Source organism: Gordionus sp. m RMFG-2023, chromosome 3, assembly GCF_954871325.1.
Source record: "Gordionus sp. m RMFG-2023 chromosome 3, tfGorSpeb1-WG-v2, whole genome shotgun sequence".
Lineage (NCBI taxonomy): Eukaryota > Metazoa > Nematomorpha > Gordioida > Chordodea > Parachordodidae > Gordionus > Gordionus sp. m RMFG-2023.
In genome coordinates, this window is record NC_088777.1 from 32,470,517 (window position 1) to 32,529,647 (window position 59,131).

At 27.1% G+C, this 59,131-nt stretch overlaps 2 protein-coding genes across 4 annotated transcripts; one reads left to right on the top strand and one right to left on the bottom strand.

Moving 5' to 3' along the window:
* Positions 1-22,607: 22,607 nt before the first annotated feature.
* LOC135926899 (uncharacterized) lies at positions 22,608-23,708 on the bottom strand. Its single transcript, XM_065462833.1, has one exon. It carries the CDS (start codon positions 23,706-23,708, stop codon positions 22,608-22,610), a length of 1,101 nt encoding a protein of 366 aa, XP_065318905.1.
* Positions 23,709-24,002: 294 nt separating this feature from the next.
* LOC135925775 (uncharacterized) lies at positions 24,003-52,351 on the top strand. Of its 3 annotated transcripts, XM_065461248.1 has the most exons (22): positions 24,010-24,061; positions 24,104-24,200; positions 27,685-28,280; positions 28,606-29,941; positions 30,112-30,457; positions 31,045-31,140; positions 31,345-31,487; positions 31,706-31,991; positions 32,390-32,459; positions 32,789-32,846; positions 33,162-33,237; positions 34,597-34,698; positions 34,835-34,933; positions 35,463-36,424; positions 36,578-36,635; positions 38,960-39,124; positions 40,085-40,337; positions 48,806-48,905; positions 49,695-49,751; positions 50,093-50,176; positions 51,810-51,923; positions 52,096-52,351. In XM_065461248.1, exons 3-22 carry the CDS (start codon positions 27,769-27,771, stop codon positions 52,192-52,194), a joined length of 5,016 nt encoding a protein of 1,671 aa, XP_065317320.1. In that variant the 5' UTR covers positions 24,010-24,061; positions 24,104-24,200; positions 27,685-27,768; the 3' UTR covers positions 52,195-52,351. The 3 variants fall into 3 exon arrangements, with proteins under 3 accessions (XP_065317321.1, XP_065317319.1, XP_065317320.1); XM_065461247.1 differs by having other exon boundaries at positions 24,007-24,200; XM_065461249.1 differs by lacking the exons at positions 40,085-40,337; positions 48,806-48,905; positions 49,695-49,751; ... (1 more) ...; positions 51,810-51,923; positions 52,096-52,351 and adding an exon at positions 39,642-39,837 and having other exon boundaries at positions 24,003-24,200.
* Positions 52,352-59,131: the final 6,780 nt, after the last annotated feature.

Genomic DNA, 59,131 nt, shown 5'->3' on the forward strand with positions numbered 1-59,131 from the left:
GAAAAGTTCTTAAAATTTCCAATTTTTTAATATATTATAATGTAATGTTATTTTAATATTTTTCTCGTAAAGAAAGGAATTAATCAATCAAAATTCTCATTAATCATTAAATAAATTTTTTCTTGATATATTGATCGCTAATTTTTTTTTATTTTTTGTGTTATATGATTTTTTTAATAAATTTTTTTGGGGTATGACTAAATACTGTCTTGCTAAATTGCCTTGCTAAACTGTCTTGCTAAAAAGCAATTAATCATAATCAATCATAATTTGATGATATAATATCTTTTAAAAAAAATTTTTCAAAAACATTTTTTTTATTTTACATATATCAATTTTTAATTAATTAAAAAATTGATATTAAAAATCAAATAATTTAAAATTCTATTTTTACTTAAAATATTATTGGAAAAAAAATATATTTACTAGCTTATTACAACTTATATTTTATTTTTCAATTACAAAATTTAACAAATTTATATCCATAAGAGGGCGTTAAATACATAAATATGAAAATATATTTTTAGGAAACCAGAATAAATATTGGATAGCGCTTTTTTGTATTTGGGTGTAAATACATGTGAAAAACCTAAAAAAAATTTAAAAAATAGAGGTTTCTTTGACATTTAATTAATGAGTAGGTTTAGAATCGAAAAATAGTAGAAAGTTTGTAAGGAACATATTGCTGGCGTTATTGATCAAAATCTATTCATTTTTGGTTTATACGTGTATATTTAGGTGTTAAACATTATCCTAAAAAATATTTTGAAAATATTATGATTTGACCGAATGGCGAGCTCAAAACCGACCACTTACTAAATATTCGATCGACCAAATTTGGTGTTAATATTATTTGGAAAATGTTCATTTTTGGTTAATTTATCTATAAATACGTGCAAATCATTATCCCAAAAAATATTTTAAAAATATCGCGATTTGACCGATAACCGATTTGAAACCGAAATACTGTCTTGCTGGCGTTATATATGAAAATCTCTTCATTTTGGTTTATACGTGTATATACCAAATTTGGTGTTAATATTATTTGGAAAATGTTCATTTTTGGTTAATTTATCTATAAATACGTGCAAATCATTATCCCAAAAAATATTTTAAAAATATCGCGATTTGACCGATAACCGATTTGAAACCGAAATACTGTCTTGCTGGCGTTATACATAGAAAATCTCTTCATTTTTGGTTTATACGTGTATATTTAGGTGTTAAACATTATCCTAAAAAATATTTTGAAAATATTATGATTTGACCGAATGCCGAGCTTAAACCCGACCAATTACTAAATATTCGATCTACCAAATTTGGTGTTAATATTATTTGGAAAATGTTCATTTTTGGTTAATTTATCTATACGTGCAAATCATTATCCCAAAAAATATTTTAAAAATATCGCGATGTGACCGATAACCGATTTGAAACCGAAATACTGTCTTGCTGGCGTTATACATAGAAAATCTCTTCATTTTTGGTTTATACGTGAACAATAACGTGTTAAGCATTATCCTAATTAATTTTTTGAAAATATTATGATTTGACCGAATGATTTAAATTTGATTTTATAGTTATAAATTTAGGCGATTCTTTAATAGATTTTTTATCAAAATTACCGCTGATATCATTAATTGGGGAAGAGTTTATATAATTTAAATTCGATTTTTTAACATTATCCGTAATAGTTATAAAATCATGGGATTCATTAATAGATATAGTATCAAATGAACTGTCAATATTAACTATTTTATCATGTGGGTTGAAATTAAGCTTTTGTAAATAAATAAAATGATTTATAGAAATATTTAAAATATCATCGGGTATACTACAAGATGTCCACATTATGTTAATTTTTATATCAGAACATCTGCTTACATCCCGACCATGTATATCAAGGGTATAAGGACTTGGGCTTAATAAATTAAATGATAAAAGGGGACAAAAAGATTTAATAGGCGTATTTAAAGCACCACTTTAAACAAAAATAATAATCATGCCCGACCAATCCCCTATTTTATGTATGTTATTTAAAGTATGATTATAAGAATAAAATAAAATACGTTCTCTCATGGAAACTGGTACAATATAATTAACATTTTGTAAATCATAAAAGTCTCTATTGAGTATGACCTCGATTGCGGCTATAATACGTAAATAAATATGGTACGTTTCTTCACCGAAAATTGCTAATGACACAGCACGATATTGGCAATTTCCATCCCCAATCGTTTTCCATGGTGAAAATCTTAATAATATAGTTTGTTTTTAAAAAAATATTCATTATTTTTTAAACAATTAAAAATGATTCAAATAAAAGTTTAATATAGTTCATATTATCTAATCAATATTCATATAAAAGCAGATTTTCCTTTTAAACGGCCTGGCCGAATTTTTTAAAAAAAATACCAACCCGGGTAGAATTTTTATTTTACAAAATTTTTCGGTACGGCCATTGTTTTTTTTATATTTTAAAAAATTAAAACATGGCCTGCTACATATACCCGGGGCCAAGGTTAAAAGTCTCTGATTGTTTTTGTAATATATATATATATATTTATATTTACTTCAACAATATTGTTGGTTGAATTCTCTCTAATATATGCTTAGTAATTACATCAACATACCCGACTAATCCATTTGAAGAATGATACATCATAGGCACAATATCTTCACTTTTTATCTCTTTAAGAATTTCGAGAGCCACCTCAGGAGATGGCTTCTCAATTTATCTAATATAAAAAAAATTTAATATTTATAATTTTATAGAACTTACCGATTCATATAGGGCAGGAAATCAGGCATTTTATCACAAAAAGAATATTTATAATTATATAATAATAATAAATTTTAACGGAAAATATTTAAAATTATTTATTTATTTGTTTCTTATTTTTTTATGCACATTAATTTTTATTTATTTTAGGAATATGCCAAATTATTTTTTAAAAAATTATTTTTTTAAAAAATTATAATTTTGTATTTTTAATTTCTATGAAATAAAAAAATAACAGGAACCCGAGATTTTCGATGGAGGTGAGGGGAGGGATGATTTTTTATAGAAATTATTTTTTTTTGGAGATAAAAAATTTATTATAATTAAGATTATCTGAGCTCGGTATTCGGTCATATCTTAATATTTTCAAAAAATAATTTAGGATAATGCTTAACCTTATTGTTAACTTATAAACCAAAAATGAAGAATTCTACATGGAGAGCGCCAGCAACGCAGTATTTCGGTTTCAAATTAACCAAAAATGAATTTTCCAAATAATATTACTACCAAATTTGGTAGATCGAATATTTAGTAATTGGTCGGTTTTAAGCTCGGCATTCGGTCAAATCATAATATTTTCAAAAAATTAATTAGGATAATGCTTAACACGTTATTGTTCACGTATAAACCAAAAATAAAGAATTTTCCATGTATAACGCCAGCAAGACAGTATTTAGTCATTGGGCCGGTTTCATATCGGTTTTCTGTCAAATCACGATATTTTTAAAATATTTTTTGGGATAATGATTTGCACGTATTTATAGATAAATAAACCAAAAATGATTATTTTCCAAATAATATTAACACCAAATTTGGTCGATCGAATATTTAGTAATTGGTCGGTTTTAAGCCCGGCATTCGGTCAAATCATAATATTTTCAAAATATTTTTTAGGATTATGTTTAACACCTAAATATACACGTATAAACAAAAAATGAAGAGATTTTGATCAATAACGCCTGCAATATGTTCATTACAAACTTTCTACTATTTTTCGCTTCTAAACCTACTCATTAATTAAATCTCAAAGAAACCTCTATTTTTTAAATTTTTTTTAGGTTTTTCACATGTATTTACACTCAAATACAAAAAAGCGCTATCCAATATTTATTCTGGTTTCCTAAGAATATATTTACATATTTATGGATATAAATCTGTTAAATTTTGTAATTGAAAAATAAAATATAAATTGTAATAAGCTAGTAAATATATTTTTTTTCCAATAATATTAAGTAAAAATAGAATTTTAAATTATTTGATATTTAATATCAATTTTTTAATTAATTAAAAATTGATTTATGTAAAATAAAAAAAATGTTTTTGAAAATTTTTTTTTAAAAGATATTATATCATCAAATTATGATTGATTATGATTAATTGCTTTTTAGCAAGACAGTTTAGACAGTTTAGCAAGACAGTATTTAGTCAAACCCCTTATATTTATAATCAAAAGTTTATTAGTAAAATTTATTAAAATATTAACTCTAATATATTATATAACTGTCAAATACGTTTGTAAAGTGTTATTTAACCTAATATTTTATAATCAATTATATCTAATAGAGTATTATAAACTATATGTTTACTTACTTTTTATAAATAAATCTCTTATACTTATTTGGATTTGGACCTTGAAAATAATTTTAAGAAGAGGCATGGTAATTAAATTTAAATATCAATAATATAGTTGATTAGTGATTTTGAACTCTGCTAATTAAAATTAAATTTGTTAATTTTCAATTAATATTTATTTAATTAGGGTTATATAATAATTTAAATAATAAAAGTCAATAAAGCTTCAACTGTTAATGCTAAATTAATATTTAGTGAGTGATATTAATATTATATTTTTAGCACAGAATTTGATTGCAAGCTGACATATGAAAATATAATTTATAAGTATTAATCTAATCTAATAAATAAATAGTATTCAATAATTTAGATAGACTTATTAATTTTTAAATTATAAAATTAAATCTATATATTACTCAATAGAATTATAAATGAATTATTCAGTGGGCAATCAAAAAAAATTATTTTTAGTTCAAGGGGATATTAAGGAGCCATTAAAAAAAGTTTTTGCTTCAGGGGGCTATTCAAAATTTTCAGGGGGCTGGAGCCCTTTCACCCCCCCCCCCTAGCGACGCCACTGGATTATTGTATGGTTATTTCCATCCGTTTTACATAAAATAAAATACTTACGTAAATTATGAAATGGTAGAAGATTCTCATTCTCACTTAGATCTGCTGTAACATCAATAGAAGTAGATGTATCATCTTCTAAATCTATAATGGAGGACTTTATTAAAACCTAAAATTTATTTATATTATAAAATAATAAATAAATAAATATAACTTGTTCGTACAAAAAATTTGATAAATTGTTGAAATATAAAATCTCGTGGAATAATGGTTGATAAAATAAGATGTAGATAGATATTTTTTTAAAATAATATTTTAATTTAATTTTCAAAATTTTTATTTTATTTATTACTTTTTAAGTAAAAAAATAATTTTTAAAAGGATGAATATTTAAAAAAATGATCTCGATCACGATCCACAATTTAAGGTCAGGAAAGAAAATTGACAAATTTAAGATCGAATCCAGGATCGGCGATCTTTTGATTCGATCCGTTAACAACTCTGATTACAGTTAAAATTTTAACAAATTTTACTAATCAATGCTCTTGATAATAAATATAGCAACAATATGCATTCAATTTTTTAACGCCATCTATTTATTTTAAATAAAAAATGATATTAAAAATTAATCTTCATATTATTCATCCCACAATGTCTTTAAAAGATATTTTCTGATGTCCTTATTAATATTTTATAGTTCTCTGTAAAATATATATTTCGCTATATTGGATTACTTGATTGTCATATGATAAAATTAGATATACTGTAAATTTACGATATATAATATTCCACTCTTTGTATTGTGCTTTAATTTTTTTTATTTAATTTATGATTTAATTTTATCAATAGTTTTATAATTATATTTTACTTTTATTAAGATAAATAATTTAAAATTTCTCACTTTATAAAAAATTATATTAGATATATTATATTATTTAGTAATTTTATGGATCCATTATTAATAATTATAAATAATTTCACTTTTGTCTTAAGACTTATCTTTGGCCAGCGTCTACATGACAGGATTTTCACAGGATGCACACCCCCTTAAAAAACCTATGCCTACCCCCCTAAAAATTCTCGCCGCCTTCGGCGGGGATGTTTTACTATTTTTCATTACACCTTTTTAATTATAATGATACTCAATCAGAAAATTTAAAAAAATAACAGATTATTTTATCTCTACGACCAACTATCAACATTTTATGAATATAAAGGAGTTATTTTTTAGATAATAAATTATTAAAACCCCCATCATTTACAATGAATTCATTATTATAGCATTATGTGCTTGCAAAAAATGTCTAAACCTTTAAAATTACATTTATAAGGATAGCAGTAAGTTTTATCTGGAAAATAATGTCTATGATTGTTTGCAATATATAGATTTGGTTATACCTAAAACGAATTATTTGTTATTCGATATTCGATTCGATTCGTATTTTACGAATACGAATAACACAATTATTCGAATCGAATTCGAATAAGGAAAATATATTATTCGTCGAATAATTTTTTATCTATTATTCGATCGAATTATTCGAGATTATTCGTCTAAAATAATTTATAGTATTAATATATATTGGAAAATAATCATATATAAATCATATATTATTATTAGGAATTATTTGAAATTATTTCAATTTAATAAAATCTCCTAGTGGAATAATGAAAATTGCGCCAAATTTTGAAACTCCATTTTAATTTATCTCATAATAGACCATTACTTTAGAAATTTCTTTTATGATAGAGATGGACGAAGAAGGTAATTTATATATCACATAACATATACAATTATAATAAACTGTTAATCCCAACACATCAAGAATGACGGGCAAACCTGATATTTCTCTTTCATTTGATGATGGAGAAATCATAAATTTGACTTTTTGCCTAAAGTTTTTACCACTTTATTTGTAAAATATTGCTAATGTGAGTTTTTCGTACTTATTTAAGTTGCATATCTTTTTGACAATTTATTATTTCCCCACATTAAAAAGAATATTACTTTGACTTATATATTATTTTAGTTTATGTTAATAACAACAAAGTAGTGTTTGGGATTAAAGATCATCATTGAATCTCAGTAGGAATTTCTTATTGCCCAAATCAAATAAACTAAAACTTTCATTATTCTACTATGAATCAAAATTCACAAAAATTAATATTATCTTTATAAAATTATATTCTTGATTCTTTTCCCAATATAATTAAATTTTATGAACAGTGTTTGGAATTAAAACCTATAAATCCAAATCATTTTTGTAAAAAATATTTTATAAGTAAATCTATATAAAATTTAATATAAGTACATAATAGTATTTTTAAACTTAAAACTTTATTTTTCATTTATATCCAAATTCACTAAAATATATATTATAATTTTGTGATAAATTTTTTATAAGCTATCATCTCATCTACATTTTTGGATAATTTATCAATTGTATGAGCAGTTTGTAAAAAATATTTTATAAGAAAATTCTGGTATGATGATTATAGGATCTGATGATTTTGACATATATATATATTACTGACTAACTTATTGATTGCCATATTGGGTTGGCTGGCTATGCTATAAATATTATAATAATATTTAATTTATTAAATAGATATTCAACCTATTGGTATAATAGATATTTCTGAATCAGAAAGCATTGGTGAACAAAGCCAATATTCATCATCCACCTCAAATTTTATACAGTCAGGCTCGGGAGGACGGAAAAATGCAGATATTTGGAAACATTATATTTACCAAGCATCAACAGAAACTGCAAGATGTAAGATTTGTCGGGTTGAAATTAAGTGTAAAAAAAACTACTTCAGCTTTGATTAATCATTACAAACGATTCCATCAAAAAACTTATAATAATAAATTTATTGAATCATATTTTGATAATGATATAAATAAAAATCATATGCACAACAATAATGATATCAAACACCATTTATTAAAATTTTTGATCAAATCTAATATCCCATTTAAAATTCTTGCAACAAATGAATTTAAAGGTTTTGTTAAAGCATTAAATCCTAGCATTAAAATATGTTCAATTCCTACATTAAAACAATACATTAATGAATCTTTTGATAATGAATTCCAAAAAATTAAATTGATAATAAACAAATCTAATACACAAATAAATTTTACAATAGATATTTGGTCAAGTCCAACAAATGTCCCATTCTTGGGATTAACCTGCCATTACATTGTTGATGAATGGGTACTAAAATCTATATTATTAGACATTGTTCCTTTTACAAATTCCCATTCTGGGGAAAACATATATAAGACATTTTATAGAATCATTAACAATTATAGCATAAGATATAAAGTCAACGGCTATTACATGCGACAATGCCCCATCAAACACTACCTTTATAAATACCCTTAAAATTAAAAATCCAAGATCAAAATTGCACATATTCGCTGTTTTGCACATGTTTTAAATCTTGTTGTTCAAGAAATAATAAAACAAATTGATGAGCAATTAATAAAATTAAGAGGCACTATAAAAAGCATTCGAAATTCTTATAAGAAAACTACTATGATGAAAGAATTTTGTAATTCACAAATTCCATCTATTACATATTTGAAGTTAAAATTAGATACACCTATCAGATGGAACAGCTCATATTCTATGATAGAACGAGCAATACAAATGAGAAAAGCTATAGATTTAATAGTTATGATATATCTATTATTCAAGAGAAACGACTTAGTGAAGTATTTATTTATATTTAAATCTAATTTTTATTTTTTAATATAGGATGAATGGATCGCCTTAGAAAGAATACATTTAAACTTAAAAACATTTTATGATTTTACTGTTGCCATATCAGGAGAAACATATCCTACACTTAATCTGGTCATCCCCTTTTATATATCATTAATTGAGCACCTACTCTTTGATAATACGCTTATAAACGTAATTAATGCGCAACAAAAAATAGTATCAAACAGATTTCCAAACAATTATATCTGCAATATTAGATCCAAGACTTAAACTGGAATTTTTTGAGTGCCTACCTATATCTCATAATATAAACGTTACAACTATATTTAATAATTTTGAGAAAATGTTTGATGAATATAAAATTAAATATGATGTATCAAAAAGTAAACCTTTAATACAATCAAATATGGATGTCATTTTTAAACAGAATGTTATGCCAATTTCTGAAATTGACACATATTTGAAAGAAGTGAGAATAATTTCAAATAAAAACCCACTAGAATGGTGGAAACTACATGGAGACCGTTTTCCCGTGTTATCTAAAATGACGAGGGACATATTGTCGATACACGGATCTTCAACCCCATGTGAGCGACTCTTTTCTGTTGGAGCTCATATGGTTACAAAGAATGTCGTTAAAGGAGAAAACAATCCGAAAAACTCTATGTTTGAAAAATTGGCTGTTGTCAGATTTATCTTCTACATTATAGATATTAATATTATATTGATTTTTCCACATTGTATATAAATATATTATATATGTATGCTTCTATTTTGTCTCACTAATAAAATTTGTTTGTCTTTATCCTTAGTTAAATTTTACAAAATAAATTTTATAATAGATCTTTTTTAATTCATGGTAAATAAAATTTTCGAATCGAATCGAATAATCATTTTATTATTCATACGAATACGAATAATAAATTATTCGATTTAAACGAATACGAATAATAAATTATTCGATTTAAACGAATACGAATAATAAATTATTCGATTTAAACGAATACGAATAATTCCATTATTCGATTCGTATTTTTGTAGGTATAGATTTGGTTGATGAATTGTATTATAATAAGTCTAAAATAAAAGTATTAATTTTTACAGTAATAAATTTTTGATCTCAAAATTTAATAGATACCCCCCCCCCCAAAAGGATGCAAACTGCTCCTACCCCCCCCCCCCCGTTAATATAGACGCTGTCTTTGGCTTATATTCCATTTCTTAAAAAACATTTTTGGTTCACTTTTTTCCAAAAATGTATAAATTATGATGAATAGTTTTATAAAAAAATATCAACTTTTACATTCTTTCTTTCAAATTATTGTTTAAAATATATGCATCATTTTTGGGGGTCAGGGAGTGGGGGGAGGACTAAGGGAGATATTTTTTTATTAGCTTAAAATGATATTCACAAAAAAAGATTAATTTCTGAAGGGGGGAATTTCCCCTTGCCTCCCCCCCTCGCTACGCCTATGAGACCTACCCTGAGTGATATGGAAGATGCAAGCCAGTTTGGATTAGATTTAATATCACAATTACAGTCAACACAATATTCAGAATCATCCTTTAACCATTCCACTACATCATTAGATATAAAGGGGAGTTTTGTTGAAACTCCCACCAAGATGCATAAAAAATGTATTCATTGTTCAAAAAAGTACATAAGTACAACTTTCACAAGTAATATTTTATTCCTATAAATATATTTTTGCTAAATTTTAGCTAATTTAAAAAGACACTTGGGGTCATCTCATTCCAATTTGATATCAGAAACATCTTTTGTTACAACCCCTGATATGATACCGGGAATAAGAAAACCATTAATTTACGAAAATTTAAAATTAAATCTGCTTATTTTAAAATATCTCATATTAACAAACATTTACTTTAGAGCAATAGTACACAACAGTTTCAAGGAAATGATACATTATTGTAATAAATGATCTAAAATTTGGACCAGGCAAAAGATGAAAAAAAAACTAGAAACAGTATATGAATCAGCAAAATAAATAATCATTAAAAAATTAAATTATATAAACAAAATAGCAGTCACTACAGATTGATGGTCTAGTCCTGACTCCATAACCTACTGCGCTGTAACTATTCATTACATCAGTATTGACAAACGGGGGAGGTCTTGTCCAGAGAATTGTTATGGACTCGCTAGTAGTCAGTAGTAGTATATAAGAATGTGAATAAAGTCTTTTATTATTAACTATTGATATAAAAATTTAATAATCATCTGTTTTTCTCTCAAATAATATGTATATAAATATCATATAAAATAACGTTTAATATGTTCGATTTATATAATTTCAAAGTTTAATTTAATATATCACACGATCGCCTTAAACTGACATTATTTAAATAGACAAGTATATTAACTTTTAACACAATAATAAATAAATAATTTTGTTACGAATATGTAACAATCAGTAGTGAATGGAATTAACCAATAAATTGCTAACCATTGTTTCTTTCCCACATCCCCATACTGGATAGCAAATTTCAGATTTGCTAATTAATTGTTATTTGAAATTACGGCAAAGATGTTAGCAATTACTAATGACAATGCTCTAAATATGTTGTTAGTGGTGTTAATATTATAAAAGAGGAGTTCAAACTTTTATATAAAACAGATTTGTACAACCATCGTTGTCTAGCCCACGTAATAAATTAAGTAGTACAAGAAGGACTAGGGTGTTTGTCAAATAAATTGGAGTAATTCATATCCTAGTCAACATGCTTCATACCTCACCAAAATTAATGGAAGATTATATCAAAATAAGTGGAGGTACCAAAATTCCTTTAGACGTGGCTACACGCTGAAATAGCACATATCTAATGATAGCTGCTGTAAATAAGTTATTATTTTTAAAAAGTATATAATTTTATATCATTGTGTACATTATAATATATTTATTTAATACAGAATATCGACGCAATTATTGAGCTAATCATCTTTAGGAAAGAATATGTTTGTCATTAATAAAGAAGCCGACTATCAACAGATATATAAATATTCTTATGTCCCTTCTATAAAATAACATGCGAAATAAGTTCACAATCTCCAACTATTGGGATGGCGATCTTATTTTTGAATTTTATGCACGAAAATTTAACATATGCCACAAAGAACGACAATGAAATCAAAAATATTTTTGTGAATAATATTAGAAAAAATTTCACCAATCGATACATTGTTTTGGTATATCATAAGAGTCTGATTCAGCAAATTATACGCGTATGTAATCAAGTTGGGAAAGAAAAAAATTTTCCCCTCCAATGAATATTTGTCTGTTCTCTTAGATATCATTTTAATTTAAGCTTATAAAACTTTCCCTTCTCATATTCCGCCCCTCTTTCTCCTTAAAATGCATACAATATATTAATATAAACAATGGTTAAAGTTAATTTTTTAAAATAACGATATTATTCAAATTTTTTAGAAAAAAACTTTATCATAAAAAAAGGTAACACCAAAATTATTTTTATAAAAATATAAATTACAAAGGTTTATAATAGGTCAACCTAAAGATCCCCAATAAAATATATACCCAATTACTTTACCTGAATCCCCACTCTCCCGTAAGAAAATATTGGAACACGACTATATAGCGAATTATTTATATGGAAGATTAAGCTCGATATTAGCGAATTGTTTAATACGCAGAAACATAGGCGTATCAATCCTATGGGGAGGAGGCACTATTAGACTGGGTTTCAGCAATAAATTTTATTGAGGGACTTTAGGTCCACTTATTTTGGACCTTTGGCTATAGTATATTTCTATAAATTTTGTGGTTTGACTTATATATTTATAAAAATGCCTTTTTATTTTCACTTACATTTCATAGTCGTGGGGTCTACATGATAGAATATTCACAGGATCTAAACCCCCCCCCCTCAAAAACCCATAACTATCACCTTAAAAAAATTTCGCCGCCTTCGTCAACAATATCCAACATTTTGAATTACGCGTTTTTAATTATAATGGAACTCCCTTCATATATTTTAAATTTATCAATACTCTATTAAAGTAAATGTAAAAGAATTATTATTTAGAACATGAATAATTCAAAACCCCCTTATTTACAATGAATGAAATGCATTATTATAGTATATTGCTGGGTATGAATATGAGCTTGCTGATGGAATGTCTAGTCCTTTAATTACTTTTGAAAAGATAGCATAAAATTATCCATAAATAGGATTTGTGTACAATGGATAAATTTGGTCATTTAGAAATTCTATATTATTAAAATAAATCTATAATAAAAATATGAAATAATATTTTATAGCAATATATTTACCCTATTTAATTAAAAAATTTCCCAATAAATTTAGCCTACTTCTAACCTACCCCCTCCCCTTAAATGCTTACCCCCTATTCCTTTCAAAAAAATTGAAAGTAAACTGTTCCTAACCCAGCTCATGTAGATGCTGCATAGTCGTTATTTTAAAAATATATTCGCTTTCACTAATTTTTCTTTCATTAAGGATATATTGTATACATTCTTGGGAGAGAGGGAGATGTGGGGGGGGGGGGGTATGTAAGGAAATTTTTTATTAGCTTAAGAAATACTAATACCATACTTGCAAAGGCTTCCTTCCCTTGGTTACACGTCTGGGCTGGAAGAAAGGAAAGATGGTGGCAATAAGGCATGAATATAAAGGTATAACAAATCGATGCCCCGCCTTTAATTTGGATGTTGGGCTAATTTTCAAGTGAATGGAGATAAATTAAGATTAAAAATTTTTCCAAGAAAGTTTTGAATAAAAACCCTAAACGCTCTATAAATTCTCTTAGTAAACAAAAAAGGATATGCACGAAAAACACAATGCTTTTTATAAGTATTACGCATCTAAATTTGTCAATTTTCTCAGATTCATGATCCTGACTTAAATTAAGAATCGTGATCGAGATCATTTTTTTAATTTCGATCCCGATCTTTTTAAAAATTAATTTTATACTTAAAAGGCAATAAATAAAAAAAAAAATTTGAAAATTAAATTAAAATATTATATTTTAAATAAATATCTATCTACATTATATTTTATATCAATTTACATTCCACTATATTTTATATTTCAACAATTTCCTAAGTTTTATCTAGAACGAGATTTAGAGCCTACAAGTTATATTAATATAATTATATTATATTTTATATAATTAATAATTTAGGGTTTAATCAATGATATATATGTCATTGGTGTTAATAATGTCCTATATTATAGATTTAAAAGATAAAACATCTACTATTGATGTGAATCAGATATAAGTGAGAATGAGAATTTTTCCCCATTTCATAATTTACTTAATTTACTTTATGTGAAACTGATGGAAGTAACTATACAATGATTAGTACAAAATGATATTTATGTGAGAACAAAATATCTTCTATAAAGATTAGTAGTTCACACCTTAAAAGGCATTTAGATGTAATTATTTCTTTTAAAAATACGTTTTTATTATTTATTTGAGGAGGAGCATAACAATATGCATATAATAAGAATTATTTACAATAATTAATAAAATATTTATTGATGTGTTGGGCTAAGTTTTGCAGATATCTGATTTATATGAAAATGAATAAACACTTATTTATAATAAATTAATTATCATTTCTTAATATAGATTTCCTTCACTGTATGATGACAATAACATATTGGCTACAATAATTCACCCAAAATTTAAGCTATAGTGGCCTTATATTAGTCTGCCACAAAATCTGTTGTTAAAAGAAAGGTTAATTGCCCATTTGGAAAATATGCAGGATCAGTGTATGGATGAAATAGATATCTTTTGGGAAAAATTCTTCACAAAATGCTCGTTCCATTAATGATTATTTTTATTCAAATGATAATTCAATGAATATTTTTAATACTTATGTTAATTTTAAAAAAATATTTATTAAATATAACACAACTTTGCCATCAAGTTCTCCTGTGGTACGCTTGTTTAGTAAAGCTAAACATGTGCTCAATGAAAGACATGGATGTATAAATGATAATAACTTAAAATTTTTATTATTAAAGGCTGATTTTAATTATAAATAAATATATTCTAATTGTTATACTTATATTATATTATATTATTCAATTAAAATAGATTGATACCTGTTGATATGACCAATTAATACTAACCTTTAAATTGACTTTTTTTATGTTTATATAAATTGAATTTTTTTTATAAATTGTGAAAATTGATTTTTTTATATAAGGTGAATTCCATATCAAATCAACAAAAAAAAGTCGATTTTTAACCCGACCCCCTTCAATTTTTCTTAAATTTTGCATACTGGTAGTATATACTATAACTAAGAAAAAAATGAAATTTTACCTTCCAACACTGTTTACCCGCTAAGATATGGCCGTTTAAAGCGTGGAAAAATGGTACATTTTTGACAAAATGCACCTCATTTATTTTCAAATATCTCGAGAAATAATTATGTTAGAAAAATAATTTAAATTTTACTTTGTAGCTTAATAAAAGTTCTTTAAAATGACATAAAAATAAATATGATGGACAATTTATTAATATCGAAAACCGGATGTGTAAAACCGGAAATGGCCATAGAAAAAAAAGGTTTTTTTTTCAAAATTTTTTTTCTGTAGATAGATATCACACTGCTTTATATTTGTACATAATCCTAGACTGGGATCAACATGGGTTTAGGAGTTATTACTCATTATATGGCTAAAATTGAACAAATTTAACATTAATATCATCATATTTTAATTTAATGAATAGTTATGAAATAATATTAATTTAAAAATTATGTCTAAATGATAGGCCTTTACTTTTTTTTATCTTTATAAAAAAATTTTGAGAGGTGGCTGGGATAGTGAGCTGTTTAAAACTTTAGTTAAATTTTATCTCGAAATTAAAATTACTGGACAAAATAATTTTAAATATTTTATTTAGCATAATATAATCTACCAAAATTGAAATTCAACAATAAATTTCCCCCCATATATTCAAAATTAAAAGAAAGGCTTAATATATTATTTGACGAGAATTCTATAGAATATAAAACATTCAAACAATGGATAGCAGTTGATCGAACTACCCTCAAAACACTGACAAAATCCGTTGATGAATTTGTAGATTATTTAATTGAATAATTAGACAATTCATTTATTATAGCTTCACGATAATCATTAATTCGAAACTTTTTAAAATTCAATTTAAATGTTGGCGAATTCTTAGTTATTGCAGACTTTTCAGAAAACTATGCATTTGTAGTGCAGAACCATGCACATTTAATCAGACCAATAATCAAGCCACTATCAACACTTTTATAATTTATTACCGTGAGAACAACATAAAACATGTAAATTTATTGATTATATCAGATTGTTTAAAGCACAACGCATGTGCATTTTATTTATTTTAAAAATTGATCGTATTCTTGGAGGAAAGATTTAATAGAATGGCTAAAATTTATTATTTTTCTGATGGAGCAATAACCAATATAAAAATGATAGATTTAATTAATCTCTACAATTATGAAAATGATTTGGGATAAAGGCTGAGGACGTTTTTGAAACCGCACAAGGTAATAGTCCATGCGACATTTTGGGGGCCGTTACTAAACGGTTAGCAGCAAGAGCAAACTTGCAACGTCCATATGAACATCACATATTGACAACAATAGATTTATTTAACAATGCAAGAAATAATATCTATGGGGTATATTATATATTTGTGAGCAATAACGAATATATGAACATAGAAAGTCATCTTGAAAGCAGATTTTTGAGAGCAAAGATAATTTCTGGAACACAAAGTTCCAAGCTTTTAATCCCCTAGACGAAAACAAAAGTCTTAATTTATTAAAATTCCTTGGATGATTATAATATATGATATATTTTAATTATAAATTTTTGATTGTATTATATGTAATGCAATTTGAGGCAAATAAAGTTATAAATATGTTTAGAATTATTTTGTCAAGTAACTTTGAGACAAAATTTAACTAAAGTGCTAAGCAAAACTCATTATTCCAGCCACTTCTCAAAAATTTTGATAAAGATAAAAAAAGTAAGGGCCTATCATTTAGACATAATTTTTAAATTAACATTATTTCATAACTATTCATTAAATTAAAATATGATGATATTAATGTTAAATTTGTTTAATTTTAGCCATATAAAGAGTGATAACTCCTAAACCCATGTTGATCCCAGTCTAGGATTACAAATATAAAGCAGTGTGATATCTATCTACAGTAAAAAAATTTTTTTAAAAAAACCTTTTTTTTCTATGGCCATTTACGGTTTGACACATCCTGTTTTAGATATTAATCAAATGTCTATCATATTTATTTTTATGTCATTTTAAAGAACATTTATTAAGCTACAAAATAAAATTTAAATTATTTTTCTAACTTAATTATTTCTCAAGATATTTGAAAATAAATGAGGTAAATTTTGTAAAAAATGTACCATTTTTCCGCGCTTTAAACGGCCATATCTTATCGGATAAACAGTGTTGGAAGGTAAAATTTTATTTTTTTCTTAGTTATAGTATATACTACCAGTATACAAAATTTAAGAAAAATAGGGGGTTGTGTTGAAAACTTGGTTGATTTGATATGGAAATCACCATAAATTATTATATTAATATGTAAATTGATTTTTTGTTTGTAACATGCTATATAAGCATGATATTTTTAGTTTTAAACAGAGGTAAAATTTTAAAAAATAAATAAAATAAAATTGGACTCGTAACATTCATTTATTCTTAGAAAACTTTATGGTAGCAGTTCCGCTACATAATCGAGGAAATCGTAAATAAATAAATAAATAAATAAATATGAAACAGATTCCCAATAATAATGTTAATATAAATATTGAGTTTCCAATATACTCAGGCAATGGCGATCTTTTTCGAGTAGATTCGAAGACATTTTCAAGGACACTCAGATCTCGGACATCGAAAAAGCAGGTTCCTTTACAAGAAGACTACCAGATGAGGTATATATCAAGCTCAAATCGATATTTTCACCTACCGACTTCATCAATCCATCGATATTGATTGAAAAATTTAGGTTATTACACCCGAGGAAATCTACAAGTTCCAACTTATTATTTAACGCAGCTGTACAAGGTAAAAATGAAAGTTACATCAATTGGGTAAATAGATTATGCATTTAAAAAAATAAATGTTTGCTAAGTGATAGTAGAGTTATTGAAAAAGTAAAAATTTCATCAATCAGCAAAAATATTAGGCAGAAAATTACTTTAAAAGAAAACATTACATTAGCAGAAGTTCTTACTTTAAGAGATGATTTTGAAGAGTTAGAAATAAAAGAAAATATAATTGCTAAAGTTGAAAATATTTCTAACAAAAAAACAGAAGATGATACAACCGTGAAACATGTAGAAAGGCAAAGAGGCAGGAAAACATAAAAAAAATAACAATTGGAGAGATATGGAGACAGCGTTTACATGACAGTATATTCACTGGATGCAAACCCCCCTCAAAAATATATATCTACCCCCCTAAAAATACCAAAATGTTACCCATAGATAATTTAAAAATGTAATGGAAAATTTTCTAGATTATTATAGGCTACCCCCCAAAATGCCTACCCCCTACCCCCTACCCTCTACCCCCTACCACCTACCCCCTACCACTTACCCCCTACCCCCTACCCCTTTATAGATATTAGGATGCAAACTGTTCCTACCCCCCCCCCCCGCTCATGTAGACACTGTATGGAGACCATGACGAACGACAAAATTTACAATCTAATTACGATAACAGACAACCTTGGACAACAAGAGGCCATGATTTTCAAAGAAATAATTATCAAGGAAATAATTACAACCCTAGATATCAAGGAAATAATTACAACCCTAGATATCAAGGAAATAATTACAACCCTAGATATCAAGGAAATAATTACAACCCTAGGTATCAGAATTATAACGCGAATTATACAACAACGTCAGAGCAAACTATCCAGGATCGTACAATAATTCTTCGAGATTTGATAATAGAGCTAGTTATAATAACAATAACTATAATAATTATAGGTTTAATAATGATTATAATTACAGATATAACAGACATTATAACCATTCAAGATTTATTCAAAGACATAACGTAATCATAATATTGGAAATCAAGGAAGAAATCAAGTATGCAATTGTAAATATCATAACAACGATAATAATCAATCACGATATACAAATAAAGTAAACACTGTAAATATAGAAGAGATAAAAGAAGATGATAATGACAAACTAGAAAGAAAAGAATATAATTTATACAATTTAGACATAAACAATATGGATACCGATAATAATTACACAGTTAACGATGCATATAAGGTTACAGGATATTTGAACGACATGCCTATTTTGCAGATTGACACCGGTTCAAAGTATAGTATCCTACCGATACATATCGCGAAAAAGATTGGAGTAAAAATCTTAAATAAATCAGATATTAAATTAACTGGATATGATGGAAACACAATAAATGTATTAGGAACTACCAAAGTCAAGGCAAAATTCGAGGACAAAAGTCAAATCTTAACTGCTTATGTAGTCCAGATTGCACTGTTAGGAAGGATCTGGATAACAGTTTTTGGGAATATACCAGATAAATTTGTGAATATGGTCGAGGATGATTATGATAATACTAAACAAGAATTGATTAAGTAATGCAATTTTAAACTTAACAAAAAACCAATGCTTCGCAGCTATGTTAAATTACGTTTAAAACACGATGCCACACCGAAAATCATACAGCCAAGGCGTATACCATATTCTAGAATTGATTTGATAACAAAAGAACTTCAAAAGTGGATAAACGATAAAATTATTGAACCTGTTTAAGATGTTAGATGGGCTAGTCCTCTCACTCCCGTTTATAAGAGCGATGGCTCACTTCGGCTCTGTGCCGACTTCAAAAATCAACCCTGCTTTACAAGATTTCAAGTACCCTATACCACGCATTAATAATTTAATCGCAAAATTATCTAAAGGTAAGAAATTTACCAAGATAGATTTTAAAAACGCGTTTTTCCAAATACCTATACACAAAGAATCAAGAGATTTTCTTACAATATCGACACATAAGGGCTATTATAGGTTTACGAGACTGCCGTTTGGTTTAAAAACTTCGTCGCAATATTCCAACAAACTATGGATAACATTTTAGGAGATATGAAAGATGTAATATTTTATATCGAGGATCTACTGATTACCGGGGACGACGATGAAGCTCATTTAAACAACATAAAATTGGTGTTCGAAAAGATATCGAAATATGGGCTTACACCCAACTTTGCAAAAAGTATATATTTTTTTAAAAAACTACGGTTCTTGGGGCACGATATAGACGACAAAGGTATACATCCGAATTCAAATAAGATAAAAGCTATTTCTAACATGCCGAAACAGAAGACAAAAGATGAATTGGCAACTTTTTTGGGGATGGCGAGCTATAATCGAAAATTTTGATGTAATTTTGCGGACATAGCTGATCCCTTATACAAAATGGTTAATAAAGACAAATGGTTATGGGATAGGACACATCAAGAAAGCTTCGACGACTTAAAAACACTGATAAGTACTCCGCCTACGTTAAATTTTTATAATCCGGATCTACCAATAGGCATTGCAACTGATGCTTCAAAGAAAGGTCTAGGCGCAATCTTATTTCATATTGAATGTGATGGCAAAGAGAAACCTATTGCTTTCGCGTCAAGAGCTTTATTAAAATCAGAGTTTAATTACACTAATATAGAGAGGGAAGCTTTATTTGTTATATACGCGGTAAAAAAGTTTCAAGAATATTTAATTGGTACGAGATTTACAATAATCACAGATCACAAGCCACTCGTTTATATATTTACGAAGGGACTCAAGGATAATTCATCCATATCAATGCGACTTCAAAATGGAGTTTGGCTATGGGAGCTTATGACTTTATGATAATTCATAGACCCGGAAAACGAAATGTAGTACCGGATTGTTTGTCAAGATTACCCCAAATGAACACAGAAGAAATGGTACAAGAGATAGATGATAAAAAAATTGATGACTAATTTTCAGACTTACCAATAAATTTTAAAAGAATAGTTCATGAAACTAGTATTGATATCGAATTAATGGAGGTAATTAACAATATAAAGAATCATGAACAGATAAAGAATAAAATATATAAAAATATGGAAATGGAACTGAGCTTAATTAAAGATTGTCTTTTTTAAGAAAATAGGATCATTATACCGAAAAATATGAGAAATGAGATATTTCAGGAATTACACAAAGGGCATCTTGGTGCTGGGAAAACGAAATTGTTGGCGAGAGATTACTTGTGGTGGCCTGGTCTAAACGCTGAAATAGGTCAGGAGGTGAGAAACTGTGATACGTGTAATAAATATGCGGACTATCCTCATAATGTACAAAATCCATGGGAAACAGCTGTAAAAGTGTTCGAACGCGTGCACATCGACTTTGCACAGTTTGAGGTAGCAATTTCTTGGTATGTGTTGACGCACTTAGCAAGTTTCCTATCATTAGAAGGATGAGTGATATAACTACTGAGTCTACAATTAGAGAATTGTTAAAAATAATCAGTTTGGTATATCCAATATGATAATCAGGGATAAAGGTACGAATTTTACAAGTAGCTTGTTCAAAAAATTTTGTAATGATCATGGAATTGATCACATTTTCACCGCGCTACACCACCAACACTTCAATGGTCAGTGTGAGCCAATGTTAAGATCCATGAAAATATGCATGAAAAGGAATATGGAAAGTAATAATAAAATAGACTTAGATATAGCTTTAGAAAAGTTTTTATTTAATTATCGCAACACATCAAACAACGCGACAACTAACAAGATACAAGTGAATTGATGTTCAACAGAACCATAAGAACCATATGGGATTTAATCAAACCGCAAGAAGAAAAAGTGAATGAATTTAATCGCAGTTTACCGTCGAATAGAAATATCATGAATGGTGACAAATTGGTATAAAACCTTCAAGGATAATATTGGAACAAAGGCACGGTAAACGTAAAATGGGAATTTAATATTTGAAGTGTATACAGGAAACAAATTTATTAGAAGACATTTAGACCAAATTAAAAAAAGGTCTACGATTATTACACCTCTTGATGAAACGACACATTTGAAAACAAATACTGAAAATGCAATACCTTTTACTGTAAGTTTTAGAAGAAATGATGATCAAAATTTAGGAATACAAGAACAGAGTCTTGTTAGTCAAAGACCAAGCAGGAATATAATTTTGCCCAAAAAAATTCTATAATTTTATAATGAAATAAAGACTAAAAAAATATATATAATAAAATATTTTTTTTAAATAAACTTTCAACAGCAAAAGTTAATGAAATATACTAATGATGACAATATGACTATTAAGAAACGTTGACTGCACGTTAAGATTCACATGCGAGAAAAACCTGAATGGAGATCGTTTTTTTTAAAGGGTGGAATGTTGATATGACCATTTAATACTAACCTTTAAATTATTTTTTTTTTTATGTTTATATAAATTGATTTTTTTTTATAAATTGTGAAAATTGATTTTTTTATATACAAATTATTTTATTAATATGTAAATTGATTTTTGGTTTGTAACATGTTATATAAGCATGATATTTTTAGTTTTAAAACAATTTTAAAAAATAAATTAAATAAAATTGAACTCGTAATATTCATTTATTCTTAGAAAACTTTAATACCATATTGTAGTAATACCGACTACTAATTTATAAACAATACGACTACTAATTTAATTTCAATTTATTTTTAACATCAAATTTATATTAATTTATTTTCGAATATTCTATTCTATTTTTTTATATAATATCTATAAATAATATTTTTTAATTTATTACATTTCCTTCAAACATTTTAAAATTAAATTTCTTCAATAAACCTCTTGTAGGTTTACGGTTTCTTGATGAACAACGTAATGTGGTTTGTATTTGTGTTTGTATTTGCTTCATTCACTGGCACAACCATTTCTGTAACTTCCAAAGAACTTTCATGATTTGGGATAACTAAACGATTTCTTAACTGATCTGCATGCTTCCGTAATGTTTTCTCGGAAGATTCAACAATATAAGAATAAAGTCCTATTCTTTCTTTAATTACTCCCTCTCTCCAACCATTGGTATTTTCATTATTTAACCATATAGGTTGTGAGATTTCAAATTCTCTTTCCTTTGAATATAAATCATGATGAAGGCTTTGTTTATCATTGGCCCTTACTATTTCGTGTTCGGCATTTGGTCGGATCCAATCCAGACTTGTTTTCAATTGCCTCCCAAACATAATTTTAGCAGGAGATCTCTCTGTGGAACTATGCTCTCCCAATCTGTAGGTTGTTAACTGTGTCATAGCTTCTTCGGGATCGCTAATTGAATCTCTTCCAAACCTAGCAAACCATTTATTTAGTCGTTTTATCATAGCATCAGCAGAGGTATTCTGCATTAGATCAACTTCTAACCATGGTCTATTTTTCTGGCATCCAGAACATATTTTGATAAAATTTTCTATATCAACATCACATCTGGGCCACCAACAATACAATCTAAAAATAGATTTCATTACATTTTCCCCAGGATGTCCCCAGTGAATCATTCCTAACACTGCATTTCTTAATTTATTAGGAATAACCAATCTCCCATTCCATTCTATAATATTACGATTGACAGATAGCTCTTCCCGTCGATTATAAAAATTAACTATTTCTTTATCTTTATGACGATCAAAGTTTCGCCAACTTTGCTGAATATGTATTGCTACTTTTTTTAATATTAAATCTTGCTTCGACTCTTTTCGCAGAATATCTTCTGACAATTGCATATCATCCAAATTAATACTTCGAATATCCATAGCATGTTTAGAATCTTGATTCTCTTCCGAAATTTCTTGGTGTTTATTAATCAAATCTCGAATTCTAGAATCTAGTGTTATGCAACATTTTTCTTTTTCAATATTGTTGACCAAATTGCGTACTTGTTTAATCATAACCTGACGAGGCATTTCTAAATTGAATGCGGTAATCCGAAAATAGGCACCCCAGTTGTATTCATTATATACTAGTTAATTTTGCATCGATCAGAAATTTTCTTTAGAAATTATAAGAAAAGGATCATGATCGCGATCCTTTTTTTTAAATAAAAAGACGATCCTGGATTTTGATCCTGTTTTTTTGAAAGATCGTGATGGGGATTTGATCTTTTTAAACGGATCGATTAACAAGCCTGAGAATTATATAGAGGACCTGATTGAGGTAATTATATCAAATTCATTCATTCATTACCACGCCAGAAATTGCACGAAGTGCAATTTCATCACCCACCAGGAGTTGTAGCGTGCACCATGTATATTCACTAGTATATAGATCCTATACATGATGTATACCCGTTTTATTATAGTGGACATTAGTTTCGGATATAAATTTGGAATTTACATTATTCTGCCAATCGCATTTTTACCAACAAAATGGAAATTTTGTGATCTACACCTGAAAGAGTAAATATTTACCAATTGCATTAATGCATACACATTTCATTTATGAACATTTCTCTATTGAATATAAAAAATAATAGAGAGGCATCATATTTAACTGTATATGCAGGCTTCTTCATTCTAAATGTATAGATGCCAAGACATTTAAATTTGTCATAATCAAAATATTTTTAATTTTATTAATGTTATCCTTTCTATTTGTAAATATGGAAAACTACTTTAAGATAAAATTTTTAATCTAAATTTAACTATTGAGTTATAGAAATCATGGCCAGATTATTATCTTGGAATGTCAAAATGTTTATCTATTGAAAAATGATTTATGAAAATTCTAATAATATATTAATATATATCATTTAGATTTTACATGAATCCTCATTTTATAAATCCATTGTCTTTTCACGTTGGGGGAACAGCTAATACATGATTATTATGCACATCAAACTGGGTAAAGAAAATTTGTATATATTAGAATTATTCACCAATTTTTATGCAGGTTGTGGTTACCTGTCCATGTTTAAATGCTCGAGAAATTGAAATATAAAAAAAATATCTATATCTAATTTATAAAAAGTTTCTATTACAGAGGGATTTTGCTAAGTTAATTTTTAGTTTATTTAGAATAATGACAAGTGCCCTAAAAAGGTAATGAATAAACAATAAGAATACCAAAATGAAATAAATTAGCATCAATAAATTTGATTCATATAATTTTTCCTCTTAGAATTAACCTTAGAAAATTATTTATTCTTAACAAATTGTTTATTTAGCATTATGGCAAAGAAAATGGAGTACATGAAAAATAATATGATTAAACAATAAAAATACTAGAACAGGACAATAAAACTAAAAATGAGTTAAATTATGAAATTTGGAGTTGTGAATAAAATATGCTTTTTTAAATTTTAGTATTCATAAAAATGAATGAATTATTTATATATATATATATAATTTTAATAAATTATTGATTTTTTTTTAGAACTATACTTTTAATTTAAAACACTATGTTTTTGGCCTTTAATTATAAAGTCTTTTTATTTTAAAAGTTTTTTATTATGCAAAGTTATCTTAATTGCATTGATAATCAAATAATTAAAGATGATGTGTTTGTGATCCAACTGACTAGAGATTGGTCTAGTCATTTATATTTTTTTTTAGCCTGGCCAGTAATAAAATATTTACTTTGAGCTAAATCATGCAGGATCTACAATTAACAGGCATGTTAGTTGATCCTTTTAAAAAAAAATTAAATCTGATTATGATCTTATCAAGAAAAGGAGCATGATCTAGGATCAAATTTAAAAAAATAAAAAAATTGCTAGTAAATGATTAAAATTTAAATGAAAAGTGACCAGGAAATTATAATAATTGTATATTATATGGAAAAACATATCTATGATATTTATATTTAGCAAGTAACATTAATACAAAATATTTTTATTTGTCTTTAAAATATATTTCTTCTAATCTTTTATCTAGGTAGCATCTCCTTATCAGTAAAAACATTTTTTGCAATATTGAATAGCAGTTTTACTGATTTTTGGAAATTTTAAAAATAGCAAAATCTCTTATCTGTGTTTGAAGATAATTGTCAGGGTTTTGTTGCTTAATTTTTATCATATATATCTACTTATCAAGAGCAATGCTTTTTCTTCGAATTTTGAATAATTTGAATGATATGATCACTGATGATTTTTTTCTTATGTAAAACCAGGGTTGTATATTTGACTGGTCAAATATTATTCTGTCAATTGGCCAATATTTGACTGATCAAATATGTTCATTCAAATAAATGTTTTTAAGACAATATTAACTTTATTTTGTACATAAAGTAAAATGAATCTATAGTAAATTTTATTTTTTTAAATTCATTGTCATTTCAATAACTGATTCACTCTCTGTGGTAGAATCTTGTTATTATTCATATTAGATGTTATCATTTTCTTCAATATTTTTTAATTAATTTTCCTGTTGTGATCTTCAATCGATTTCTATATTCATAAAAATATTAACCCAAATTGACCAATTTCTTTCTGAAGGAGAAGTATTTAGTAAAATGCCACTCCAATTTCTTTCTGAAGAACAAGTATATGAATTGGTAGTAAAATGCCACTCCCCTAATGATGGGCATGGTAGGCAAAGCCCATCCCTCTAACCTGAGGCCAGATTCTGATTGTTTATTATTGAAGTTACTTCTTTCCACATAAATTTTTATTAAGCAGGCCACTTTTTCTTAAAAAATTTATGATATCACTTGAAATACTTTGATCATCATCACCTTTTAAAATGCCTAATTTTTGTATTATATCACATATATCATTAAATTCACTACTAGTGAGATGCTTTCCTTGATATTGGGGACCCAATAAATAAGCAGCATTGTGATCATGTTATATCTTTTTTCTTCTTTCAAACATTTTAATTTTTTTTTCTTTAGCTTTTTTATCCTCTAATCAATTTAATGAATTTGACCGGTCAATTGACCGACTTGCCAATTCTATATAAAACTAAATGTTTTTTTAAAGATAAACTAAAATAAAAATATATGAAATGTATCTATTTTTAGATATCGATACATATGTCATAAGTATTCCAATACCATTTGATACTAGAAAAATATGTAGAATGCAGTATCACAATACTACTCAACTATATAGCGATGATAAATTGGAAAAAGGGTTGGGGGGATAGGGGTTGAAAGAAAATATAGAAAATTTTGTGTTTTTATAATACTGTTGGGCTATTCCATGTCAAATCGATCAAAAAAGGCACATTTTCGATCGACCCCTTTTATAATTGTCAAAAATTTTCTAGAAAAACAATAAAAATTGGCTCCAATTTGAGCCTTTAATTTTTGGTTTACCTAAATTGCTTTACCTGTGTTTCTAAGCAAAAAAGGGAGTTTTAGACACCTTTTATAAATATATATACGATATCAAAACCTTGGCGACGCTATCGACTCTTCCGAAATATACATATTTTACCGAAAATTGGAAAAAAATAGCTGGAGCTTTATGAAATTACGGATTATGGTTAAAATTTTGTTGCTAACTTACCAATTACAGGATATTTTCACTTTGTATACTAAAAAATTTAGAATTTCTATTAAATATACTAATTAAACTGAAGGGTAGTGTGGGCAAATGCCCATTAGATACTTAATAATGTAACAAATTTTCAATAATAAATATCTTAGAGGCCTACAGGACCGGCGATAACATCATCATAGATATTTTGATTTGAAATTACCACTTTGGCCGTAACAGGTCGAGTAAGGCTTGAATCTAAAAAATTTGCCGCCTGCATGCGCCCCGGTCTATGTTTTACCGGCCTCACTACAAGTTTGAACGATCAATCAGAAGCAACCATGGGAGAATTTTCATTTCTAAACATCTGTTTGATTTAATGTAATTGTTTCATCATGATTTATTTTTAATATTCTTCATATACTAAACATATATTCTAAAAAAATATACACACAATTTAGATATCAGCTGCATTATTATTAATTAAAAGCGTTAATGGGAGCCGTCAAAAATTAATGATAAAAGTATTTTTTTAAAGTTAGAAAATGATTCCCACTGAAAAAAAACTGAAATCCGTTGCAATTATAACCGGAGTAACCAAATCTAACCCCTCCCTTCCTGTTCCTTTTCCTATCCACTGCAGTTATAACCCACCACCGCAACATTTCAATTACAACTTTTATCCTCCACCTCCTCACATGGTACCATACATGCCCCGACCCAATTTTCCACCTGTAATGATTCCTCATTATGCTCCACCTCCATTTTATAATACTGCTTATGGATATCCTTATATTCACCGACCATCTATAACTGGCTCTTCTTCTAATGATAATAATGATACAAATATTAAAAATAACAATTTTGCCACAGATCCTACCAGAAATGATAAAAAAATTAAAAATCATGATAAAGTATCTGAATATATCAGTGATGAAAAAAATAAACATAGTAAGGATCTTAAGCGAAAGCTGTCTTCGCCAGATAGATGCAGGAATATGACTGAGTTCCGAGGGGGTAGGAGCGATGTTGATGCAAGAAAATCTTTTCATAGAAGGTTTTGATGACAATTTTATTTAATAAACATGGTTTATTTTAGGTATGTTTGTTAATATCTTGTCAATATATAAGTAGATTGGTAAATTGATTTTGATGGGTTGGTTTCCACTATTTTTTAAATTTAATTTTAATTTGATACTGCTAATGCTCAATTGTTAAAATCCTATATGAATCTCATAACTGTAACTACTATATCATTTTAAACTGAAAATGTTTTTTTAAACAAAAGGGTTTTAATATAATTTCTTTTTAACTCACAGTTATCAATTTTAATTTTAGTTTGAAGAAATTGCTCTGTATTTTATTTATAAAAAATCAATTAGTCGATCACCACCTTATTTTTCCCGTTCTCCTCGTCACTTGCATTCAAATTCTATCAGAAAACAATCGTATACCAATACCTTTCATAAATTTTTTCCTCATTCTTCCTCTCATCATCGTTCTCATGAGAAGGATGATAAATACAAATTTAAGGCTAGCTCACATAATACAGGGGCCGTAATGCGAAGAAGCGCGAAACTGGAGCAGGAAACACTATTGTTAATGTCCACCTTAGAAGAACAGAGCTCCGAAGGTTCTACCTACGAAGTTGACGAACTATCGGATAGAAACTCTTCTAGGGATCCTGGTCGACTCATGAAGAGCTTGAAAAAACAACACCTTCTGACCAAATTGCCTGCCAGGTATAAACCCATTGCCTCCGACAACAAAATGGATTTTGAAGCGGTAAAAAAGAATGAGTCGGAAAACGAGATCAAAAGAAAGAGATATGGCAGGGGAAATAATAGTTACCATACTAATGGGGGTTCAATTTTGAAACTCGAAGGTCAGTTATCGAGAAATTTTACGAATAGAAACACTGTTCCACTTTCTATTTCAAAGCATGAATCGTCAAAACAGTGTGAGGTTTTGGAATTCAAAGCTACCGAATCGAAGCGTATTAAGAAATCTCATCTTCGCGAAGATAATCATAAATTTAACAAATTCAACTTTCGAAATCCTTGCAGGCACGAAAGGACTACAGGCGGAAAGGGGTTAGAAAAAGATTTACCACTTCCCCTTAAAGCGTGCGATGATCGGAATGCCGAAGGAGAAATCAGTTACGAATCATTGCTCTCAAGTACCGAAATAGAAATATCAAACTTTATCAAAAACACATTACCTGCCAATCAAAAAGAATCGAAAATGGAGATTGACGTACCAGGTGACAATTTTGAAAATAAATCACTGAAAATGGCTAATGAAATTCAAGTCTCTCGCGATGATAGTAGTTTTATTGAAGGGCACAGGAATTCACGATTAAGTTATGGTCAAACCGGTTATATCCTCGAATCCTGTGATGATAATGCTGTAATAAATGTTCTGAGTAATAATGTCTTGAAAATAGGGAATGAAAGTAACGTTTTCCATATCTTGGATTCGGTTGAGGTGAGCGAAGATGAGCTTGACGATATAATCCAATTTAGTCAAAAAGAGGCCAATTATACCTTTCCATTCAATTCTTTTAATATTACGAAAGAAGCCGGAGGTAGTGAAGATTTAATTGGTGACATTCGCCTTACTTCGGACTCTCAAAGTAATAGTAGTTTCACTAAAATTACTGGACAAAGATCTATTCGTGAGAGATGTCCTTTCAAGGAAGATATTTTGGCTCCTATGGTTTTTTTATATACACAATATAATTTATGAATTTAAAAGCTTCTTTTATTTCGTTTATCCAACAACTATTTTCTTGACTTATTTAATTTAAATTATCGGTATAATGCTGAAATATAAATGTAAGTCTTTACTCCCCTCTCCCCCCCCCCTCCTTACCATTTTTATAAAAGAATGCAATCGTTTCAACCAATAACATAATACCCGAGATAACCAAAACTTCTTATACATCCAAATGGCACAACAAAAATTTCCCACCCAAGAGTGCTAAAAATATTTACAAATTGGATAATAGAATAACAAATAAGCAACCAACTAATCACCCAACATTAGAATCTGATCTTAAATACTTGCCTCAACCATCATTGGATGTAACTGGTCAAATCGACATGCTTAACGATGAAAAAATATTACCAAAAAATTTGAAAGATAATTTTTTGTTTGAACGCGACCAAGAAACAAAAGTTTATCAAGATAGCAGTTCCGAAGGAGAAGCTGGAAGTCTCAATGAAGATATGGGTGAGTTTATTAGATTTTTTTATCGAAAAGAAAGATTTATCTCTAGATTTATTTATATTTAAATGTATCCCATATAAAATTAGCATTTAACTTAATTACTCAATTATATTCCTTTTTGTACAGGTAACCTCTTATTCTTATATAAACTGTGTGAGGGGACCAGAGATTTTGAAAGTTAAAATCGGAAAATGGTGTACTCACAATTCTCATTTTTATCCTTCCTTTTTTATATCAGAGACCTGTAGACCTTGTACACAAGGCCCGTAAAATAGTCAAATTTTACAAATCCAGGCCTGGTCTAAAAATAAAAATTTACCCGCACAGGGTACAATTTTTTTAAAATTAAATTTTAATAATTTACCAGTGGAGAAATTATTTATGGAATATTTAACATTTAATCTGTTCTCTTATTTTAAATTTCTTTTTAAGCCGCAAAATATGGCCTAGTTTAAAATGGACCTGGCCGTGAGATAACTAAATTTTTAAACATCCGGATCATCCTTGAGGGGAATTTTTTTTTTAATCTGGACCTGGTCAAAATTATATTTATTAATTTTTAACAGATCATTTACACTTTTAATATACAGATCAGTATATGGAGGACGAAGAAATATTTAACATGCTTGAACAACCTGTTGATAAAGCTATAGGCCCATTGGTTTACGAGAAGAGTGTCATGAAGGGTCTTTTAATAATTTTTTTATTATTTTATATGGAGAAGAATGAAATTTTGAAAATTAAAATAAAGGGAAAAACTAAGATGGGTGGGTAAAAAGCTAGGACAGAAAGAAAGAACGTAAGATTAAATGAATGAGGAAAAAGGATAGAAAGCACAAAAGGATAAGAGAAAAACAATAAGCTTTTGAATTTTAATACTTTTTTTATAGCCGTAGATAAAGACGATTTCGAAGTTCTGCCCGATAAATGGATTGAAGTAACACACAATAGCGGGATTCCCATCTACTTAAATAGGATGACCAGGGTCTGCACTCTAGCCAGACCTTACTTTCTAGGATCGGCTAGTGTTAGGGTTTTTAAAATCATTATTATCTTCTTTCTTGTTTCGTTTATTTGTTATAAACAATAATTGACCTTTTCATATTAAAAATTTTTTAACCGATCCGTCTGATTTCTTTCCATGGAGGATCCGGAAAATTATTTGTAATTATTTTATTTTTTATAAAATAAAGAATAAAATAAATTTAAGTTAAGTTAATTGAATAGAAATGTTTCATATTTTTACTAAAGAAACATAGCGTTCCTCTGGGTGGTATACCCTGTCTGCTTTACCAAAGATTTAAGGAACGTCAAAGTAACGAAATTGATTTGTTGGAAAAGTATAACGCAGAAAATATTTCTAAAACATCGACACATGGGAATAATGATGTTCCCGACCAAGAATTCTTACAAAATATTTCCGATGACCGAGCATCAATAAGAAATTTACCGAGGAATCTAAATGATAATATTATAAGCGATTTAATCAAAGTTACTGTCGAATCTGCTGAACAAATCAAGGAGAGACATTGGATAGGTTTATATATTAACTTAGAATAGTAAATATTGGGTCTAATGATAAATATTTAGGTATGAAATTGGAGGAAATGGGAGGTGGCTCAATTTCTAAGATTGTTTGAAAACAAATTCGTTTATAACTAATTTTAGAATAATACACACTATAAATCATACCCTGATTGATTTTTTTCTCTAAATTCAAATGGAACATTATTTATCAAAATATTAAAGATAATGTTCCGTAATATTTGTTTAAAATGGATGATTGCGATAAATTTATTTTCCAAATAAATAGAGAAAAAACTTGAGCTAATAGCTTATCAAATCTATGACTTGTACTAACCTTTAATCCTAATGTATTTTTTAAAAAAAATCTGGGTACAATTATAAAAATGATTTCTAATAATCTTTTATCAGCTCCCGCTCAACTTAGACAATATTGCGAAAAATTATTCGATTTTCAAACTATAACTGTTAGAAGATTCAAGTATATTATTATTCAATATTCTCTTCCCGTCTTATTCTTTGTGTTCAATTGGAGATAAATCTCATTGTTATTGTATTTTATTTAAAAAGGAATGTATTTTATATACGTTTTTAAAAGACACTTTAAAAACATCAGTTTTCAAACGATTATAGATTATTACTTTATAAACACTTGCAAATATTTGAATAGATAGCTGTTCAAGTCTTTTTCAAATACTTTTATAATTTCCCTCTATTTATTTCTGACATCGAAATAAGGCAATTAATGGGTACATGAGTACCACTTTATACATTACTATATTACAATTTTTTTTATTTATCCTTTCAAAGAACCTGGGCTGATAGAAGGAGGCATATTAAAAAAGTCAAATCTCAAAGACCTTCATTAGTAAATTCCATTTTTTTTCTTTGATATAGTTAGAGTAAGATAGAAAAAAGTATAAATTTTTAAAATTATAATTTTACAGGGGACCATTAAATGAAATATGGGATTAAATATATGAAATGTTATAATCCATTTAATATAATATACTTTAGGTTTTCTTTACTATAAACTTTATTACACTATACTATCTTATCAATTCAGAGATTAAAAAAGGAAAAGATTTTGTCATTTCGCGTTTCTTTTATACGAAAATTGGGCCACACATTACAAACATTTGATTCATTTTATATATAAAAAAATAATACCTTAAATGAAAAGCCGAAATCAGCAAAAATTGTGAAGTGCATTTTGCCAACCCAAAAGTACAACGGACAAATAGTCGCAAAAAAAAAAAGTAATTAAAATATATATTAATCATTTTTATAAAAATCTTTAAAGGAAGACAAAAATATTTCTATATAATTTTTAAAGCAAAAGCTTTATAAAGTAACATTTACCAATCTATATAAAATTAGTCAAAAAAAATTTAAAGACATTTTATTGTATTTCCAGAATATACAACCACACATCATATATATTCAGCCATTTATGATTTTTTTATATGATTTTAAAATTTTAATAAAAATAAAACTGCATAATTTAAAATAAATATTTTTATTTATTAAATTCTATATAAATTAAGCTATAAGATTATATATAAAAAATACCGACATTGTATATTTTTAAAAAGTAAATAAAATTAATTATTTATAATTTGTTCAATTTTTTTATGATTTATGACCTTATTTTTACTAGCTCATGCTTGCATCTATTTTCGCACTAAAAACAACTTTTATTTTGTCGGGAATTTTATTTATGATATTTCCGCAGAATTCCTGATAAGTAAAATTCGATCTTTCATTTTTTTTTGAAGATTCCTTTTAGAAGGTTCTATTTTCTTAATTGTTTTTACATGATTTTCCATAAAGTTTTAATTAGAGTTAAATCAGATATCTATGATGGTCATTCTTACAGTAAATCTCTATTATTTACTTATTTATAGTCGAATTTTCCACAAATAGTTTTATTTTTATTCAAATTTTAAAATGCATCAAACAAAAAATTGTTAGTGGCCGAATGTATATATTGTGAGATAGTGTATTAATATATAATAATATCCTATAAAATTGGGATTAATAATTTCGTAAAAAATGGTCAAACCCAAAATTTTGCCAAAATCAATATGAGGTCATCGTAATAGTATATAAAATTTTAATCCGAAATAAATATCCTAAGTCCTAGTAATTTGGGTCGGCTAGTTTGAATATCTAGTTAAAATAGTTTGCAATGATACAATAATAGCCTAATTTAGGAAATGGCGGGGGGAGGGGGTGCAAGGTTGGTATTTCCCTATAAATTTTATTGGATGACCTTTGGATATGTTACATTTTTTAAATAATAATTTTATTCCGAAAGAGAATCCCTTCCGACTACGCCTTGAGAAATTTTGCTAATGTCAAGACATTAATCCGATTATAATAAAAATTCAAATACCCTTTAAACTTTATATAAAACAATAATAAGATTAGCACTAAATTAGGATAGTTTAAAAATATTCTATTCCATATGAAATCTTACCGCACGATGTTTTTAAAAATTAATTTTTATAATATGAATGCCATTAGATACAAAGTTTATTAGATTTAACAAGATTTTTCATTTTCATATTGTTTCAAAAATAATTGGGATTTTTTTCATTTCTTTTAAAAAAAAGATTTTTACTTCAACCCGGAAGATAAAACCGTATTAAGCATTTTACACGAATATGTTCAAAATGTGCTTAAGACCCAAGTTTCTTACACCTTCCATACCGTGGGTAATGATGCTTACTTTGAATAAACGATAAATTATGAATTAGAAAGGAGGTAGGAAAATAAGAAGAAGAAAAACGTAATTTTTTGACCCCCCCCCCCTCAAAAAAAATTGTTATAATTTTTAATAAATATATGCAGAAAACTCCAATACACCCTTTAGCGCTCGGCTCTCCATCAAAGGTCTCGAATATGGAATCGGCTATGGTTCTAATAAGAAAAATGCTAAGTTAGATGCAGGTTTATAACATAATATTTATAAACTAAATATTAATTATCCTTTGTTAACTCTAAAAAAGAGCTCGGAAGAAAGAAAAAGTGAAGGAAAATAATTCTCTTCAATTAGACAGTATTGCTTTTGCTCTTGAGCTCGGGATATCTTTTATTTATCTGAGAGACACTATTTAAAGATTAATTTTTATAGCTGGATTTTGTGCTGGTAAGATGAAAGCAACGAGTCATGTCGAATTATATTTTTTCGATTAAATTCTCTAAGTGCTGCCTGTCAGGATCGACTTTACTAATTAATGAGCTAGATTAAAAATTATTAAATATACTTAAACGGGATTTTAATCTCAATAAATTATTTTCTAAATACCAAAATATTCTAATTGAATCAAATTATTTTTTTCCCTTTCAGTTTTAATCACCTTAAAAATACATTTTAAATAGAAGATCAAGCCCCTCGAATATTTTAATTTTCATATCTTTTCCCAATATTTTAAAAAATTTTATATTAAAATTTTTGTTTAATTTTAATTATCAATAGCCCGTGTAGCCTTATCAGTATTGAACCCGGAGATAGCGTCTCTCTACGAAAAGAGTAAAAATTTACCCCCTTTAAATTTAATTACCAAAGATGAATGCAAAGAAGACGATTTAAATTTCATGGGTGGTGCCCACATTAAAATTTTAGAAAATACCGATAAAAATGAAGTTACTACCAACAATCAATTATTAGGACTGGACAAGAAAGCGTCTCTCTTTCAGAATATTGGTAAAAAAAATTGTTTCCCAATTGTCGATCAAATTAATAGAAATGCCAATCTTGATAGCGATAATAGACAACCTCATAAGTTTACCCATGCCCGTGATAATAAGAATAGTATAAATTATGAATCCGATAATCAATTAATAGATTCGGCAGACCTAAATGATGCTCTCCCCAGCAATAATTTTGATAAAAATTACAAAGAAATGATGGATAAAATAAGCGATGACACAGGAGGAAATTTCTCTGATGAACGTAGTATAAAAAGCCAAAGCAGTTTTTTATTATCGAACGCAAAAACAGAAATATTTACACCGAATTCGGGAGGGCTAAACGAAATTAACCAAAAAAATCTGTTTAACAACAACACCGATAACATTGACGAAGATTACCCGATGGAAACTAAATGTGATAAGAAAGGAGCAGGAAACCACCAATATCTGTTTCACGATGCAAAGGACAATATCCACGAATTGTTTGACGATAACTTTAAAACAGAGAATTCTGAAAATCGGGCCAATTATCTCCTGCCAAAAATTATTACCAGTGAATCACCGATTGGTGAGGATATTGAAGAAGTTCAACTACTTTTAAAGCAATTCGAAGAATTTTCCAGGGTAGAGAATTATGCCGAGATAAAGGCAGATGTGGGTGATCGATCTTGTCTATATGCTACCAATATGGACCTTTTCGATAAATATGAACAACCTATTAAAGAGAATGTCACGGGAAACTTGGGGGTATAAATGTATTTTAATTATTCCACCCTCCCACCTCTAATTCATTATAAAAAGTTGAGCCATTATAGTTCTCCCAATATTTACACTATTTTTACTCTATTTTTTTAAAATTATTAATTTTTATAATGATTTTTTGTATTCTTTTTATTTTAGGTACCGAATATATACGCTTCCGATCAATCGCAAGCTCTGAACATCATCAAGGAAGAAGGTAAAACGTTTAAGATAAATATTTTCTTCTCGAACAGAATGTTTAATTATAAATCTATTGCTTAACCAATATCGAAAAGGGGATAAATTGCTTAAGTTGTAATCAGGCGCGTACGCAGGAATTTGGTATTGGGAAGGGGGGGGGGGTGAAATATTTTAAGAAATATTATTGTTAATTAAAAATACTAAGCATAAATTTATTAGGACTAATAACTTTTCTAATACACACTTTTAAATTTTGTGAATTATAAAAAAATTATATATATAAACCGGCATTGAAAAACTATAAAATAAATATGAATTATAAAATATAAAGTGAATATAACCACGATATGAATCACTTAAATGACCCAAAATTGAAATTTAAATTTTTTGAGCCTTTAAAATATATAAAGTATAAAAAATTTAAATGTTGGAAATATAAATTAATACACAAAAAGTTTCTTAGGAATAATTGTATTTTGTATGTTTTGAGCTAATTTTTCAATTATCTATCCTTGCTTGGCATTAAATGCCTATGAATATTCAAAAGATCCAAATCATTCATTTTCAGAAGTTGTATTTCATAGGTATGTTTTTCAGAGACTTGCAGGCTGGCCCCCGAGCCGGACCGTATTTTAATTTTTTAAACATACTCGGGCCGGGCCCGAAATTTTTTTAAAAAAAACACCCAGGTTGGGCCTGAAAATTTTTTTAAAAAGAATATCCGGGTCGAACTGTATATTTTAAAACCAAATATTTGAAGTCGCCATTATTAGCTATAAAAATCAAAAATAAATTTAATTTATTTTAAAAAAATTCGGACCGGGCCTGAAAACTTTATTTTCATTTTTTTTAAAAAACAGGGGCCGAAAAAACTTTAAAAAAAATTTGGACCGTGCCCTGCAAATGGTATCTCTGCAGGGCTCTGTTATTCTTCTTAAAAAAGAGAATGTTCTCTCATTAGTTTACTAATGGCAAGAGTTGCTAATATATATAACCATTTTAATACATTGGGAATATAATCTAAAATGTGTTTGAAATAATGCAACGCATCCATAGCATTTTTTGGGACTGTATCAACCATAGTTAATCTTTTAATCATAGTTATTCAGCTAATAAGGCATCATAAGATATTTTAACATCTTCATGATAAAAATCTAACAAATATTTTATTTTTTTTTCTATCACCATCTGAAAAAAGTTGGAAAGGCTTTTGTGGAAGTAATATCTGCGGATTTTTAAGTGCTGCATGATTAATTGAAAACCATTCATTTATTTGGGTTATAAATGTATCTAAGAGAGGGGACTTTTGTTTTATAATACTCTTCTACTGATCCTATATTAATGTTTTGACGGTGAGCTTGCTTGCTGCAAGTCGAGGGGGACAAATAAACACGTATAGCTCTCTTTTGACTCAACAATAACATATAAAATATGAAATTCTTCATCAACATTAGCACTAATTTGCTTGAGTTCTAATAAAATGCTCTCCGCTATTCTCATCTTCTTAATCAAGTCAATGTCATGTTTTTGAAAAGTATTACATAAAATAGTTGTATAATTAAATAATACATTCTAATGAGAAAAAAAATTTGGAATAAGTATTGAATCCAATAATTTTCTTGCTTCTGAGGAAATATTTCTTTCAACCCATTTTGATATTTCATTAATAACATTAATAATCCGCTCCTCTAACTCCATAAAAGCTGTTACTGCTTGATGGTGGAGACTCGATCTCGTGGACAAGCTTGCAATTTCTTTCTCCCTGTTGGACAAGGAGTCTCAGCGATAATTATTATTTGACTAGAAATTTAGATAAATAATACGCCACTAAAATTTGGAAATAATAGGTAAATAACGCCAAGGAAATCTTGAAATCGAAATTAATTGATAAAATAACTTAGTAGATGAATGTGATAAATAAATATAATTAAATATATACATGAGATAGGAATAAATATTAACAAATATAAATTAATATTAACAATAATATTTTTGAAAAATAAATCCGGCAGGCTTGGGGGGGATTTGTCCCCCTGCCCCCCCCCCGCTGCGTACGCGCCTGGTTGTAATTGAATCTAACAACTCATAAACCACCAAGGGTAAACTCCAAGCCGAGTTTCTCAAATGGTAATTTGGGGGGGAGGGGGGTTGAATTGATCTGGAATAACCGCACTGATCCATTTGCTCTTATTTTGTTTTAGAGATTATATTCGCTTTTTTTCAAATGATTTAAAATAGGGAATATCGGTAGGTCACTCCAATAGAAACTTTATAAAAAATATTTTTGCCAATATTCTAAACCTTCTTTTGTAATTGATTGTTTTCCTTCTAAATCCATAGATAATACCCATAGCGAGAAACTGTGCAAACGACCAACTACGGTCGAGAAGAAGGTGACTCCAACATTCTTTGCTACAACTAGTGATCGTGATGATGGAAAAAGAGATTATAAAGAACCCAACAATATATCCATTTCCAGCAACACACTTAGAAGCTCGATTGAAAGTATAAACCTACGAAGTTGAATATGCTTATAGAGCAAAGACCTTGATAGAGTTCTCAATTTTTGATGGCCCATTTTATCTTTTTAAATAATTTTCTTATATATATGACCACTTTTATTTAACTTTTTTCCTTTATTGGCGGTTTTCCATATTTACTGGATAGGCCAGTTTTCCCTCCTTCACTTTTACGGTTCTGTACATCGTTATTTGTAAGACTTATTATTCTCATTAGTGATCTGAATCGGGCCTAATTTTTCTAGCTCGGCCCTAATTTTGAAAAAATTCATCCGGCCCCGGCCTGATCCCAAACAATTTTTTTTTATTTATCCTCCTAAGTAAAAATAGAAATTATTTGTCGGCCCAGCCCGCCTCTAATTTATTTAAATGTAGAAAAATTTAATACTTTTTTTGATTGAATAAATATTCAAATAAAAAATATTTAAGCCTTGTTTCTTGCGAGAATTTTAAAATATATAAATTTATTTGACTAATGTAATAATATATTTTAAAAATATTAGGCCAGACCCAGCCCGAACCGAAATACCGGTCAAATACACAACCTTGCTAAATCTTATAAAAAATATTAAGAACGTCTCAAAAGTATTAACGTAAATTATTGTTGATATAATAACAACAAATTTTCAAATGTACTCTTTATTTTTTCCCCAAAAATCATAATAATAATAATTTAAAAGTTTCGCGAAAAAAAAAATATATTAACTTCTTCTTTTTCAAAATACGCGTATATATATTTCTCTTAATTCATTCTACAAACAAATTCAGAAAAATAATACATATATTAATATTATTCTTGTCATCAAAAACTACTATAAATTGATATAAATTCACCCTTTATAAAAAAACCTTGAATAAAAAATAAACAAAATTAAATTAACCCAAATAATTTTTAAACAAAATAAACCATATACCAAAAATGATGAGTAAAATGTTTATACAAAAGGCTCAAAATTGATAAAAACAACTTTCCATTCTTCTACCTCCAACTCCCACGTACCAAACTTTTCCCCTTTCCATGATTACAAAAAGAAGGCAAATAATGACAATAAAAGTAGCAATCACAAAAAAGTGAGAGAGGAAGTAGAGGAATTCGAACTTTTCAACGAACTCAAAATAACGGATCCTAGGATCGCCGAGTTATCTATCAAAGCCGGTCAACCGACTCCTTATACCTTGTTGCTTGAGTGCCTCAAAAGGTAATAGGCATTACACATAATATTAACATTTGATAGATAATTTCTCATTTTTGGGTGGTCGAATATTCATTGTTTGTTATTATTTTAAAGACCGATCCCGGTATCAACCGATTCTATTTTGGTTAACATTATTTAAGAAAATATTTATTTGGAAGAACAAAATAACCCAAATATCAATAAAATAAATGTGTATTAAAAAGTAAATCGGATATTCAAATTTTAAAAAATTACCATTCTAACAATTATCTAGCATTAGCATTGTATCTTAAATATATTTTTATTCACCATCTTGGTAGAAATCGACCCATTACTTGATATTTTAAAATAATGAGTGCTCAGGCGGATCCAATTATGATTATAATTTTTAAAAATATTAAAATAAAGTTAAATTTTCCATGACAAATCTACCAAAAAAACGAGATTTTCGGATAACATTTTTTAAAATGAACGATGTGTAAATTTTATACTAATCAAAATATTTTTAAATTCTATCTTGAATATATCCGGAGTTATGCAAAGTCCCATGCAGGCGTTTTCTCCTTTTAAGGAATCTAGAATTACTCGAAAAATATTTAGTTTAAAGTCACACAAATTATATATCATTTTTCGTTAACAAATTTAAAAAAAATATATTATCAGTCTCGTCGCATTTCCGATATAATAAAAAAATATGAGAGCTGCAAAATTTTAAGTCTCAGCCGGCTCGGAATTTTATATCTTTTTTAGTTTCAAGCCCTCGGATTTTTATAATTTCTTTATTTTAAATAATTTTATAAATTGTTTCAAATAATCATTAAAAATATAGGTAGTAAATGAATGCTGAACACCCATCTTATGATTTTCCAAATAATTAATCGATGATTTTATAAAAAATAAATCGGCTCTGAACTGGTTAAGAATTGTATATTGACTGGATTAATGCACGTTGGCGTGATTCGCCAAAATATGAAGTTGATATTCTTCTATGTTAATATTGGAAAATTAATAAATACGCCAAGTAACCCATTACTAAATTATATTAGCCCAAAATGGGGTAATCCAACAATCATTTGTTATATGGGTGAATGCCATTATTACTTCGGAATGTTTTCAATTCAAAAACAGTATGAAATATATATAAAGAAATGAAAATTGTTTACATTCCTGTAAACAATGAGTACCACAAAGTCTGTTGAACATATTATTTTTTTCTTTTTTTGGAGTTCATCATTATTTATTTACGCCATATTGCTATCGAGCAATCATCCTTCCATTCTATTTTAAAATAACAATTAAACTAAAATGAATATTTTCTTATGCTATTTTTCCAAAAATTATTCATATAATGGATGATTAAGCCATTATTCATATAATGTTTGATTAAGCCATTATTCATATAATGGATGATTAAGCCATTATTCATCCAATGGTATTTATTACAATATTGATGGTAAAATTAATATAAGTTGCATTGTAATATCAGAATCACTTCATCACGATGTTATTATAGCTATTTATTTATACCAAAGCCTAATAATTAATTCTTTGAAGGATATGTTCGGCAATAAACCTGATATCATATTTTAATGTTCTTATAGATGCCGCGCAATTTATTATAAATTTAGATTTTCATGAGTCGAATTTTGGATCCAGAGAATGGCCGGGAAATATCCATGAAAGGCCTTGAATGCTTTATAAAAAGGTTGTCAGCACGATCCAGCGTACAATGCTCAACTTAAAAAATCATAGCACCTATTGATTTATATCAGTATGCAAAATAAAAAATATACATATTAAGTACTATCGATGAATTTGAGGAGGAAGAAATACTGTATGCCACAAACTCATAAAATACATCCCATATTTCCTATGGGTTTAAATAAAGATCGAACAAAGTTATATTCTAATTCTGAAGATTATAAAATTGTATTTATTTATTTCGACGTCGTGCGTATACTATGTTTTTGCTTAGTTTTAGCCAAGGTGTGGTAATAGAAAAATATATGAAATAAATAGAAAGATTTACTTAATCTTTCTACAGTACGCTGAGGATAAGAAGTGGCTACTAGCCAAATAATGATAGGTCTTATTGCTACCAGGACCCACTTATAATTTATCCCCACAAAAAATTCTATCCAATTCCCAAAAATATGATAAGCAAAAAAAAGTTTTTTTTAATTTTTGACTAAACCCTCATTTAAGTGCATATTTTAATCATAAATAATAATAATAATTTTTTTTAACGATATAGTCCAAATGATAGATATAGCATGTATGCGTGCAGCAAACAATAGATAACCTCAGAAAATTGAATTATATCTATGTTTACAATAATAAATTGCTTAAAAAGGGTTATTTTACATAATAATTTTAATATATCTGATGTTTTAATCATAGGCTTGTATTAATATAGACTGCTCAACGATTAAAAATAACGCCTTTAAAATATCGCCATTTGCAAAAGAACAACCTTTATTTTATAGTCTATTTATAAACGTCTCATTATTTGTTTTGACGTCATATAATATCATAAAAATATTTTCGTATTTTATGAAAATTATTAACGCTTGATATTTTATTTTTAAATTTGATCCAATCATATTTTCACAATTTTATCTTTACCATTTTACTGAAATATATGATTATAAAACCACAATATAATGAATTCTGTGGATAATATTTAATAATTCTTAAATTTTTATTCATTATTAAAGGTAAGTGTATAATATTATGATTAATTATTTTATTAAAAATGACTATGCTCTTTTTATATCAACTTAAAGTGTATGATTCCAAAATCAGTCATTGGGATTTTAAAATACCTCTTGACGTCCATAAGACTTATGTCCTCTTATTCATATTACAATTTTACATTTATTATATTTTTAAAATCTGCATAATTTACCAAATTATTATACTAGTCGAGGGAGACATTTCGAAAGCCGACGTCGATGAATCAGACAATGAAGAAGATATTTTGCACACTCTCTACGATGATTCTCTTTCAACTTCATCAACTCGAACATCTAATAATCTTCAAGTCGAGATTGAAGATCTAGAAAATAATGATAACATTATCATCCAAAAAAAACAATATGCGAAGATTAGAGATGGAGGAAAGAGTATATGTTGAATTAATCATCCCGTTCAAAGGGCGGAGTTCATTTAAAATAATATATAAAATCGAAGCCTCATAAATGGGGTATCAAAGTTTAGCCTGATCCTCCGGTATTGTATATGATTTTAAAAATTATGCGGGAAAGCAAACTAATCCAAAACCATCAGAATTAGGAATGATTAGTGATATAGTCCTTCAATTGGCTAAAAATATCCCGAAATTTTAAAATCATAAATCCTTTTGCGATAACTTCATTTCTTCAATAGCATTGGCTAAAAAATTAAAGAAATAGGTATATTTGGTAGGAACTATTAGAAGTAATTTGATGAAAGATTGCAAGTTAAAATGCTAGAGACTTAAGAAATAAGGCCGCGGGAGCTATGTATGTAAAGTTGATAAAAAAGGAAATATAATAATTGTTCAAATGGTACGACAATAAGTTTGTGCAGGTCATCTCATCCTTTGTCATTGTTCATCAAATAGTAAATTTAAGAAGATGATCACTAAGTAGCAAAAAATATATTGATGTGCCAAGACCATGATATGCTAGTTGAATGCTATCGAGTAGACATTAAAGGAAAAGGGTTCTATTGAGAAGTATTTTTCATCTCATTGATGTGTGTGTGGTGAATTCATGGCTTTTATATGGGTGGCAAATATGCCATGAAAGAGAATAAATTTATGAAACTTATCCAATTTAAAACGCATAGTTATCTGCAGATAGAAGAAAATCAGGGAAATCTTTGAATGAACCGATAATTTAAAAAAAAAATTCATCTATAATGGCACTTATATTTGATTATCTGATATGAAAACATAGGTCATTGACCGGATGCCTGCGAAACTAGGCAAAGATTCAAGTTATGCATACTCCAGAACAAAATATGCAAAATGTAATATATATGTTGTAATTTTTAAAGGGATCAGAACTATCCGGGATCATCAAGTAATTTAAAAGGGATCCTTTTAAGATTTCAATTTATTTAATGATAAAGAACTAATCGATATTATTACGTTAGCATGATAAAGAAGCTTTTAAAACGCGTTATGCTTTATTTTTAAAAATTTTATTGTATTTATTTTCAAAGTTTTTTTTTTTGGGGGGGGGGCTTATAAAAGTAGATATGTCGAATATAGGGTATCAATCGAAAGCTAATCAAAAGATCTATTCAACTAGAGGTCAAAATTTCACCATTAATAGGACAGTCTATGTCGGGGTGTAAGGAATATTTTTATCAAAACAAAATATCGATATGGATATCAAATAATTAAAGGGGGAGGGGGGGGGGGGGTAAAAAATATTTTTTTTTATTGTAATAATCACTTTAAGCGGGAGGGTCTAGGTCTTGGGGGGTCAGGAATATTTTTATCAACTCAAAATATCGATATGTTTATCAAATAATAGCAAATTTAAATATCTCATGACTGGAAGTATCCATTATTGGTCTTGATGGGTATGACCTAATCAAGGGGGTTAATGGGGGTGGGGGGTGTAAAAAATAATTTTTTTGATATGGATATCAAATAAAAGGTATAATAATCACTTTAAGTGGGCGGGTCTACGTCTTGGGGGGTCAGGAGGTAGGCGGTTCTAGGTCTTGAGTGTCAGGTATATTTTTATCAACATAAAATAACGATATGGGTATCAAATAAAAGATAATTAAAATATCTCTTGATTGTAATAATTATACTTAACTAGGCGGGAGGTCTTGGTCAAGAATATTTTTATAAACACAAAATATTTAAATATCGTTTGACTTAAAGTATTTACTCTTATCTTAAATGGTTGGACTTAATCTGGGAATGGGGGAAGGGTATATAAAAATTGATATGGATATTAAATAAAAAGAATTAAAATATCTTTTAATTATATTAATTTTATCACGCTAAGCGGGCTTGTTAAAATGTCATGAATATTATTATTAACACAAAACATCAACATGGGTATCAAATAAGAGTTAAATACAACTTATTTAGACTTCAATATTAAATATCACTATAAGCAGGGGTCATATATATATAGTCTATGCTTTTTAAAAACTCATTGTATTATAATGATAAAATTATTTGCTCGGAACTTAATCTAATATGTTATATTTTTAAATCTCAAAATTTCTGGAAGCTATATTTGAAACCATCATTTCACAAATTTTAAAATGACATTGTAAATTTTTCTTATTGCATTTATAAATTATTACACTCTTTACAAGCAAAGCATGCCTATTATTATATTTTTTTTCAAGCCATATAATCAACACATATTTTATATGTTTTTGATAATTGAAATTTAAATATAATTTTGAACAATTATTTATTATTTACACAAATAATATTTAAGTGACATTTTGTGAAACAAATAATACCATTTTTAAAACATTGGCATCTCTTATTGTTGTAACTTTTTTGGCAAATTGATTTACAATTACCATAAGAAAAGATGCATTTCTTGATGCTATTATTATGGAGATGGTCTTATTAGGAATGGTTAAATTGTTAAATTTTATTGATTTGTGAACCTTCGTTTTTAAAAATTGGGAACCAATTTTTCCCAAACAGGTTCCAACCCATAGTTTCTCCCCCTCCATTTAGATAATTTTGGCTTCAATATTTTTGGGGCATAGATTTAATCTGTAATTTTTATTTAATATTTTGTGTTGATAAAATATTTCCTGACCCTCAAAGACCTAGAGCCCATTTAGAGAAATCAAAAAATATTTTAAATACCTTTTTGATACCCATTTCAAATAAACTTTGCCCCCACCCACCCCCAAGACCTATCAAACCCATCAAGACCAAGAATGAATACTTTCAGTCTAAAGATATTTAAATTAGTTTTTATTTGATAACCATAACAATATTTTGTGTTAAAAATATTCCTGACCCCCCAAGATCTATACCCGCCCGCTTCAAGTTATTACAATAAAAAAATATTTTGATTGCCTTTTATTTGATGCCCATGTCAAAAAAATATCCCCCCCTCCGCCCTGCACCCATCCCCAAAACCAAGTCATGCCTATCAAGATTAAGAAGGAATGCTTTCAGTCAAAAGATATTTAAATTAGCTTTTATTTGATACCCATATCAATATTTATTGTTGATAAAAATATTCCTGGCCCCCTCAGACCTAGATTCGCCCATTACGGGGGAGAGATTGACCTCCAGTTGAATAGATCTTTTGATTAGTTATCAATTGATACCCTAAATTAGACATATCTTATTTCATAAGGTCAAGAAAAACAACATTGAAAATTAATAAATAACAATAAAATTAAAAAAATAAAACGAAACGAAACGCGCGTATAACGCTTTTTAAAATAAGATTCCTCTTTATCACGGTTATAACATGATAATACCGTATTATCATTTTAACTTAAAACCCTATTTTTAGTTATCCCTTTAAAACCCGTGATGACCCCGGATAGTTCTGATCCCTTTAAAAATTACGACATATATTTATGTTTTAATCAATAGATTGTTTTCGATATTTTCATAATAACGGGCTGGGCCGTATTTTAATTTTTTTTATATACCCGGGCCGGACCTGAAAATTTTTTAAAAAAATATCCGGGCCTTACAAATGGTACCTCTGCAGGTCTCTGATAAATAGATATTTGTATTTTTTTGTATTACACTGTTGTATCTTTTTGTATTACACTATACCTGATGATGTCAAATTGCATCATCATTTTTTAACATGTATATTTAAAAATAAAAGTTGATTAAAAAAAATTGGGGATCTATGGAGTGTATAAATGAATAATTTATAGGAAATTTTTTAAAAAAAAATTATTAAAAAGCTGGATGTCAAAGGGTTAATATTAAATATTTGATATATTTATGAAATTTTTTCTATATTTAAATTGCATATAAATAATATAAATTGCAAGATATGAAATTTTTCAAAAATATAATATAAATTTAATTAACTATTGTTTAGAAATCCTATATAAATGAATATAAAAAAATAATTATATATAAGCAATTTTTATAATAATATTAGATAATAAGAAAATAAAGTAACAATAAAATTTCCGCAAGATGTTGTATTTTAATAAAATTTAATTTGTATATTTTTTTATATAAGAAAAATAGCGCTTTAATTAACAACAGAATATGAATATATATTTTATAATATAAAATGATTTAAATTTAAAATTCATGTAATTTTGATTTTTTTGGAAGAAAAGATAAATTGATAAAAAAGGAAAGAAAAATTAAATATAACCCTATATAATTCATGAAAACATACAAGTTTATAAAAAACAGGAAAATAGGTTTTATATAATGAAAAATGGTTGGCCTAAAAATATTATATTTTTAACTTTTAACTAATTTATTTTTAATTTTAGCTTTCTTTTCAATTTAAAAATTCTGTAAAAACACATTTATTTAATTGTTAAATTAAAATTATCAGGATAAGATAATTTGTAGATGTTAAAAAATATTCATTTAAAATGTGCAATGCAGAGACATGAATATTTTGGTTTAAAAAAATTCTCTTAAAAGAGCTTTATTGTTAATTGGAAACCTAAATAATTTAGAAAAATAATAATCGTTTTGATTCAAAGCCACATCCTATTCTATAAAATAATGGCCAGGAATAAAAATAATAGAAAAAAAGTCAGAGATATTAATTTTTGTCTGTAAATTAAAAAATAGTAAAAAATAACATTATTTAAAATTATAGAATTATGTTTTTGCTCGTTATATTATAATTTAATCTAATTTTCATTTTATAAAGATTGATAAAGGTTTGAAAAATTTAAGAATGTAATTATTAGTAAAAACAAAAATATATGCTTATACATATGGAAAAGATACATCCATATTTTTGCTGAACAAAAAAAACTTAAATGAATTTTAAATTTATGTCATTTTATATTATAAAATATATATTCATATTCTGTTGTAAATTAAACTGCTATTTTTGTTATATAAAAAAATATACATTTTTTAAAAATGCTCTATCTTGCGGAATTTATTTTGTTACTTTATTTTATATTTATTATTATAAAAATTGTTTAATATACATACATATTTATTTAATTTTCTACATTCATTAAAATATGAAAAAATAATTAATTATTTTTATATTATATATTTTACATACTCTGCCGCTTAATATTTCTTCTTATATTGGTTTACCTTACTCTAAATATTATTTGAGTAATTTGAGATTCTTTAAAAGAAAGCCCACATTGGACTTATAAGATCCATAACTACGAATATATTTGAGATAGAGCTCTAAAATTTTAAATTGTATAAAATATGTCACTATCATGCCAAGTCTTATTCGTTTTAAAAATGTCTTCCTAATTTTTGGGTGATTTGAAATGGAATGATACGTAAGAATTTTATTTATATATAAAAGAAACTTTGGCCTCACCGATTCTAATATCAAGAGCGAACTGAAATTTATCAAGCAAAACACCCATTTATTTACACTCACCGTAGGAAAACACGAAGCTTCGGTAATGATAATCACTAAATCAATGTTATTTTAAAATTTTTTACACGTTTTTTTAAAAAATTATTATCATTTTTACCTAAAAACCCCGATTTAGCCTCACGACATCGGAAGAATAGGTTAGTCTGCTGTTTTTTAAGTTAAATAATATTGGTTCCCCTTATTTTATTTATAAATAAATCATAAATTATAAAAAGCTTCGAAAGAGTATTCAAAAATCTTATGAAGCTTCTTTAACTACCATTTTGACCAAATGAAATATAAAAAAATTATTTTATATGATTAATTTTATCTATAAAAATTTGTTTTATATGCTTTATTAGTCATTATTTTAACTTAACATATAAAGTTAACTATACTCTACCCCGTCATAGAATTTTATTTATTTATGAGGTTAATTAAATGATTAAAAATTTCAACTATATTTTTAATAAAAATTTTTAATTCCTTTTTTTTATTTTAATTAAAATTTTGCATTTAAAAAAATGATAATTGCTGAAATGGCATATTCCATCCCGATCCTTATTATAATAATCCTCAATGTTCAATTTTTTTTAACCCCTTTAATTAAAATATGCATATTTTTAAGTTTTGTGCAAAGAAAATATCAGTTTTATAGGTTAAAATTTATGGGCTCTTGAAAAATGTTATAACTGGTATACCCACCATCATCTAAAACATAAATAACACTAAAGAAAGAATACTTATCAAATTCAAATATATTTATTTTTAGCATGTTTTTACTAATTCGCAAATGTAAAATGATAATTATATAAATAAAACGAAAAAAAAGGTTTATTGTCATAGCAAGAAGGAAGGCAAGCACAAAGCAGCTCAGCACATATTACAAGTTTGAACCATGATACTATTTTATTTTTATTTTTGTATAAATATTTGTTAAAATATACATTGGAATAATTAATTGATTGACACAGCACTATGTGAAGAACACTAATGTCGCTATCTATATCACAGTTCCAAAATCTGAACGGGAACCCTATTTTTTTACAGTTTCGCATGCCAATTTGAACAAATATAATTTTTTAGTCATATTTAAAGTCGATCTGTAAAATGTGTTTAAAATTTATATAATAGTGGCTTTGCATATAAATTAAATTTGAGATTGAAATGCGAAATTTGTTGATAGACCACTCTAATAATATTTTTAAATATTTTTCTTTATGTGCCCAGAAAATTCATCCTCAAGTCACGAATTGGGGTTCGATATTGAGATTGTACGGACGAAATTTTATCAATGAATTGAAGGGCAAAAAAGTTAAAAAATATACTTTTTTGGGAAAAATGGGAGAAAAAATGAATTAATAAGGATATGAATAGCATTAGTTTTATTTGATAATTATTTTTTTTCTTTTAAAGGTTTATAAATAATTTTTCTTAAGAGATACTGAAATGTATCATTAGAACTAATTCTTGAAATATATTTTTATTTTATTCGTTATCAAATCGCATTTTCTTTTTCTATTCAAATTCATATAATAAGATATAAAATGAAAATAAACATTTTATAAAAAATAACAAAATAAACAATTTAATACATAACAGATACTATATTTGAATAATTTAAATAAGGATAAATAAATAGCATAAGTTTTATTCGGCATTATTTTCCTTATAGAATTTTGCTTAAGAGATATGAATAATACTTTCTTTGAGTAATATGAACAGCAAAAATGAAAAAAGACTACGCCATTATGTTGTGTCTTGAAATAATAGTAGTTTGCAGATGTCAAGAATATTCTCTTATTAAAAAGTTTTGAAAACTGTTTTTTATTCGTTTGAAAATTCCACTATTTATATCTAAAAATTATCCATTTAAAATACAAAAATATAAGTTTAATGAACTCTAAAAATATGTTACGTTAATATATAAAAAATTGTAATCCGATTCATTAGATTATGAGCCCCCGCAATTTTTACGATAGGAGGGGGGGGGGGGGTGGCAGTTTGAAAAAAATGGTGATAAAATGACTTTTTCAAACTTTCATTCTTTAAAAAGGTACCATTTAAAAATAATTATATGTATTGTAGTGAATGTCAACGAGTCCTATCAGTCTTAGACCCGACCGATTGATGGACCTTTTTTAAACTTACATTACTTCATTTATTTAAGTGGATTAATTATCTATTTATACAATATTAAGTAAAATATTGTGTAACATGACGTTATAAAAACTATAAAATCCACTTCAAAAACATAATAATATAAAAATCTTATTTTATAAACGGATAAAATATCATGGCCAACAATTTTTTGGTTGGGTTCCCAAAATAGAAACATGGTTATATTTGAACATATCAATTCATTTTTGTCCGTAGAAAGAGAAATAATTGTGAAAACTCTTATGGCTTTAAATTTCTCGTGCCATCGAGATTCAAACGGGACATATTCGACGCGATTCTCTGAAAAAATACATGCAATCCTGATATGTCTAATATTGCTTCTAAATTTAGATATTTGCAGCTTTCTCGTCTTATTTACACCCTCCATTATCTATCCATCATATGTTGCCCAGTTAATTTTTAAATTGAGTCCAACAACTTAGCTTATTTTCAATATAGCATCAGCTAATACACTATGAACACTTTATTTGTTTAAGAGCAAACCATAGCTATTAAATATTTACTGTAGATGCAGAATAAATGTATAAGGAAAGTTTGCTTATTGTTGAGTTCGGTACCAGTTAGCTTAGCCACATTGAAAACATTTTTCAATTTTATTTAATGGATAAAATTATATTTAAAAATTACATCCACAAATAGTTTATTTTTTACCTTATGTGAGATAAATAAGTTGTTGTGGGGGTGGGGGGTTAAGATAATATAATAATTCATAGCTTTCGATAAAGAATTTAATGATAATTATTTTGACATTTTTATATAAATTTAGCTTGAAGAACAAAGTATTACATCCTTACAAAATATCAATGATTCCGATCAACCGCCTAGTATACACATACTGAAAAAACTAAAATCTGAAATGTTCAAATTATATGAAAGGAAGGTTTTTTGTTGTTTCCTTAAATTTATTTTACATAAATAATACGATAATATGAAGATCAAAGGGAAGAACATTTTTGAAGAATTAATTACAAACGGAGAGGGAAGGGTTATATTTTTATTTTACTCACACACAAATGAATATTTATTAATTTACCTGCAAATTTTTTTTATAGAAATTGATCCAACCAATAGGCCAGATATTTACACCAGATATACCTTTGCAATATCCATCCAATTATTCTAGTAGTAGAGTCAAAACAAGAAAAGATTGAATCCATGAATTATATTTCCCTTTTATTAAAAATAACCAAAATTCTATATTATTTATGATAATTTAGATAGATTTATATGTAAATTATATATGTATTACAATTGCAATATTTTTCTCATAAATTTTTTTAGGCTCACCTGATACAATTTTTTTTTTATATAAGTGAAAAATTATATTAGATTAATAACTAAAATCGAACAGGCATTTAATCCTGTCTGGTCTTTTATCTCAATGCGTTAATATAAATTACGTTATATTAGCCATTATAATTTATGAGATATAATAACAATAGATCCACCAAATAGGTATCTACAGTCAGTAGATACTAATCTAGTGGATGCTAAAATTGTATTAATTCCACTCAGGCGCGTACGTATCGGGGGGGGGGGGGGGTAAGCCAAAAAATGCAGATGCTGGATAAATTTTTTCAAAATATTCTTGTTTATATTAAGTTGTATTTTATAATATTTATTCCATTCTCTTTCTTTTTAAGTATATATTTAATTACATTTATTCCTCACATTCATTTACTAAGTTATTTTATCAATTAATTTCGATTTCAAGTTTTCCATGGGGTATTTATCTATTATTTTCAAATTTCTAGTCAAATAATAATTATGGACATAAGAAATTTTTTAAGCATATTGATGAGGATAAAAATCCTAGTCATCTTACAAAAAAGTACAAATAATTTTATAATTAGTCTAGAATAGTGTTGTTAAACTGCTCTTTTTGAGCCGATATTTAAAAACGGCTAACTCAATACTTTCACTAGAAAAATATAGCTTAAACAAAATTTCACTAATATATGCCTAGACTTTTTGCCTTCTATGAACAAAATCATCAGGCTTGCTTAATATTTTTCCGGATAAAATAATGAGTTGGCCGTTTTTAAAAATCGGCTCAAAACGAGCCGTTTAACAACACTAGTCTAGAAGTAAGACATAAAAGGTATTAAAGATACCTATGATAAATATTTTATTTAATAATAGATTTATATTCCACCCCTCAAATTTCAATATCCACAATATATGCTAATCGAAAGTTAAAATTTTAAAACAGCTATTTTATTAGATGATTATGGCTAGAATTTTCTATCCAAGACAATAGAGCTTATTGCAAGATATGTGTCCAGACTCCATTCAACACGTACAAAGATGCTGGAGAAATCTTTGACAATCATGTTAAAAACATATTATCTCAAACGTTGTGAACTGATTATTTCTTCAAATAATTCAAAGTGCGGATATGATTCCCATTTTATAACATATTGACAAAAATAGGATTAAAATAGCAAAAGAAAATAGATGTAAGATCAAACTAGCTATTGAGACCATTCTATATTGTGGATTTCAGGGCCTAGAATTATGTGGCCATTTGTATTCAGGAAGCTTGAATTTCAATAATAATGATAATGAAAGTAATTTTCGTGGTCTTGTAAAATTTAAATTATTAGGGGATTCTGTAAACAGAATTATTTCTGAAACTCCTTGCCCAACGAGGATAATGAAATTGCAAAAAGCTTGTCCAGCGAGATGGAGTCTTCGGTCGATTATTAATGCTCTTACTGAAATATCCCAATTTCCTGAATGAGATATTTCCTCATAAGCAAGCAAATCATTGGATTCAATACTTTTATTTTTTTTCTCATTAGAATGTTTATTATACAACTATTTTATGTATTTTCAAAAACATAACATTAACTTGATTGAGACGATGAGAATAGTGGAGAGCATTTTTATTAGAACTCAAGAAAATTAGGGCTAATGATGTTGAAGAATTTTATATGTTATTTCGGAGTCAAAAGCAGAGTTACACGAGTTTAACATTTGTCTCCCTCGATTTGCAATAAGGCAAGCTCATCGTCCTAACATTAATATAGGGTCAATAGAAGAGTATTATAAAATAAATGTCTTTATCCCTCTTTTAGATACCTATATAATTCAAATAAATGAATAGTTTTTAAATCATCAGGTAGCACTTAGCAATCTGCAGATTTTTTTCATGAAGTTAAAGTATTTTATGATTCCTTATTAGCTGAATGCCAACTATGGTATAAAAGATTAATTATGGTTGATATAGTCCCAAATGCTATGGATGCTTTGCTTCGTTCCAAACATCTTTAAGATTATTTCCCCAATGTATTAAAATTATTATATATATTAGCAACTCTTCACATTAGTACTGCAACTATTGAGAGAACATTCTCTACTCTAAGAAGAATAAAAACATACCTAAGAAGTACAACATCTGACAGTACATTGAATGGTTTGGCCATTTTGAATATTCATAGGCATTTGACGCCAAGCACGGATGAGATAATTGAAAAATTATTCCAATCCCAAAGAAGATTGGATTTTACATTATAAATTTATAATATGCTTCTTGCTAATATTTTTTGTGCTATTTATTTATTAATGTGTTATATATTTTTTCATGAATACTTTTTAAGTTATTACAAACAAAATACAATTATTCAGGGGCGTCGCTAGCCTTTACAATCTCTGGGGGCTCAAATAAAAAATTTTATAGGGGCCTTCGCCCCCCATACCCCCTAATAATATATTATAATTTTTTAAAATTTGCTAACTCTGAAAAATTATTCTGATTTCATATTTTGTCATTAATATTATGCATACAAAATTAACTAACATATAAATCATTAAAACAATACTAGACATTTCTAAAAATAATATTTTTTATTACAAAATTTATTTATTACAGTATAAAATATTTTCGATTTCTAATGTAAAAAAATTTTGCGTCTAAAGAATACAAGTCTTAAAAAAAGGTTAATTAATTTATACATATGCCTTAATTGATAATGGTTTTTAAAAACAACATTCTTAGCAACTTACATTGACAAAAGGTTATGAAACTATAATAACTCTCTGTTATCATTTTGGACAAGAATTTATAGAATGGGCCAATAAGGAAAGATTTATAGGCCTAACCAGGGGCGTCGCTAGCCTTTACAATCTCATGGGGCTCAATTAAAAAAAATTTATGGGGGCTTCGCCCCCCATACCCCCAATTTGCAGGCTTTCGGCCAGGTTTTATATTTATATATTATACTTTTTTTAAATTTATTAAATATTACAATACAAGACATTTCTAAAAATAATATTTTTAATACAAAATCTATTTATTACAATATAAAATATTTTCGATTGTTGATATAAAAAAATTTTGCGTCTAAAGAATTATAAATGATAAAAAAGGTTAATTAATTCATATATATGCCTCAATTGATAATGGTTATTGAAAACTACATAATATAATATAATATGTCAAAACCGTTTAATTGCGAAAGCTTGGGACTTAAATATTTAAAAATTTCGCAATTATCCGATTTTTAGCAATTATACGATTAAAATTCAACAATTTATTTATTAAAAATCAGTTTGTGTTTTTTATAAAGATATTTATCATCTATATCTATTTTAATCATATAAGCCATTAAACTTTGCAATAAATACAATTTTTAATTAATGTAACCAACAATATATTTTAATTTGAATAAGTTATGTAACGAATAAAAAAATTAAATTTTAAAAATTTATCTTATTTGTTGAAACATATGATCATAGCTTTTTTTTCTTCCCACCAATAATCCTATATTTTTATCGTCAATTCATTAAGTTATTATTTTATAAAAAGTTTTCAATTAATTTAGATCAATCAAATAATATTAAAATATCTGAAGCACTTGAAAGTAATGTGATATATTTTGATATATATATTTATATTTTCTTTAGATCTAGACATGGTTATAGACAGAAAGGAACAAAGAAAACAAGACTTTTAATTATAAAATGATTGTAATTATTTATGTATTATATTTATGTATTATCATTATAGTTGTTAATAAATTATTTTTTATTGAATAAAATTATTTCAATTAAATTTGTTTACTTGATTTTATCTCATTTTTTATTTAAGATATGTAAGAATTAAAGCAAAAAAAAGCTTTTGTGGAAGATAATAACAATTTTTCCTTTACAATACCCTAATATTTATTTTCATTAATTTTAACTACTTTTGTCATTTTACCTTCATTAAATTTACTGAAATATAATTTTACACAAATATATTATCACTTTTTAAATTCTAATTTATTATTAAAGCCAAATTTTAAAATATTTTGCTTAAAAAACTGGAAACAATAAGATTAATATAAAAGAATTTAAGTTTATTAAGTGTTTTGTTTTCATTCACATGATATTTGATTTAAAATCCTGTACCTATTCAAATCTTATGAATTCTAATATTATAAATGTAAATGTATTAACAGACCATGCTGGAATGAAAGTTTATTAATGCTTTGTTAACATAAGATTTTATTTGAACTAATTTTATTATACATGCATCACAATTATTATAAAGTAATGTAAGATTTAATAAAAATATTTTATGATAAGAGTTTGGCTAGACTCTTCCACTATATTCTCTAGCTTTCTTAGTGAATCTTGATCCCTTAGATGTTCATGAGCATATTCAAGAAAAGTATAATGACCATTAAGAGACAGATTTTTTGTAATTATATGATCAGATACTAAATCTCTGCAACCAGCTGCTAGTAGGAATGCCTATAATTTATATATATATATTATAATTACCTTCATTGAATGTTTGGCTAAAAAACTTAGCTTTTTCTAGCATCACTGGCCCATTTAGACTGCAATTTTTACTTCGCATTTGGGTAAACCAAACCAATAAAGAGGGTTCTGTCTTTGGGTAACAACTCATTCTTACTCTTTTAGTTGTAGGAGGTTTATTCCTTAGAAATTGTGAGCATATATTTTCTTTATTCTCTATTAAACGGTAGATTGTCGAGACGTGGCAATTGTAATTTGATGCTAATTATGTTTTTGATGTAGTGTTTAATTTATCAATTATTTCTTTTTTATGCTTCAGGGTTAATGTTTGAAATGATTTTTTTACCATTTTTATATTAATTTCTGGCGTGGTAATGAATGAATGGGAAAAGGTTAAATAAAAAAAATGATGAATAATTTTTTTCGATAAATTTTTTTTATTTTTTCACTTATCCGATTAAATTAACGTTATTGTCATATAAATGGGACCTGAAAAATTTTGCAATTATCCGATATTTCGCAATTAACCGATTCGCAATTATAAATGTAATTTAACATTATACCATAGTAATTATTATCAAAATCGCGGGGTTTTTTCATATTTAAAAGTTTTTGCACTTAAGCGATATGCAATTAAACGGTTTTGACTGTATTGTCAAAAGGTCATGAAACTAATATAACTTTCTACTACCATTTTAGACAATAGAATGGACTAATAAGAAATAGACCTTATCAAATCAACAATTCTTGAAGAAGAGAATATAAACGACCAATCCAAATCATAAAACTGTATGGTGGTTAGAGCTTCCTTTTAGATGACATGATGGAAGCTAGATAAGTAATTGAGATAATTATTGTATGATATTAAATTTCTAAAAGATTATCTTCCATTTTTAATGATATATAAACGACTACATAGTTGACCATTATTGCTTATCTAAAATATGCGATCATATGCTCTCAGACACTCTAGTAATAATCTTAAATTACATAGCCACACAAGATGCTGGTTAATTTGCAGTCCTAGCCATGACACTCACGATGGTAACCCATATCAGAATTTATTCTGTAAACACTAAAAACCTTTAAAAGAAATTATGCAAATATATTGAAGCCTTGAGTTATTTACACGGCATAAATGCCATATTAGAAATGAAACATTTTGTAACTACAAAATAAGAACCAGAGGGATATCATGAAAGCAATTAAGATTTTATATATTATTGTCGCACCATCTCTAGTTGGTATATTATATCTTAAAATAATAGTAGTTTGTAATAATATTAAAAATATATTCGTATTAAAAATTTAATTCAAATCTATATTGCGAAGAAGAAGAAAATAGCTTCCTAAAAACACGTAAAAAAGAGAAGAAAAGATATCTAATTTATTACATCCATTGTGGGATGAATAATAATACGCTTAATATTAATTATATTGTAAATTAATAGATGGCGTTAAATATTTGTAAGCAAATTGTTACTTATATTTATTATCAAAGGCATTTATTAGTAAAATTTTAAAAATATTAACTGCAATATATTATATAACTGTCAGATACGTCTGTAAAAGTGGCATTTTACCTAATATTTTATAAAAAATTATATATAATAGAGGATTATTAACTATATGTCTACTTACTTTTTATAAACAAGTAGAAAGCCCGTCAAAAATGATGGGGAATGAGATTTTTATTCATTTTTTACGATAGATGTCATGCCAGGTCCAAGCTCACAATATTAGGAATAAAAGTTTATCCAGCCCAGCTCAACCCTTAATAATTTGTTAAAGATTTCCCATGTCAGGTGCTAGCTAATATAAATTTTGAGGTTCTAAGCCCAGTCGTATCCAATATAATTATGAAAATTTTTTCCCACCTAGAAGATAGTAAAATTTTTAATTGATTTATCACACATGAAGGGGAATTATATGATTTACCAATAAGTTTAAGATGTAAAAAAATAACATGTGAATTCCGTATTAAGGGAAACTGGAAAGACCTGGGCAAATCACTTATTAGAGAATCATGACAAATAAAATTAAAATAACCGACTCTTCTACTTTTTGGATATAGGGTTATTGTAGTTTTTCAGATAAATTTAATGTATGTCTTGCATTTCTCAAATTATTTGTAAAGAATTTGATAAGGGGTATATATATTTTTATGAGTAAAACAAATGCTATCTATTTAAATTACAAAAATGCCATTAAACACTAATAAAACTTATATGCATCTTATTTATATATATTTTAAGATATTTTTATTTATTGACATATAAATTTAGGATAATTTGTTTAAAAAATAATGAGTAATATTTATTATGTATTTGATAAAATTAA

Bases quoted from the DNA above. Each gene is read 5' to 3' on its own strand.
- LOC135926899 (XM_065462833.1), bottom strand. From the start codon at position 23,708: ATGCCTCGTCAGGTTATGATTAAACAAGTACGCAATTTGGTCAACAAT.
- LOC135925775 (XM_065461247.1), top strand. From the start codon at position 27,769: ATGATTCCCACTGAAAAAAAACTGAAATCCGTTGCAATTATAACCGGA. The intron at 34,934-35,462 runs GTTTATAACATA...AATTATCAATAG, and splicing joins AAATGCTAAGTTAGATGCAG to CCCGTGTAGCCTTATCAGTA. The intron at 49,752-50,092 runs GTTTGAACCATG...TTATGTGCCCAG, and splicing joins CAGCTCAGCACATATTACAA to AAAATTCATCCTCAAGTCAC.